The following is a 72,089-nucleotide window of genomic DNA, read 5'->3' on the forward strand; positions in this document are numbered from 1 at the left end:
AATTCTCTCCCAACTGGCAGGGTCCATACATGGTTAACCGAGTTTTGATAGGAGGAGCCCTCATACTTGCAGAAATGGATGGAGAAGTCTGGCCAAACCCAATCAACTCAGATGCAGTCAATCACTACTATGTGTAATCCTTATGCTTCCCTTATATGATGTCATTTGAACTACGCCTGACCTGATTCCCATTTAAGAGGAGTGTTACGCCCTGCAATATTACGTCGATATCACGTTCTGCAATATTACATTATGGTGATGTCACACTTCCAGTATTAAGTTACGACGATGTTTCACCCTGAAGTATTGTACGTAGAATTTGTTGTAAGGATTATGCTATTTCACAAGTGATTAGTAAATTCGTGAAGGAGAGAGGGGAAGCAAGTCGAAGAAAATGAATTTCGTTGAAAGTGGCCAATTTGGGATGAAATACGGGTCGAGCGATAATACCCGATAATTATAAACTAGTACCATGCGAGATACCATATGACCACGGTAGTGTAATATTTAAAGTATATATGAAGTTATTTAAAAATAAATAGAATTTTAAGTACTTTGTGATAATTCTTAAATTATGCGAGTAATAGATTAATTACCGGATAACAAAACATTACCCGGTTAACTAATAAGTGGATAAATTTAACAAAAAATAACCTCCCAAGGAGGTACGTGGAAGCCCCTCCCTTTATCAAGGTTACTCATTAATCACCTTTAATAGGTGTCACAAGCACAATTTGAAAGTCTTATGAAGACTTTATAGTGAACCTTATCACATCAAAATGAGATAACAAACATTTCACTTAAAAGATTAAGAAAACCATTCTGTTAACTAACGTTTCAAGCCAAGAAACATTTCAATTTCGTCCAAGCTTAATCAAAATTCTGCCGTGGTTTTTAAAATCCAAACAAAAACTTGGAACAGAGTTGTTTTCGTCCAAATTATTTAGTTAAGGTTCGATTGGAAATTCAAAGAACAACAACAATTTGGTTCAAATAAATTCCAGGAACAGGTATGTTAAGGCTAAGCTCTTCTTTCATTTGGCATGATCTTGTCATTATATTCATATCCCAGAATTTATGCATATTTTGCTAGTCTCGCAAATTGCGTATATTTTTCTAGTATTGTAAGTTATAATATTCTCCTTATCGGGACTTTATATTCGGTTGAGTATTCTCTTCTTCTAGTCAAGAGAGCAGAGAAGTTACATATATACAGTATTAAAAGTATTTTCATTACCATCGAGCTATAATTAAGGGCAGTCCCCTATTGGACAACCTCTGATCAGATGGTAAGTTATATGACGATCCTACTGTGGCCGAGCGCATATGAGCGAGCCCAGTTGGTCGAGATACAGAGCCTAGTATGGTCGAGAGCTTATGAGCGAGCCTACTACGGCAGAGCAGATATATATGTATACTGAGCCTTATAGTGCTGGACAACTATTTTACTTACTATATTGAGAGAGTTGAGTCAGTATCAGTAGGTAAGCATATCTTCAGATTATCTTTGACTTCCAGCTACTTGCAGTTATTATATTATGAGTTCAGTTTCAGCTTTCAGTATATTGCCTTACATACTCAGTACATCTTTTCGTACTGACTTCCCTTTTCTGGGGGCGCTGCATTTTTCATGCGTGCAGGTCAGACAGACAGACGGGTAGGCCTCCTCAGTAAGTATTGCCCGAGTTCATCTTGATCGGTAAGCTCCAGCCTTTCGGAGTTTCCGGGTCTAGATCCTTATGTACATCTTGTATATATATATATATATATATGTATATAAAGTTATGAGTAGGTTGGGTAGCTGTTCCGATCACAGTATATCCATCATTAGAGGCTTGTGGACATATCATTTCAATTAGTGCAATATGTTGGGCTTGCAGGTTTTGTATGTATATTTGGTTGGTTTGTCAGCTGTAATAGTTATGATGGCCTTGTCGGCCTAGTTATATATTGACATTTAGTCAACATTCACAGTTATCTTGCAATGTGGCCCATAGCCAAAATATGACGTCATATGTTCAGAGTCCCTAAGTTGCAAATTAGTACACAAGGATAGGTGAGGCACGGGGTGCTAGTCTCTCCCATAGGTTCAGGGCGTGACGAGGGGATACGTAGGCAGCCCTATGGGTTCGGTCACAATTCAATAAATTTTTCATTTCCCCCGCAATTGGAAACTAGGGCAGAATTTTGGGGAGGACCCTCAAACCTCTATAGCAAGTGAGGTTGCAATGTCCTGAACCGCATCACAATCGTCGTTTCATCTAAAAAGTTATTCTTAATTATATACGTATGTCACATTTTTTGCTAAAACATGCATGTTTATTACTGAAATTGCCTTGTTTAGCAACGCTACCCCAATAATACAAACAGTATCACCACATCAAAGCCGAGAAGGTCAAGTAGAGCCAGCGAGGATACAAACTAACTGCCCCGTTTACAAAACTCACGATTTTACTTTGGATGCAGGCATTTGGATTGCGAAATCATCAAACATACTATACACTCAGGAGATGAACAATGTTCGGAATACAACTCTCAGAATCATTGCACTTATCCACATTTGTTATCCATACACACACCAGTGACATTCTGTGTGTCACAATGTCCCCAACAGTCACAATATCGCAACCTACTATTAGCTAAGAAAGCTCTATTAACACTTGCCATTTTGTTTATTGCATAAGGCTACCATTCTGCCTTCCGAGATTAAATGTTGTCTCCATCTGCATTTCTGCATTGCATATGGCTACCATTCTGCCTTCCGAGACTAAACATTGTCTCCATCCGCATTTCTACATTGCATAAGGCTACTATTTTGCCCTCCGAAACTAAACGCTGTCTCCATCTGCATTTCTGCCTTGCATAAGGCTACCATTCTGCCTTCCGGGACAAATGTTGTCTCCATCTGCATTTCTTCATTGTATAAGGCTACCATTCTGCTTTCCGAGACTAAATGCTATCTCCGACTGCATTTCTGCACTACATAAGGCTACCATTCTACCTTTCAAGACAAAACGGTGTGCCTATCTGCATTTCTGCATTGCATAAGGCTACCATTCTGCCTTCCGAGGTTAAGCTCTACCTCCATTTGCATCTCATAGGTTGAAATACCACATATTTCATCTCATGGGATGAATGATCGCCAAATTATCCAAAGGCGTCATCGTTCTGAGGCACCATTTTCATAGCCCGAGAACACCATGTCATGGCCTGAGGATCCCTTTTAATTTTGCATATCTTTATTCAAAGGCATCATGGTTCGAAGGCACCATCCTCATAGCCCGAGAGCATCATTTCATGGCCTGCGAATCATTTATCATACGGTTCATGGCCCAGGACATCATGGTCTAAGGACGTCATTCTAACCGTCCGAAGACAACATTCATGGTCCAACGGGAATTTGCATCATGTTTAAATGCATGCACAGTATATGTTGGTAGTGTTTCTAAATTGTAGGTACACTGGCGATCAACGACCATCTCGGCAGGAGCGATCTCTCTCCAGTTCCCGCAGCCATATCTTAACCCTTCCTATAAACCTACCACTCACTCGACCCTAGATATTGCGTCCATTCTCGAAAGTCTCTACCGGCATGCTCTGCCGACGGATCCTGAACTACATATGGCCTGATTCCTATAAAACTAGGGATATGTAGGTAGCTCCGAAGCTAGGGCGCGGACTAAACCTCTCTGAACCGTTTCGCTCGATCAAAATTGGCCATCATATCTTTACCTGACAATTCTTTTATCCTTCCCGGGTAAAGAGGGGCAGCTGTTGATACCCAATTTTACCCTATATATTTTCTAATATGCAAAATACCTTCAAAATATTATATGTATGCATATATAAGTATGTTCAAATATTTTATTATTTTTTCTTAATTTTTAAAGATTTTTAAACCAATTTATTTCCCTATTTTATTCGAAAAAACAATAATAATTCCCAAAAAATTTCATTTTGGTGATTCATTTATTATATTCTTATATTTATGCTAAAATAAAGTTAATGTAATTTTTGCATATTTTTACAAATTTATTTAGTATTTTTAAAGCTAAATTGCATAGAGTTGTAATATTAGCCTCTTTTATGATTTAATTGCGTTTATATTCATAAAATTAAGTCCAGCATTTTTTAAATTGATAATTATATGTATAAAACATTCTAGTACTTTCAATTTATTTTCAAAATTTAATTTACTATTTTTTATAAAATAAATGGAGAAAATGGCTATTTAAAATCTAACCAGATTTCATTTCAATTTCAGCCTAATTTGAACCCCAATTTGAACCCAATTTACCCTAACCCAATTTCAAATTAAACTGACCCAGGCCTAGATCCCCACCTAACCCTTTAAATTCTAGTCGTTGATCATTTTGATCAACGGCCACCGGCTGCCCCTACCATTTTTAACCCAAACCAACCCCTTAACCTAATTCACTTCCCACCTACCGCCGCCCTTGAAAATCCCTCCTCTCTCAACTCTCTCTAAAACTCTCATGAACCCTAGCCGTCACCCTCTCAACCCACCCTAATACCTACAAAATCCATGGCCTTCCGTGGTCATTTGAGGCATATGCCAGCCTTCCATGACTTCTATATATTTGTTCTTATGGTTTCAAGGACAGACCTTGAAGGAGTATGGTCCAGCCCTTGTTCGAGTTCAGTTCATGGCTCTTCTGTGGTCATCCTTAACCTTTCTCTGGCCAGCCATGGCCGCTCGAGTCAGATCCTTGACTCACCTGGTTAGATCGGTAAATTTCAGGACCTTTCTCACCTTTTCTGGATTTTCTGAAACCCTAATCTCTAAGATCTTTTTGATTTCTTCCAGATCTACCTTATATCTATTCTTACCTTGAACTTTTAAGAATTTTCTCAAAGTTTCTTTAACTTTGCTCTCAAAACGACTCTTTATCTTTTGCGATTAGGGTTCTTTTTTTAAGTTATTTCAAAATCTATTCTCTGATTTTAACGTGTTTCTGATCTTGTTGTGTTTTGCTCATGTTGTTCCTCTATCTGAATTAGCATGTTTAAAAAAAACCTAATTTCTTTTGGCTGTTTGTTAGATGAGTGCTTGTTTGATTATGTTTTTGTTCGATTTATTTGTTTATCATCTTTTAAGCTCGACTATTGTTTAAAAAAACTTATGTCTTGGGTCTGAAACTGTTCCTTTGAATACCTAACTCGATTTGAAGTTCCTTATTTCAGAATATCTTTTTTCTTTATGCGATTCCTCTGATTCTCGGTTTTATCTTTAAAACTCGACTATGCTTGAAACCCTAACTTTTCAAAAGGTTTTCTCGTCTGCTACTGTGAGACCTTTGCATGTTTCTAATACTTTGTTTTCTCCATTGTTGACTCAATGTGACTTGACCTACTTGATTACTATGCTTCAAATGTTTACTTTACTACTTAACCTTATGCCTATTTCTGTATGTTGTTTCTTTTGCCAATAGGTTTGGCCTCACATGTCTAGTATCTCTACTCACTTTGTTTAAATACTAAAGTGCAGACGCATGTTACTTCCTTGATTGATCTCGATCTTGTAACTGATTTTAGAACTTTTCTTTATGAACTCTAATTTCGTTCGCCTATTTAAAGTTAACTGATTCTTTTCCTTTATTATGATATTTTGCCTTACTGAATTCTTTCCCAAAATAAGCATATTTCTGTACTTAGACTTGATTGCTTACTTAATTCTTTTACTGCCCCTTTTATGGCAATAATCAGTCTGCCTACAAACTGATTCGTCTTTCCTTATTTTTGAATTTGTTACCCCCGTTAAACAAGTGATCTCTTAATTAAAGGGGAATCATTTGGTTAATTGATTCTGACTGTTGTTGTTTCCATATTTGTATTGAAACTTTACTTATTACCTTATTTCTTACATGTTTTCGAAACTATAAATAACCAGCACCCCTCTTCATTAAAAAAAACGCGAACACTTGAGTTCAGAACACACACTTCACTCAAAACTCTCTTTTCTCTGTTATTACTTATGTTGCTGCCTTACCTAGCCGGCTGAAAGCCAAGGCTAGGCTGTGGGAAATTTGCTTACTTTTTTTCTGCATTTGCTTCTTTACTGGTATGTTCTCATTAATCTTCAGCATCAACAACAACATGTTTCTTTACTATTTCTTGCACTCTTGCCTGTTTCCTGCTTGTGTTTAATCAAGTTCCATTATTAAGCATGCTGTAATATGCCCCTTTCCCTTTTGAATTAATATTTTTCCTTATGTATGAATTCTGTCAGTCATTTATTATGACTTATTAATCCCAAACCCCCATATCCCCTACGTGTTTATATTTTTTGGTTGGTTTGAGGGCATGTCAGCATTAGACATTGTTGTGCATGACCCAAACCTGACCTTCCCTAGGGTCATACCCTTCATATCCCCTCTATGTATTGTATTCTCTGGCTGGTTTATGGGCATGCTAGAATCATCTATTGTTGTGCATGTCCAAAACCTGACCCCATCCTAGGGTCATATGCTCCCTATAATGAACTCCCAAACCCCTGACCCCTTTGTATCAAAATGTTGATTCTGTAGTGTTAACTTTATTACTACTGTTTTCAAACTACCCTTAACCCTTACTATTCTCAACCTAGTTTTAAACAATTCTCTTCTCCTGCACTTCCACTATACTTTTAGACTTAGGTTTTGCCTCTCTTGTGCGAGCCTTGCCTTAGGACCCATGATCTCCTTCTGAACTTGGACACATAAGGGATGACCCTTCCACACTGCACTCATTCCTTTCTGGTTATGCAAACTTGGGTGTAAGTACTGCCCAAGGTCCCTTGAGACCCTTAGGGAACTTTCACACACCTAAGTCTGAGAAAGGCTTTGAAACAAATGGCATTTGAGGTGGTTTATTCCATAACTCAGAGAGGAAGTCAAGAGTCAGGCTTCCTCTGGTTGTCACTTTTTTTTTCTTTTCTTACACTTTTCTGATGTAATTCATTATTCAGTTTGTAATAATTTGTAATAAACATTGAAGTTTGGCTAGTGAAAAGGGCTGGGTAATTGTGCATGCTTAAGGGTAGATATCATGCCTATAAGACCTAAAATTCTGCATATTTAACTCTGTAATTTAGATATCATGCCTATAAGATCTATTTTCACTAAAATTCTGCATGTTCTACATCAAGAGAATATGCCTATAGGACCTAAAGTCTCCATGTTTAACGCTGAATTTAGAGAATCTATCTATAGGACTTGTTTAAATTCTGCATGCTTAACTCTGCATTTAGAGAACCTGTCTATTGGACTTGTTTAAATTCTGCATGCTTAACTCTGCATTTAGAGAACCTGTCTAGAGGACTTGTCTTAGATTCTGCATTACCGTACTTAGACACCATGTTCTTAGGATCTAACTAGTAATCATCTGGCATCATGTCCAGTAGTTTAAAATCAACACCTTTTTATAGAAATCATGCCTATAGGAATTGCGAGTAAATTCTGCCTGCTTCATTACACGTTCAACTAGATATCATATCTATAGGAATTAAATCAGCAATAATAGATATCATGCCTACAGGATCTGAGACCAGTCTAGTTTAAAATTAGCCTAATTCATACTGCTCTCAACTAGTTTTTAAATAACTCTCTCACCTTCTATTAATACGGTTCAGAAAGCATGCCTGTAGGATCTCAAATCGTTTGTTTTAAAATGGTTACTGCTTTGCCACATTCTCAATCAGTAATAGATATCATGTTTATAGGATCTCACCCAAACACTTAGGCAAGCCTTAGGTTATAACAACAATAAAACTGAACCGCCTTTGTTAATTGGTAATTGCTACAACCAACAGGCAGACCTGATTCGGACTTCTTATCTGAGTTATGTAATAAACTACTCTACTTCAATAATTAAAACTCCCCTCGCCTTTAGTATTTTTAAATTCAGACCCTAAATGTATGTTTAAGTCATGCTATTTATATGTTTTGCTTGAGGAGGTATACATGAGACTTTTATTTGTTTACATGCTTCCCCTAATGTGCAATACTATGTGTTTTTGTATGTCGCCTTAGATTTTTCACCTTTTGAAACATAAAGATAGCCTAATATCCCTCCCTTTTAGGAATAGTAGTCCTAAATTCCTTCGAGACTGATAGGAAGGGACGGGTAACAGCATGTAATAGAGGTCGAGACCAATCCGCACTTTAATACCTTCATGGGGTGGGAAGGGTAGATATGGATATGATGACCGGTGCGATAATACCACGTGTATCCCCTCTTCTGAGGAGTGTCATATCGGGTATCGCATTGATGTGATCCATATTATAAATAAACCTAGGATCCCCCTTTTTCCTCTTTTATATTTTTAAGTATTTGTAGAACTGTAACTCTTTCTTTTGGACATCCGCCTTCTAACTGTTTTCAAACTCTTATGTGTTTAAATCCCCTACTATTTGAGCATATACCTGTTTGTTTACTAAATTGCACAAATTCACAAAAACTGTCTGGCCGGGAACCACATTAGTGGATCTTGAGGGGTGCCTAACACCTTCTCCCTAGGATAATTTCAAGCCCTTACCCAATCTCCGGTGATCAAACAAACTTAGAAGTGAACCCTATAGGTGTCCTAATGCACTTTAAATTATTAGGTGGCGACTCTTCAAATGCAAAACCCAGTTCCCAAAAGGAATGAGTTGTCCTATACCCAAAAAAAATATCATAAACCTAATCTCCCGATGCAAAGAGGGAAAAAAGAGGGGGCGACAGTCACTCTCTTAGCATGTGAGTTGTCCGTGTAGTTATGAATTTTAATATAGGCACAAGATGCCAAGTGATTAGGGTTCGTGACTTGGGACTTGCAAATTGTGCTTATGAGGTGTGGTATCTGGAGAAAATTCTTGTATAAATCTTATCTAAAGGTGGTTGTTTATTGGGTTGTTACCTGTTTTTGCTTACTTGGTTTCACCAGACATTAACTGAATTCAGCTTACTTTACGGTGTTATTACCTGTTTGTTCCTTGTTGCTAATTGTTTCTTCTAGTTTTCTATTAAAAGTATTGTTTGTCATTTCTACCATGGTTAGATTTATATTGATAAAGTTCCCGGTTAGTTTCATATTCATACTTGTACAGGTTATTATATCTAGTATGTATTTTGACTGTTTCTCATCACTACTCAACTGAGGTTAGTCTTGATACATACTAGGTACCGTTGTGGTGTACACATGCTACACTTGCTGCATATTTTTGTGCAGATCTAGGTACTTCGGAGTTTGTTGATCATTAGATAACTAATTAGATATTTTTGTTGAGACTTCAAGGTATGCTTGTCGTCACGTTCGCAAGCCTCAGAGTCATTTTCTGATGTTTATTTTGTTTTGTTTATTTTATTCCAAAATAGTTACACTTAGAGATTTCCTAGTTAACTCATTAGAGCTTATGAATACTACTGCCGGTTTTGGAATATTATGTATCTACCTTGGATTATTGGTTGTGTACAGAAATTTCTATTTCATGCTTCACAGTTAATTGGTTAAGATCGGTTATTTATTCAGTAAGTGTTAAGCTTACCTAGTCTTAGAGACTAGGCGCCATCACAACTCCTAAGGAGGAATTTCGGATCGTGACACCAAGACCACATGCTTTAAGTTAATATTGATATGTCCTCTCCTTTGTCCAAACCTGTCAAACAATTGGTCCAAGCTTACCCATCCATCTTCAGTATTCCTTAAACTCCGACTACCCACCAAACCCAAATCATCGAGAGACCTGTAGCGGGGCATGGTGACCGGTAGTATCGGCTTTCTCCCAGTAAATGGCAGCTCTGTGCGGCTGATAACTTCTTTCAACGTTGGCACCAACTCACAGTCAACGAACTTGAAAACCACTTTTGTTGGATCCCAGAATTCTATTAGCAAATGGGTAAGCACCCTGTCGGCCCAGATGTTCAGTAAGGCAGTCAATGTTCCTAGGTGCGTCTTGATTTTGTCTCCATGCTCTCGGCGAATGTTCCTCCATCGTTGCTTTATATTGTGCGGTTCTCCCATAACCATATTGATTTCGGGGTTGTTCTGGTTGATTTCCATTTCTGAAGAGGGTAGGAAAAGGGTTTGAAAAGTGTTTGCTCCGGATCTTTTGTGTCTCATCATGATTGGTTTGCCGTTCTACAAAAGTCATGTTGTTGGGTGCATGACCCATTGACATTAGGGTGCCATTCGTAATTGTGTGACGATATCGAGGATCAACTCACCTAAGGGTTATGCAATATGACCTGTGTTTTCTCGAGTAGAGTGTTTCTTAATTTTGAGTTGGACTAAATACTGTGAGAAGTTATGTCAGTCAAACTGACAAAGCCATTCTCTAAAACTAAAATTTTTGAAAGAAGTTTCGGAGGGGTGAGAAAGACAACCCTCGCATGCCATTATGTATGATAGTGTATGGCCAAGACTCGATAGGAAAGAGTGTGATGACAATATATATAAAGTGGTAACAGATAGTGGGATGTTAGCGATAATACTAAAGCAAGCAGATAAGTAGATAATGAACAAGTAAGGGAGGCAAGCACATAGTTGTAAATTAAGCACAATTAAAGCAGTATATAAACTTTCCTAAATTCCAGGTCTAGTCTAAGTTTGCTATGGTCAGAACCTAAGTGTAATCTCCAGAAGATTTTCCATGTTGTTGCACCCTATTTTGCGTGAATCAAAATAAGATTCAACTAGTGGTTTCCCTATTGATGAATAAAAGAGAGTTGCCAACTAATATTTAAAGGTATACTAGGGTACCTATTTCAGTAAAATTATTATTATCCTATTAGTCTGCTAACCACTGAGATTTAGGTAAGGGTTCTTGTTCTTCTAAGGGGAAGGTGTTAGGCACCCCCTAATATCTACCTATGGTCGCTCCATAGGACTTAAACTAGGTTCAGGTAATTAAATATCTATATCTTACTTAGTTTGTGCTTAAAAGTGCATGGCTTACCTTCTATTATGTTCTTAAACTTATCATTTTAAAAGAGAAATAGTATATATACTTTGAAAAGAGAGTGTACGTGTTATACAAAAGAATGCCCTTTGAGATGTCTATGCAATTGAAAAATTTTGGAAATGTTTTCACCATATTTACACTTGTTAACTTTGTAAAATGGTAAGTGTAAAAATATTTAAAATAAGATGACTATTTGTGTAAAAATAAAGCCATTGAAGAAATTGGTTCGGATATACCTTGGATATTGATTTCAGATGCTTTGGAAATAACCGTTTTGATTTGCAACTGTATTTGTTTGATTTATAGAAAAACCAGACTTTGAAATTGTTTGCTCAATTCCAACTTATAAAGAAAGGGAATCGTAGACCTTTTTCCAAATCTGTTTTGATCATAGAAAAAAAACTCATGAAATAGTTAATATCAAGAGTAAAAACTGGATAATGGTAATAATAAATTGAGATTATTTAATTAATGAGAGATAGTACTTCTTTTATTTTACCTATAGTTTTAGGCTTGCCTTGATTTTCTAACGAAATTCATAGAGATAAAAGAAAATATTCACTCAAATTATCAATATCATATACATAAAAATAACAACAAATCATATAAAGCGAAAAAGGGAGGGAATGGAATCATAGGTTTGGGCTTGAAGAAGGTTAGGCCCAACGAACAACAAACAAGGGACAACAACTTCAAAAACTCCAATTCAAGCTAGAACTTAGGCTTGAGTTCTTTGAGAACTCCGCAGGTCCAGTTTGGTCACATGTGTAAAAAAGAAAAGAAAGACATTTGATATATAGGCCAATATGAATTAGGAATGCAAATAAAAATGTGTAAGGTCAAACGGAGTAAAGAAAATTACAGTGAAACCTTTTTCTTTATTTAACACTAACCCTAAAGAGATTAGCGAATGTGAACGATCAAGGGATTAAGATAAAATTCCATTCATGGCCAAGACACTATTTGGTTCCCTGGCACTTCAAGGTTAACAAGGGTTTCAGGAACCTCGAACAATGCTTGTGTCAGGGAAAGTATCTCAACCTCAAAATAAATTTCACTCCTAAATAGCCCTAACCACTCACACATACTCTATAGGTTTAAATGCTACTGAAGCATTCATTGTAAGTTTCAATACAATTGTAACAACAATACACAGGTTTAGACCTGTACACTTCTTATGGAAATTGTTCAGAATGTAACAGATAACACCAGGGATGTCATAGCCTAGACACAAGTGTGGTACGCTGCCATACAACTTTAGCATGCTCAAGAGTACTCAAAGAAATCAATTACATGTTCAAACAAATGATAGGAACATTCCACGAGCTATTTAAGGAACTTAAACAATTAAGTCATATGATTTGAAAGATACATGTATATTAACCTCACTAATCCTATTAGCAAATCCATATTTATGGAAGTTCTTAACTGTAATCATTTTCAAACTCAGTATAGATCTACATGTTGGAATATATACCACAGCGGAAACAATAACAGAATCTTATTCACGTGTAATCTAAACAACTAGCACGTATGGAGATTTTAGGATTACCTCTTGAAGCGTAAACACAACAAATCTAGGTCGTTCTCCAGTTCCTCAGTTGAAAACACACTAGCAGATTTCCACAGTCTTCTACTGTGTTACCCAAACAATAACCGAAAATTGAGAATTTTGGGTGGGCAAAATTCTAGTAGAAACCGCAGTCAGAATCATGTGTCAAAAACGTCCAGCCCTTATATCCATATATATAGCTGCGTTTTTTAGGTCAAAACCGTTTTCAAAACCTGTTAGGTTTCCTTCTCCCACTAAGGGACGGTTTCCACGTTTTCTTTCCCACTAAGTAACAGTTTCCACTATTTTCTATTATTTAGGCACAGTAGGGACCACAGAATTTAATTAACAAGGCTTCCTATTATGATATTAATTTCGAAATTCTGAAACTAATTTCCATCATAATAAATTACGAATTATTCCACTAAAAATTCGTAATTGCACTCCTTAGTTCAATTTCGAAATTCTTCCATAAAACCTTATTTAACTCCCCATGTTAAGATTCAGATACTAATCAATCAAATTAAATTACTGACTATTTAATTTATTGATTACTTCCTTTAGACTTACACTTAACTTATTTCATGTGTCGGATACAAAATCCACCGGCCGGGTTTACACATGAAAACTTATAAGCTTTCATAAAGGAGTATCATCAATCTCAAAATCGAGACATGGATTCCATCAACTAATTATTACTTCGCCAATGTATATCATTGTTATCCAATTTACCAGGCTTATTGACTCGCGAAAGAATCTCGCCTTTTAATAAATCAAAACAACAAGTGACATACACAGCTAATAATAATTATATCAGGATTAAGAGTATAAGTACATTAAATGGACTAGAGAAATTATTTTATAAAGTCAGTATAAAATACTCATCTCTACTTGATCCGTTCAATACATACAAAATGTACTAGCACAAGAAGTTGGAATTAAACCATTCCCATAATCAAGATAAATTATATTTAATCTTGTGCTACAATCATTCCGATGATTTGTCCAATTCCATCATTAGATTGTGAACATTAACTTTTATGTCTTACAAGAACCGATGATTTAATCTTCCGTGTATAAGCTAAACTCTATACACTAAATCATCTACTATGTAAGCAATGGACGCACAAACCAACACATGATCTATTTAAAATGAAACTTTATTGAATTTAAACAAGTAAATAAATAATTGTTCATAAAGAATACTATAACAATAAGCATGGCTTATAGTATATTCTAACAATCTCCCACTTAGACTAATAACCATGCGTCTACAATTTTGACACACATTCCTTCTACATGCTTATCAAAAGTCTTCTGTGGTAAGCTCTTAGTAAACGGATCTGCCAAGTTGTTCTCTGACGCAATCTTGGTGACCACTACATCCCCTCTCTGCACTATATCACGAATTAAATGATATTTACGCTCAATGTGCTTTGCCCTCTTATGGCTTCGTGGCTCCTTTGAATTTGCAACCGCACCACTATTATCACAGTAAAGCGTAATTGGCGCTTGAATCGAAGTAACCACACCCAACTCTCTCAGGAAGTTACCGAGCCAAACTGCCTCTTTGGCTGCCTCAGAGGCTGCCACATATTCGGCTTCCATGGTGGAATCAGCAACACAAGTTTGCTTGATACTCCTCCAACTTATGGCTCCACCTCCAAGAGTAAACACATTACCTGAGGTAGACTTTCTAGAATCTCTGTCTGATTGGAAATCCGAATCAGTATACCCAATAGGTACCAGGTCATCCGATTGGTAGATCAACATGTAATCCCTAGTCCTTTTCAGGTACTTGATTATATGTTTAACCGCCGTCCAATGCTCTTTCCCAGGATTAGACTGAAATCTGCTAACAACGCCAACGGCAAAGCAGATATCAGGCCTAGTGCATAACATAGCATACATGAGGCTCCCCACAGCTGATGCATAAGGGACCGCCTTCATCTTTTCTATCTCTTCATCAGTCTTAGGAGACTGATCTTTAGATAGAGAAATTCCATGTCTGAAAGGAAGGAATCCTTTCTTGGAATCATGCATGCTAAACCTGGAGAGTATTGTATCAATATAAAGACCTTGGGACAAGCCTAATATCCTTTTCTTGCGATCTCGCAAGAGTTTGATCCCAAGGATATGAGCCGCTTCTCCCAAATCTTTCATATCAAAATGTGTGGACAACCACTGCTTAACTGAATTCAACATGCCCACATTATTTCCTATGAGCAGTATGTCATCTACATATAAGATCAAAAATGCCACTTTGTCCCCATCCCACTTTTTGTATACACAAGATTCGTTAAGACACTGATCAAAACCAAAAGTTTTAATCGCCTTATCAAAACAAGTGTTCCATGCCCTAGATGCCTGTTTTAGTCCATAAATGGACCTTTTAAGCTTACACAACATGTGCTCTTTGCCACTTTCCATAAAACCGTCTGGTTGCATCATATAGATGCACTCATCAAGACTTCCATTAAGGAAAGCTGTCTTGACATCCATTTGCCAAATCTCATAATCATAATGAGCAGCAATGGATAAGAGAATCCTTATAGACTTAAGCATGGCTACCGGCGAGAAGGTTTCCTCATAGTCAATCCCTTCTTTCTGAGTAAACCCTTTCGCTACAAGCCTTGCTTTAAAAGTTTGTACTTTTCCGTCTACACCTCTCTTTTTCTTATAGATCCATTTGTATCCAATGGGTTTAACCCCATCAGTTGGTTCTAAAAGATCCCAAACCTGATTAGAGTACATAGACTCCATCTCTGATTTCATAGCAGCAACCCACTTATCGGCATCCTTATCATGTAGTGCTTGGTCGTAATTGACATGTTCAGAGGTAGGCTCCTCAGGGATCCTATCATATGATTCTCCCAAGAGCGTGTAACGAACTGGCTGTCTTATTTCTCTCCCACTATGACTACGCACTACATCAGTTGCAACTACATCATGTTGATTTTGTGGTTGAACCACAACATTATCAGGAACCTGAGTCTCCTTGCTATCCATAGGGATATCAACGACTTCTTCCTGTTGTGCAATCTGCTCAACATGACTCCCACTACTTTATGGTAGTATGACTGCGGGCACTTGTTCTTGTGGTACATTAAGTCTATTGACATTTCTCCCACTACTAAAGTGCAATAGTATGTCAAAATCGACTTCCGGGGTTTGGATATGGTCGTTTTGATTTTTAGATGACTGAGTTTCCATTCCTTTGCTAAGTTCCTATAAAACGAGTTTACTTCTAGGAACATGGTTCATCAAATAGTCCTCTTCTAGAAACTTGGCATTTGTGCTAACAATTACCTTTTTCTCTTTAGGACAATAGAATAAACCACCTTTCGTCCCTTTTGGATAACCTATAAACACGCATACATCCGTTCTTGCCTCCAATTTATCCGTTTTCCCCTTTAGCACATGTGCCGGACAACCCCAAACTCGAATATGCCGCAGACTAGGCTTGCGCCCAGTCCACAATTCTGTAGGGGTCAAGGGTACTGACTTTGAAGGAACTAAGTTCAGAACATAATTCGCCGTTTCTAAGGCATGTCCCCAAAAAGACGAAGGCAAATCGGAATAACTCATCATTGATCTAACCATTTCCATAAGAGTCCTATTTCTTCTTTCAGCTACACCATTTTGTTGTGGAGTTCCAGGTGCAGATAATTGAGATGTAATTCCACATTCTGATAAATAACCAATGAAGTCCGTAGAGAGGTACTCCCCACCACGATCAGATCGTAGTGTCTTGATATGTTTATTATGTCGCTTTTCAGTCTCAGTCTTGAATTCTTTGAACTTTTCAAAACATTCAGACTTTCGACGCAACAAATAAATATATCCATATTTTGAGTAATCATCTGTGAAAGTCACAAAATACTCAAAACCACCTCTTGCTTGGACATTCATTGGACCACACAAATCAGAATGAATTAATTCTAATTTATCACTTGCCCGATTTCCTTTTGAGGGGAAATTTCGTTTTGTCATTTTCCCTTCTAAACAAGATTCACAAGTTGGTAGTGCCTCCACTTTCAATGAACTTAAAGGTCCATCCTTGACCAACCTGGAAATTCTGTTCAGATTTATATGACCCAAACGCAAGTGCCATAAATATGTTTCACTCAATTCAGAAGAACGTTTTCTCTTGCTTGGTAAATCAACATTATTCAGTTCTTTAGGTGGTAATGGTTTAGGAATAGAGTCAACAACAAAAAGACCATTAATCAATGTAGCCGAAGAGAGATAACGCTTATTATGAGTAATAACACATTTATCAACGTCATGACAATTAAAATCATAACCATCTCTCATAGCGCTAGAAACCGAAATTAAATTCCTTCTAACGGAAGGTACATATAATGTGTCTTTTAAAGCTAAAACTCTACCACTACCAAACGAAATACTAATATTTCCTAATGCTAAAGCTGGGGCTGCTGAACCGTCTGCTTGATAAACATTGATTTCTCCTTTACTTAGCCGCCGCGTTACCTGAAACCCCTGCAAATAAGTGCAGATATGATTAGTGGCTCCCGAATCTACACACCATGACATGGTAGAAACAGCCGCTAAAAATGTTTCAACGACAAGTAGATGTAAATCACCTGGTTTATTTTTCAGCTTGGCCAGATAAGTTGGACACTGCTTCTTATGATGCCCGGGCTGCTTGCAGTGATAACACTTGCCCTTAGCCTTTTTCACACCAGCAGTCGCGCCACCAACAGAGGGTTTTTGAGCCTTTTTCTTTTTCTGCCCGCCTCTCGGCTTAGAAGAAGAACCTGCCTCAAAATTCAATGCCACGGGAGGAGCTTGGGACTTGATAATAGTCTCTGCCGACTGCAGCTCATTCAACAATTTTGCAAGGGACAAATCCATTTTGTTCATGTTATAATTCAGGCGAAATTGCTGAAAACTGTCAGGCAAAGTCTGCAGGATCATTTCAACTTGCGTGTCCTTATCAATGTTAGCTCCAAGGACCTCCAGTTCATTCAGAAGACCCATCATCTTCAGAACATGGTCCCTGACCGATGAACCTTCAACCATTTTGGTATTCAAAAGGGCTTTCATGGCAGTCTGCTTAGCCGTACGATTCTGATCTCCGAACATTTCTTTGAGATTTTCCAGAATGTCATAAGCAGACTCCATCGACTGATGCTGATGTTGCAGAACATTCGACATGGATGCCAAAATGTAACACCGCGCCATCTCATCAGCCTTAATCCATTTCTGGTAAGCCTTCTGTTCATCATCTGTGGCATCATCTCCAGGTTTTTCTGGACACACCTCATCGAGCACAAATTTGTACTCTTCAGCAATTAGAACAATATCCAAATTTCGTTTCCAATCAACATAATTTGGACCCTCAAGTTTGTTTTGGGTAAGAATGGCAGTAAGGGGATTAAAAGCAGTCATTGTTAATCTGGGAGACATTAAATATTTAAATAGATCAAATCAGTTTGTATTATGAACATTAAAATTCAAAACACATTATATATATACAATCTATGCACCTTGAACAACAAATTTCGATGGGAAAGAAGCTATTCTTGCAATATACATATATAATGACAGATTTTCACTCCATAAACTTAAACATGTCATACTCAGATGGAGAGTAAACTGTTAATTTAAGCCAAGTGAATATCAACATTCAACATATATTAGTCCCATTGAACCAACATGCATACTCAGATGGAGAGTAAATACAAATAATCAATGACTAGTATAACATAGTGATTATTCATAATATTTTTATCCGATATGGAAGAAGACCTACGTCAACGTGTAAAAACATTATATCACTGATTTTTTAATCCCGGGGACCAAGGGAATTGATCCCCACAATTACTGGAATTAAAAACAACTAAAAAAAATCAGAATTTTAGAAAAACAGCAAAAACACCATCTAAACGACCCCGAACGCCCAAAAACGTGTTTTTCCGTTTTACATGATAAAATTTAATTTTCAGATTATTCTAACTCAACATCACCAATATTAAAAGGATACATCAAGTATTCAGAATAATCAATACAATCCATAACAAATAATCACACCAAAAAACAGTGCAGGCTTTCAGAAAAACAAACTTTGCATGTAATTCAAAACTTACATATAGAACATGATATTAATCCTTATGGTTTATCCTAATTATTTAATTAGACGTGAGTAAGCTCTGATACCAATTGTTGGAATATATACCACAGCGGAAGCAATAACAGAATCTTATTCACGTGCAATCTAAACAACTAGCACGTATGGAGATTTTAGGATTACCTCTTGAAGCGTAAACACAACAAATCTAGGTCGTTCTCCAGTTCCTCAGTTGAAAACACACTAGCAGATTTCCACAGTCTTCTACTGTGTTACCCAAACAATAACCGAAAATAGAGAATTTTGGGTGGGCAAAATTCTAGTAGAAACCGCAGTCAGAATCATGTAAAAAAAACGTCCAGCCCTTATATCCATATATATAGCTGCGTTTTTTAGGTCAAAACCGTTTTCAAAACCTGTTAGGTTTCCTTCTCCCACTAAGGGACGGTTTCCACGTTTTCTTTCCCACTAAGTAACAGTTTCCACTATTTTCTATTATTTAGGCACAGTAGGGACCACAGAATTTAATTAACAAGGCTTCCTATTATGATATTAATTTCGAAATTCTGAAACTAATTTCCATCATAATAAATTACGAATTATTCCACTAAAAATTCGTAATTGCACTCCTTAGTTCAATTTCGAAATTCTTCCATAAAACCTTATTTAACTCCCCATGTTAAGATTCAGATACTAATCAATCAAATTAAATTACTGACTATTTAATTTATTGATTACTTCCTTTAGACTTACACTTAACTTATTTCATGTGTCGGATACAAAATCCACCGGCCGGGTTTACACATGAAAACTTATAAGCTTTCATAAAGGAGTATCATCAATCTCAAAATCGAGACATGGATTCCATCAACTAATTATTACTTCGCCAATGTATATCATTGTTATCCAATTTACCAGGCTTATTGACTCGCGAAAGAATCTCGCCTTTTAATAAATCAAAACAACAAGTGACATACACAGCTAATAATAATTATATCAGGATTAAGAGTATAAGTACATTAAATGGACTAGAGAAATTATTTTATAAAGTCAGTATAAAATACTCATCTCTACTTGATCCGTTCAATACATACAAAATGTACTAGCACAAGAAGTTGGAATTAAACCATTCCCATAATCAAGATAAATTATATTTAATCTTGTGCTACAATCATTCCGATGATTTGTCCAATTCCATCATTAGATTGTGAACATTAACTTTTATGTCTTACAAGAACCGATGATTTAATCTTCCGTGTATAAGCTAAACTCTATACACTAAATCATCTACTATGTAAGCAATGGACGCACAAACCAACACATGATCTATTTAAAATGAAACTTTATTGAATTTAAACAAGTAAATAAATAATTGTTCATAAAGAATACTATAACAATACGCATGGCTTATAGTATATTCTAACACTACACATAGGCTAAACGTTCTATTCTTACTAAGTCTATGAGTTAGTAGCTCCATTCAGAATATCTAAAAACTTAATCAGGGATACTTAAAAATATTGATCTCCACTTAATAGATGATTACTTTCTCCTTACATTATTCCTAATCTTATGTTTTATACCAGGTTCATTAGGAGTTAATGCATAGCCTTGCACTCAAACAGGTCAGATAAGCGTCAGAGGATTTCTCCAAAGTTTATAAGTGAGTCACAGTTGACTTATATGAGCTTAACAAGGTTATGTGGTGAAAGAGGCACATGCATGAGCATATAAGACTAGTAGGGATCTATTTTAAACAAGAGTGAATGTCAAATCTTCAAGAGATGGTATTTGAATACATACATGAGACATTCAAGTCAAATAGTAACATTACATACATGATTGAGCACCAAACAGTATGGGATCAAGCTAACGATGTCGTTATGGTGGTTCAGAACAGTGAGAGTTTTATACTAAGTAAGCATGGTTTAATTACAAGTTAAATGCATTAGTCTAACATGATGATGTTTAGTGCTAACAACTCTACAAATGATACTCAACCATAATAGATGCAACTTCAATCTAATTTCTGGTCTGGTTTAAGCTAGGTGGATGGCAATAGAAGAAACTAACTGTAGAGATTTAGTAGAAATGAGTCTAGCTACTCTAAGGCTTTGTTTTATACAATGAAACTCACACATGAAATCAAGTAGTTATTACAGTAGAGAGAACCCATTTATACTTATCTTTCAAGTACTGCAGACTCACGGAAGCACTTAAGAAGGATGAGATTGACTTAAATGGCATAAGGTGATATACCTAGACTAAGATGACAACCTTGTTTTCATCATTAAAGGTTCATATCCATGTTTTGTTAAGTTTATCGGACAAAGGCCTCAAGTGTATGATACAAGTGGTATTAAGGCAGAATTAGTATGACATGCATGAAGATTACAGCAAAAATATCTAGAAATCTATAGTCAGGAACGATGTAGAAGGTTATTAAGGCCTCTATAGCTAATTATGGGAGCTTAATCACAAAGATGGTTCAATCCTCAGCAATACTCACCAAGGTCACACTATAAACAATTAGTATTGACTTGAATCGCATAATACTAAAACATAACAGTCGACTTCAAACTCGTCATGAACAGAAACAATCAATTATAAACAAATGATAAACATCATAAACGAAAATCAATAGAAGACAACAGAGTATGCATGGTTTCAACTAAGACAATCAAAAAAGAGAAAGGTCATAGTGCACTAACCTCTCTTTGATTAGCAAACATAACAAGGATTCTTTTAGCCGTTCAGAATCAAACCTAATCCCCAATCAGTGCAAACTCGGAACCGGAGGGAGAAGAAAGAAATCATAACTCAATGAAGAACCCTAGCTTTTGACTTTTGCTACTTAGATCTTCTGGTGTAGTCAATAATTATCACGACCCAATTCTATTATAGGCTGTGATGGCGCCCAGCGCTGTCGCTAGGCAAGCCAACAGTAAACAAATCTCGCGGGTTCCCTTTTTTAATAGATTTTCAAGTAATTAAACTTTCCTTCATTTAAAAGATTTAAGAAATATCTGATTTAAAATAAGTAAAACGAAAACAGTTGTGTGCAATCTTCTCAATATAAGCAAACCAAAACCACACGTTTACTAGTGTGTGTCATGACCTGGTGTCACAAGTGCTTGGACTACTAGTAGAATATACAAAAAAAATTACTGTACTGTCTGAAATGAAATAGATCAAACTATAAATAAAAGAAAAACTCCGGCTGCTACAGAACGGCTCGAAAGGCAGCTCACCGTGTAATCTCGTAACAGGGATCAAGTATGCGCGCCAGACTGATATCCAGATGAAACCGCCTCAGATCCTGCACATTAAGTGCAGAAGTGTAGCGTGAGTACATAAACAACATGTACCCAGTAAGTAACCAGTCTACCCTCGAAGAAGTAGTGACGAGGAGTCGACTTTAACACTTATTATGGGTTAACAATAAAATGTCAAATCAATAACTAAGTACAGATTACATAAATATAGGTGAAAACTCAATAACAGGGATAATAAACACTTCTTCTGCTAAGAGTATATCTCAAGTTTGTTTTCCATCATTTAACAATTTATATTTTAAGTCAATGAACAATATAACCTATTGTTGGTTCCAAAGAATTATCACGTGCAAATTATGCAGCAGCAATAAACTGTCCGATCCAACATAATAATGTCGAGGGTCGAATGACACAAACCATAGATGCATATATCTACTACCGAGGCATTCATCCCACTCCAGAAATAGAAAATACTTAAAAAACACAAATCGTCAATAACAGTCATGTGTACCATTCACAACTTCAAATAAGTAAAATTTATCATTTTACGATTATTTTATCAAATTTCAATGTGGCTTAAGCAATTAAGCTAACAAGTAGGGTGCAAACCTTTTAAGCATAGTATGATATGGGTCCTAGACTACCCGTACAATAGCATAATTAGTAGCTACGCACGGACTCTCATCACCTCGTGCGTACCTAGCCCCCACAAATAGATGAACATACTAATTTTTTTTGGTCATCGCGAACATAATAATTCAATTAACCTATGGGGTTAATTTGCTCTTACAAGGTTAGAAAAGAGACCTACCAAGCCTCAAAGCCTACATTCCGGTCAAAGATTGTGCCCAAACCCTCAATTCAGAACAAAAAGACTCGAAACTAGTCAAATATTATATAAAATAATCAATACATGTTTAAAAGTTTATATCCTAACTATCAAAGTTATTTCCCAACCCTATTTGAAAAATCCCTAAAATTTACCACGGGTTCACATGCCCGGATTTCGGAAATTTTTAAAGAAAGTTGTTACCCATAACCTCATGAACACAAATATATGATTTTTACTAAATTTCATAATAAATTTCGTGGTTAAATCTCATTTTTATCAAAAACCTATGTTTTCACCTGAACTCATGATTTTCACTAATTTGCATGTTATAATCTACCCATAAACTATGTATTTAACACACATTGTGCAGAAATTAATTACCTCAAAGTGCTAGGTGAAATTCCGTCTCTAAGAGCTCCAAAAATCGCCCAACAATGGAATAAATGAGCCAAAAATGACTAAGTCCTGCATTAAATGGAGGTTCTGCTTTCTGCGATTTTTTCACTTTCGGAGGGACTTCCACTTTTGCGGTCAAAAGTTCACTTCTGCAAAAGAGCCTGAGGCTGGCTGGTTTCACTTCTACGAGCGGGGTCCCTCTTCTGCGGCCAACCTGCACTCCTGTAGCTCAAGCCGCTTCTGCAATAACTACCATCACACCTGCACGTTCGCAGGTGCGCAATCTTGTTCGCTCTTGCGATCATGGGTAGCTTTGGCTTGTCCGATTTTGCTGCTCTTGGCTCACACCTGCGACTGACCAAGCGGAGGTGCGATTACACTAGTGGATGTGAGTTTCAGTTGTTGCTCCCACGTTCCAACTTGGTTCGTGCCTCGTCCGATTAACACTTGGGGCCCCTGAGGCCCCGCCTGGACATACCAACAAGTTTGGAATCATAAAACAGACTCGCTTAAACTTTCTAGAAGCGCAAATAATATCAAAACTAAGAATCACACCAAACCAATTGAATCCAAAATATCAACTTTAAGTTTTTCAATTTACTCCCAATGCGCCGAGACGTACTTAGACTACTCGAAATGACACCAAATTTTGCGTGCAAGTCTTAAATGATATTATGGAACTATTCGCTATCTCGGAATCCCATTTGGACCTCGATATCACCAAAACCTACTCCAAACCAAATTTAAAAAAGCGTAAAAAACCTCAAGGAATAAACTTTTACTATTAGGTGCCGAAACGCTCCCGAGTCATCTACAACCCGATCCAATCATATGCCCAAGTACCAAATCATCATACGTACCTGTTGGAGCTATCAAATCCCAATTCCGAGATTGTTTGCTCAAAGTGTTGACCGAAGTCAACCTTACCTTCTTTAGCCAACCTTAAGTAACCAAGTGCTTCGATTTCAACGCGAACTCTTCCAATCTTGAAGTAACCATCCCCTCAAGTCATAAAAAAGTAAAAGAACTTACGAGAAGTCTTATTTAGGGGAACGGGGTTTTAGTAAGTAAAATGACCAGTAGGGTCATTATATTCTCCACCTCTTAAACAAACGTTCATCCTCGAATGGGTTTAGAATCATACATAGAGTGCCGAATAGGTGTGGATATCTGCTCCACATGTCCTCCTCAGACTCCCAACTCGCCTAGTCGACTAGTTGGCCCCTCCACTGAACCTTTACCACGGAGATCCTCTTTGATCACGCTAGTAAACCTGCCTATCAACAATGGCAAATGGCTCTTCCTCATAACCCAAGCTCTTATCTAACTGAATCCTGCTGAAGTCCAACACATGTGACAAGTCAGCATGATACCTCCGGAGCATAGACACGTGGAAAATCGGATGAACTCCCGATAGACTGGGAGGTTAAGAAAGCTCATAAGCAATCTCCCTAACTCGTCTCAACACCTCAAATGGGTCTATAAATCTTGGGCTCAACTTTTCCTTCTTCCCGAACCTCATGATCCCTTTCATCGGCGAGACTTTCAAGAGAACCTCATAAATCACTCGCCTTATAATCCGCATAAATCTTCTGTCGGGACGATGCTATACGAAGTCGCTCCTGAATCAACTTTACATTTTCGAAGGCATCCTTCACCAAATCAGTACCATATAACTTAGCCTCGTCGGGCTCAAACCACCCGATGGGAGAACGACATCCCCGGCCATATAAAACCGCAAATGGAGCCATCTGGATGTTGGACTAATTACTGTTGTTATAAGCAAACTCGGCCAAAGGCTAGAATCAATCCCACTACCCTCCAAAGTCAAACACACAAGCTCTAAGCATGTCCTCCAAGATCTGAACTATCTGCTCCAACTGCCTATCGGTCCGTGAATGAAATGTTGTGCTGAGCTCTACACGGGTCCCTAGCTCACTCTGTACTGCTCCCCATAAATGCAAAGTAAACAGGGGGCCTCTATCTGATATGATGGAAACAGACACACCATACAACTGAACTATCTCCTGAATATAAATCTAGGAGACCTCTCTGAAATATACGTAGTCACAACTAGAATGAAGTATTCCGACTTGGTCAACTTGTCGACAATGACCCAAATTGCATCAAACATCCACAAGGTCCGCGGCAACCCAAGAACGAAGTCCATAGTAATGCACAACCAATTCAACTCCGGTATAGTCATCTGCTGGAGTAGGCCACCTAGCCTCTGGTGCTTATACTTAACCTGCTGGCAATTTAGGCATCTAGCTACATACTCAACTATGACTTTCTTCATCTGTCGCCACCAATAATGCTGCCTCGAGTCACAATAGATCTTCGTAGCACCTGGATGAATGGAATATCAAAAATTGTGTGCCTCCTCTAGAACCCTCTCCCTCAAGCCATCAACATTAGGAACACAAAGACGACCCTGTATTCGCAGAACACCATCCTTGCTGATAGAAAACTCATTGGCACTACCCTGTAGTACTGTCTCTCTGAAAACAATCAAGTGCGAAGCATCAAACTATCGAGCCTTGATCTGGTCCAATAGTGAAGACAGGGCAACAACGCATGCAAGAACTTGGCTAGGCTCTGAATTATCCAACCTCACAAGTCTGTTAGCCAAGGACTGAATGTCTAAAGCTAGTGGCCTCTCCTTTGTTGAAATGAATGCCAAGCTACCCATACTCGCTGCCTTTCTTCTCAAAGCATCCACGACCACATTCGCCTTGCCTAGATGATAAAGAATGGTGATATCATAATCCTTCAGTAACTAAAGCCATCTACTCTGCCTCAAATTGAGATCCCTTGGCTTGAACAAATGCTACAAGCTGCGATAATCAGTTTAAACCTCACAGGACACCCCATTAAAATAATGCCTCCAAATCTTAAGAGCATGAACAATTGCACCTAACTCTAAATCATGCACAGGGTAATTCTTCTCATGGATCTTCAGCTGATGGGAAGCATATGCAATAACTCGTCCCTCCTGTATCAATACACTACCCAAGCCAATGCATGAAGCATCACAATACACCATATACTTCCCCGAGTCGGAAGGCAACACTAGAACTGGTGGTGTAGTCAAAGCTATTTTGAGCTTCTGAAAGCTCGCATCGCAATCATCGGACTAACAGAATGGATCATCCTTCATGGTAAATCTAGATAAAGGTACTGCAATAGATGAGAAGCCCACCGCAAATCGATGATAATAACCTGCTAACCCCAAGAAGCTCCTGATCTCAGTCGCCGAAGTGGGATGAGGCCAACTCTAAACTGTCTTAATCTTCTAGGGATCCACCTTAATTCCCTCTCTTGATACGACATGCCCCAAGAATGCTACATAAACTAGCCAAAACTCACACTTGGAGAACTTAGCATATAGTTTGTGTTCCCGCAAGGTTTGAAGCTCCACCCTCAAATGATGCGCGTGCACCTCTATGATGCGCGAGTAAATCAAAACGTCATCAATGAAGACAATGACAAATGAATCAATGTATGGCCTTAACAATATGTTCATCAAATCCATAAACATTGTTGGGGGCATTAGTCAAGCCAAAGGAAATCACTAAAATCTCATAATAGCCATATCTAGTACGGAAAGTAGTCTTCAGATCATCCGAGTCTTGAATCTTCAACTAATGATACCTTGACCTCAAGTCATTCTTAGAGAACACCCTATCACCCTGCAATAGGTCAAACAAATCACAAATAAGTGGAAATGGGTACTTGTTCTTAATGGTAGCTTTGTTCAACTGGCGGTAATCAATGCAATTCCGCATAATCCCATATTTCTTGTTCACAAATAACACTGGTGCACCCCAAGGTGATACACTTGGTAAGGCGAACCCCTTTGCTAGCATCTCCTCAAACTGTTCCTTCAACTCCTTCAACACTTTCCGAGCCATACATTATAGTGGGATAGATGTATGCTGGTTACTTGGAGCCAAGTCAATATAGAAATTGATATCACGATCTGGTGGCATGCTTGGAAGGTCGGAAGGAAACACAACGAAGAAATCCCGGACTACTGGTACTAAATCAATTGCCGGAGTCTCTGTGGTAGTATCCCGAACATAAGCTAGATAATCCAAACAACCCTTTTCGACCATATGTCGAGCCTTGAGAAAAGAGATGACCCGACTAGATGTACTAATAGATGAACCCTTCAACTCTAATCTCGGCAACTCTAGCATCGCTAAAGTAATTGTCTTGGCATGGTAATCAAGGATGGTGTGATATGGGGATATCCAGTCCATGCCCATGATGACCTCAAAGTTAGTCATATCAAGTAACAAAAGGTTCACTCTAGTCTTGTAACCACAGAATATAACTATACTGGATCGATAGATCCGATCCACAACAATAGAATCGCTCACATGAGTGGACACATAACTACGGGTGCCTAATGACTCACGGGGAATATCATGAAAATGAGCAAACAGAGATGACACATATGAATAGGTAGACCCTGGATCAAATAATACTGAAGCATCCCTACCATAGACAGAAAAAATACCTGTGATCACATCTGAGGCCACTACATCTGGTCTGGCCAAAAAAGCATAGAACCTAGTTGGGGCATCGACTAGCTGGTCCCACCTGACTGGGCTATGGCTGACTGGCCTCCACTTGCCTGGACTCCACCTTTAGGATGACCCTACCCTCCAACTTTGGGCGGCTGGACAACTGGTGCTGTAAGCATGGGCTGGTGGCCTTGCTGCACTACCTTGCCCCAAAGCCTAGGGCAGAATCTCCGCACATTAATGAGAACCATGTACTCAAAACAACCTCTCGGTACGGTTATCTGCTGCCCTAAAGTCTGACCCTGAATACCCACTAAAGGAAACCTGAATAGCTGGTGGGCGGTATGAACTCTCTGGCATGACAATGAAGTAGGCACTGGAAGAACCCTAATGGACCGAGTACCGACTAGAAGAACCCTGAAAAGCTGGTAGACAGTAAGAACTCTCTAGCATGGCACTGAAATAGGGTCACACTGGACCACCCGGAGGAGGTGGTGGTGTTGGATATGTGGGTTTGCTAAGCTGACCCCTCCCAAACTGACCTCTGCCCCCAGTTGGGGCACCTCTAAACTCTCTTGAATAACGGACACTCTTGTCCCACTAAATATGCTCTCTACCCCTCTAACGATAACCATCAATCCTCCGATCAATCTCCACTACTAGCTGATATAAAGTCCCCATATCAACTTCCCGGACCATAGTAGCATGAAGATAAGTGAAACCCAGCAACAAATCTCTGCACTCTCTCTATGTCCGTAGGAAGTATCATAAGTGCATGGAGAGACAACTCAAAGAACCTCGCCTCATAATCGGTCACTGACATCTGACCCATCTGGAGCTGCTCAAACTAAAACCACAACTCTTCCCTCTTTGAGGGTGGAATATACCTATCCAATAAAAGGCATGTAAATTGATCCCACATCATTGAAGGAGAACCTGCTAGTCTGCCGAGAAGATGAGACTGCCACCACCTACGGGCCCTGCCCTCCAGCTGAAAAGTTGTGAAATCCACCCATGAGACTCCAATATCCTCATGTTATACAGTCTATCCCTACACCAATCAATGAAGTCCTGGGGATCCTCATAGCGCTCACCCCCGAAGACAGGAGGGTGTAGCCTACTCCATTTTATCCAAGAGCTTCTGTGGTTCGCCGCCCGCAGCTGGCTTGGGCTTAGGTATGGCTGCTGCTACTGGCTGGGCTCCGCCCATGGATAGTGCACCTGATGTCTGATATACAATAGTTGTATGTCTTGAAGCCTAAGCAAAAGGGGTCTGTGATCCCCCTCCCGCCTGAAATGTTGTTGGGTCTGCTGGAAATAAGCCAGCCTGGGTCATAGAATCCATAAATCATAGCATACGACCAATGACCTCTTGAAATCCCAGTGTTGACATGAAATCAACCGGGGTTGGCTCTGCTGTGGGAACCTCGCCCTACTACTCAATTATGGGATCCTCTACTAGATCCGCTGGCGGTACAACTAAGGCAACTCTAGGATGCCCTCATCCCCTACCTCGAGCCTCCCCTAGCCTCTACCTTGACCTCTAGCTATAGGGGGAGCAGCTTCTCCTAGGTATGGAACGTCCAATGTGCGCATTCTCACCATCTGTTGGAGAATAAGAGAAGAATCTTATTACACCATCAACTGCACGATAGGAGCTGAATAAAGAGTAGTTTCCTCATACCCTATAGCCTCTCGAAGATAAGTACAGATGTCTCTGCACCGATCTGCAAGACTCTATTAGGCATGCCCATAACTTGTGAGACCTATGTGAACCTAGTTCTCTAATACCATGTTGTCACAACCCAATTCTATTATAGGTTGTGATGGTACCCAGCGTCGTCGCTAGGCAAGCCAACAGTAAAAAAATCTCGTGGGTTTTTATTTTGATAGTTTTTCAAGTAATTAAACTTTCCTTAATTTAAAAGATTTAAGAATATCAGATTTAAATTAAGTAAAACAAAAGCAACTGAGTGCAATCATATCAATATAAACAAACCAAAACCACAAGTCTACTAGTGTGTGCAAAGACCTGGTATCACAAGTGTATGGGCTACTAGTAGAATATACAAAAGATTTCTACTCTACTATCTTAAATGAAATAGATAGAAGAATAAACAAAAGAAAGACTCTGACTGCTGCAGAACATCTCGGAAGGTAGCTTACCGTGTAGTCTCGTAACAGGAATCAAGTATGCGCTCCGGACGGATATCCAGATGTACCTGCCTTAGATCCTGCACATTAAGTGCAGAAGTGTAACATGAGTACCTAAAAACATGTACCCAAAAAGTATCCATTCTAACCATGAAAAAGTAGTGACGGGGGTTCGACTTTGACACTTACTATGGGCTAACAATAAAATGTCAAAATAGTGACTAAGCACGGATTACATAAATATAGCTGAAAACAAAATAACAGGGATAATAAACCCTTCTTCCTCTAAGAGTATATCTCTAGTTTGTTTTCCATTATTTAATAATTTATATTTCAAGTCAATGAACAATATCAATTATAGTTGGTTTCAAAGAACTATCATGTGCAAATTATGCCGAGGTCGTACGGCTCAATCCAATATAATAATATTTAAAATGTGCATTGCCTAGAGTCGAACGGCACGAACCACAGATGGATCTATCTGCTACCGAGGAGTTCGGCCCGCTCCACAAATAAAAAATACTTTAAAGAAACACCAATTCACAATAACAGTCAAGTGTCCCCTTCACAATTTCAAGTAAGTGAAATTTAAACTTTTACAATTCTTTTATCAAATTTCAATCTGACTTATGCAATTAAGTTAACAATTAGGGTGGAAACCTTGTAAGTATAGCATGATATGGGTCCTAGACTACTCGGATAATAGCACAATTAGTAGCTATGCACGGACTCTCGTCACCTCGTGCTTACGTAGCCTCCACAAATAGACACACATATTAATTCAATTCACCTATGGGGTTCATTCCCTCTTACAAGGTTAGAAAAGAGACTTACCTCACCTCAAAGCCTACTCTCGGGTCCAAGATTGTGCCCAAACCCTCAATTCGGCGCCAAACGACTCGAAACTTGTCAAATATTATATAAAATAATGAGTAAATGTTTAAAAGTTCATATCCTAACTATCAAAATGATTTCTCAAGCCTATTTGAAGAATCCCTAAAATTCACCCTGGGCCCATGTGCCCGAATTCCGGAAATTTTCGAAGAAAGTTGTTACCCATAACCTCATGAACTCAAATATATGATTTTTACTAAATTTCATAGCAAATTTTGTGGTTAAATCTCATTTTTATCAAACATCTAGGTTTTCACCTAAACCTATGATTTTCACTTATTTAAATGTCATAATCTACCCATAAACTATATATTTAACACACACTGTATAGAAATTACTTACCTCAAAGTGCTAGGTGAAATCCCCTCGCTTAGAGCTCCAAAAATCGGCCAACAATGGAATAAATGAGCCAAAAAATGATTGAGTCCCGCATTAAATGAAGATTCTTCCTTGAGCAATTTTCGCACCTGCAGAGGGACTTTGCTTCTGCGGTCAAAAGTCCGCTTCTGCAAAATGTCCTAAGGTTGGCTGGTTTCACTTCTGCGAGTAGGGTCCCGCTTCTGCAGCCAACTTGCCGTTGTGGCTCAAGCCGCTTTTGTGATCACTGCCACCGCACCAGCGCTTTCGCATGTGTGCAATCTTGTTTGCTCCTGTGATCCTGGGAAGCCCTCACTTATCTACTATTGTGGCTCTTGGCTCGCACCATGGAGTTCGCACTTGCGGCTGGCCAAGCGCATGTGCGATCACACCATCAACTGGGAGCTTCAAATGCTGTTCCCAAATTCCAACTTGTCCCGAGCCTCATCCAAAAAGTTTGGAATCATAAAATGGACGCTCAAACTCTTGAAACGCCCAAGACAACATCAAAACTAAGAATTACACCCCAAACCAGTTGAATAAAAAATCTGAACTTTAAGTTCTTCAATTTACTCCCAATACACCAAAACGTACTTAAACATCTCGTAATGACACCAAATTTTGCATGAAAGTCTTAAATGACATTAAGGAACTATTCCCGATCTCAAAATCCTATTTAGACCTCGATATCACCAAAACCTACTCCAAACTAAATTAAAAGAACTTCAAAAACCATCAAGAAAACAACTTTCACTATTAGGTGTCGAAACGCTCCTGGATCATCCAAAACCTGATTCGAACATCGTCCAAGTCCAAAATCATCATACAAACCTATTGGAACCGTCAAAAGCCAATTCCAAGGTTTTTTGCTCAAAATGTTGACCGAAGGAACACTTAGCCTTTTTAGCCAACCTTAAGGAACCAAATGCTCCGATTTCAACCCAAACTCTACCAATCTTGAACTAACAATCCCCTCAAGTCATAAAATAGTATAAGCACCCATGATAAGTCTTATTTAGGGGAACGAGATTCTATAAAGAAAAATGACTGGTCGAGTCGTTACAATAACACTTTTGTAGTTAGGTTGTTAGGTGAGAGCATTGAAACCCCTATTTATAGTGGCATTCGATGCCTTAGGGTTTCAACAGATTTGAATTTATATAGTGGAAGGTGACGGAGATTGGATGATGAATGCAAAACAGGTAAAATGAGAGAAACCACAGGGTAAAATATCATAGAAATTACTCGGGCATGAAGAAATGGGGGACATACTGTTAAAGCATGAAAAACCATCGGTCGAATCCCTAATGTCCAGAGGTCATTGCATTTGACCTCTGGACGTCGAATAATAATGACGAAGCCAGGTATATCCCCATGCCTACTTCGATTTAAAAGCATAGAGCCAAAATAGAAGAAATCCCAAGTCACCATTTTAGACCTAGGGTTTTTTATTTGGGATTTTAAATTATAACAACAAAAAAGGAAAGATTCAAGCGAGAATCGCAGCAAATAAAAACAGGAAGGATGATTTCTTGTCATGATTTATGACCTTGCACTAATTTGTGCAAAGTTTTTGAGATTGATGGGTTTTGGTGTTGAGATAAATGAGAGAGGATGGGGAAAGGGGTGGTTGAGTCAAAGACGAGAATGATTTAGGGTTAGGTTTATTGGGGTTGGTCTTTAGGTGTAATATAGGGAGATGGGATCCTGGCCGTTGGCTATATTGATCAACGAGTCTGAAAATTCGAGAATTAAAGGGTTTTGAAGAGGAATTTTTGAGACCGTCGGATTATTGTAATTTGACAGTGGGGATGAATTCTGTTGAGTGTTTTAAATTAAAGAAAAAATGAAGACAAATTGTGAGTCGTTTATCTAAGGAATGGATGACTTAGATCCACTATGCTTCTTTTGTAAGAATGATAAAGGGGTGATGTGGCACGAGCGGATTGGCTTAAAGAGGAGGTTGTGGATTTCCAAGGTTGAAAGTGAGGGTGGACCTGGATTGAGTTAATTACGGATTGGGCTTATGTTTGGGCCAATTTAATATAAAAAATGGTCAGTTTGTGCTTAGGAGTTCTATTGCATTTATAGACATTTAGTCTGTAACCTCTTTAAATTAATTTGTAACAATAACGACCCAGTAAAATTTCAATAGTGGGGTTTGGGGAGGGTAGTGTGTACGTAGACCTTACCGCTACCCCGAAGGAGTTGAGAGGCTGTTTCTGAAAGACCCTCGGCTCAAGAAGACAAAAAGACCAAAGGAGATAATATCAGTAACACCGCAGAAATAATATCAAAAATAGGAACAACATGAAATCAAGAAGAAAGATACAAAGAAAAAGCGAAATAGTATCCCTACCAAACTAGTCTCACAAAGTCATGATATAAGTTAAGACTTAACTACCTCCTAACCTACAACCCTAATACTCGGCCTCCGCATGTTCTTATCAATTGCCATGTCCTCGGAAATCTGAAGCCTCGTCATATCCTGCCTAATCACCTCCCCCCAATACTTCTTAGGCCGCCTTCTACCTCTTCTTGTGCCCTCTACAACCAGCTGTTTGCACCTCCTTACCGGAGCATCTGGGCTTCTCCTTTGAACATGCCCAAACCATCTGAGCCTCGCTTCCCGCATCTTGTCATCAATGGGATCCACGCACGCCTTCTCCTTAATATCATCATTCCTAGTCTTATCCATCTTAGTATGTCCACACATCCACCTCAACATCCTCATTTCTTCTATCTTCATCTTCTAGGTATGTGATTTCTTAATTGGCCAACACTCAGCCTCATACATCATGGCCGGTCTAACCACCACTTTATAGGCCGTACCTTTGAGTATCAGTGGCACTCTCTTGTTACACAATACTCCAGATTCTAACCTCCATTTCATCCATCCTACCCCAATACGGTGTATGACATCCTCGTCGATCTGCCCTCCCCCCTGGATAACCAACCCAATGTACTTGATGTTGCCACTACTCGGGATGACATGTGATTCAAGTATCACATCCGCGTACACTTCCCCCCCGGCTCAGCGCTTAACTTACACTCCAAATATCCCGTCTTCGTCTTGCAAAGCTTGAAACCCTTAGATTCAAGATCCTGTCTCCAAACCTCCAGCCTCTCATTAACACCGGCTCGCGACTCATCAATCAGAACTATATCATTGGCGAACAACATGCACTATGGCACGTCCCCTTGAATGTGGTGTGTTAACGCGTCCATCACCAGGGCGAATAAGAACAGACTGAGCGCAGAACCTTGGTGTAACCCTATAACAACTAAAAGAGCCTTAGAGTCACCTCCTACTATCCTAAACCGAGTCTTTGCCACATCATACATGTCCTTAATCGCCATAATGTAGGGAACCGACACGCCTGTTGCCTCCAAGCTTCTCCAGAGAACTTCTAGTAACCTTGTCATACGTTTTCTCTAGGTCAATAGACACCATGTTCAGGTCTTTCTTCCTATATATGGACTATTCAACCAACCCCCTAACAAGGTGTATAGCTTCTATAGTAGAACGACCCGACATGAACCAAAACTGGTTGTCGAAAACAGACACTGTCATCCTCAACCTTGCTTCAACCACTCTCTCCCACACTTTCATAGTATGACTTAGTAATTTGATGTCCCGATAATTATTACAACTCTGGATATCACCCTTGTTCTTATACAATGGGACCACCATACTCCACCTCCACTCGTCTGACATCCTCTTCGCCTTAAAAATAACATTCAACAACCTAGTCAACCACTCCAAACCTGCTTTCCCCACGCATTTCCAAAATTCTACCGGAATCTCGTTGGGCCAAGTCGCTATGACCCTACTCATCTTACTCATAGCTCCCACGACCTCCTCAACCTTGATGCGACTACAGTACCCAGAGTCACTGTGACTCTCGGAATTCTCCAATTCACCTAGCACAATATCCTGATACCCTACTTCATTAAGAAGTTTTTGAAAGTAACTCTGCCATCTCCTCTTAATCAGGGAATCTTCCATCAATACTCTACCATCATCATCCCTGAGGCATCTCACTTGGTCTAAATCTCGAGGTTTCCTCTCTCTCAGCTTGGCCAGCCTAAATAACTTCTTCTCCTCGCCTTTTTCCCCTAGTTCCTCGTACATACAACCGTAAGCCGGAGTCTTAGCCTCCGTGACTGCCAGCTTCGCTTCCTTCCTAGATACCTTATACCTCTCCATGCCCGCTCGCCTCTCTTCCTCACCTATTCTCCCCACTAATGTCCGGTATTCCTCTTTTTTCGCTTCCACTTTACCTTGTACCACATCATTCCTCTACCAGTCTTCTTTGTGCCTGCCAGAGACGCCCGTCAAGACCCCTAACACCTCTCTTGCAGCCTCCCTTATACAATATGTTGTCGTTGACCACATAGTGCTCGTGCCACCACTGCTCCTACAAGCTCTCATAGCCAACAACCGCCCCTTCAATTCTTGGGCTTTATCCTTAGTTAAGGCTCCCCACCTGATTCTCGATCTTCCTCGACCCGACATTTTCTTCCTCTTTACCATAATACCAACGTCCATCACTAAGAGCCTATGTCGCATCACGAGTATCTCACCTGGAATCACCTTACAATCCTTGAACAACCCTCTGTCACACCTCCTGAGGAGGAGAGAGTCAATCTGAGTCTTTGCTAGTAACCAAATACTCCTCCCTCTTCGGAAAGCTAGAGTTTGCAATCACCAACCCAAAAGCCTTAGCAAAGTCCAGTAACGAGGTTCCTCCTCCGTTCCTCTCCCCAAAACCAAAGCCTCCATGCACTCCGTCATACCCACCTGCGGTCGACCCAATATGACCATTGAAATCCCCTCCTATGAATAACTTCTCAGCATGTGGTACCTGACGCATAATCTCATCTAACCCCTCCCAAAAGTGTCGTTTAACCTCCTCATCTAGGCCCGCATATGGCGCATAGGCGCAAACAACGCTTAGGGTGCACTGTCCGACCACCAACTTAATAATCATCAATTAATCATTCACTCGTCTAACCTCAACCACAGACTCTCTAAGTTCCCTATCCACCAAAATACTCACTCCTTTAATTAAATTTAATAATTCTAATAAAAATATAAAATAAATTATAATCATCAAATCTTATTACTGTAATTAGTTAATTTGTTTATTAAAATATCTTATTTTCATACGTACTACACTAACTTGGATTTATTTTGAAATAAAGGTTACGTTTCTAATAAAATTGAGAAAATAACTTTTTAAAATTAATTATATACCTATGGGATGAATATGAAGGTTATTTTAATAGTTTAAAAAATGGAAAAATAGTAAAGATAATATTTTTAGAATTATAGAGTTAATAAATTACTAATTAACACCATTAATTAATATAAAAATAGGCATTATTAATTATAAAATATCGTTAACATATTTATTGAAAACTAATAAGTGTAAGTAAATTAATTTTTAAAATGGGGGTCAAAATTGATTGATAACAATAGGGAGACAACTAGTCCATGCCCAAGATCATGTCAAAGTCTACCATACCGAGTAGCAATAGGTTAAACAATAATAGAATCTCCCACAGAATTGGACACATATACAAGAGCACTTAAAGAATCATGAGATATATCCAAATACGAAGCAAAGTAAGATGAAACATATGAATAAGTGGAACCAGATCAAATAAAACTGATGCATCCCTATGACAGACCAGAAGAATACCTATGATGACAACATCCGATGCAACTGCCTCCATCCTACTAGTAAAAGCATATAAACGAGCCTAGCCTCCCCTCTAGGTCGACCCCTACCCGCCTGACATCCACCCCTAGCCGGCGGTGTAGGTGGAGCAGCAACTAGAGCAACAACCATGGCCTATGAACCATATGGACGCTGTGGAATATGTGGAGCCTATGTAGTCTTTGGATGTGCACCCCTCCTAAGTCTGGGACAATCCCTCATCATATTCTTGGTATCACCACACTCAAAACAAGCTTTAGCTGGGCGTGACTGCTGAAATTGACTCTGGCCTGGTCGGTTAGACTGACCGCTGAAGCCACCCTAAGTAGAAGGTGCACTGTAAAGTGGCTGACGATAATGGTCAACCTAAGACCTCGAAATAGCCGGAGCACTACTAGTAGCTAGAAGTGTTGAATAAACTGGGCGGCTCATATAGCCTCTACCATAAAGGACCCGCAACTGGTGTGCGGGCAGCACTATATCCTCTAGAATCTTGAGGACTTTTGGCCTCCTTGTCCTCCCTCTCTCAGCCCTACATACCCTCCAATCTCCGTGCAATCTCTACAACCTGCTGAAATGGAGTATCTATCTCCAACTCTCGAGCCATGCTGAATTAGAGACCATACCTGAGCCCCTCGATGAATCTACGGACTCGCTCTCGAACTCTAAAAACTAAGGTTAACGCACGTTAGGACAACTCACTGAACCTGATGGCATACTCTGGCACTAACATAGTCCCCTAAAGTAGCTGCTCAAACTCTATGCGTGATGCATCCCGAAGAGTCTGGGGAACAATCTTTCTAAAAATATCTCTAAAAACTAAGACCAAGTGAGTGGGGCTGCATCGGATGGCCTACCCTCCTTGTAAGCCTACCACCACCTATACACTGCCCCTGACAGCTAAAATGCAGTAAAAGCAACACCGCTCATATCCATAATACCCATGGTGCATAGTATACGATGATAGTTCTCTAGAAAACCCTAATCATCCTCAATAGATGCACCGCTAAAAGTAGGAGGAACATACATCTTGAACCTCTAAAATCTCATCTCCTCCTCCCTATATGCCTCTAGCATGACCTCAGGCTGAACCATATAATGGGTTGTGTTGCCATAATACTTGAAACCTAATCAATATGGACATGCTGCTCTAGAGTACGGTCATAAGAGTGTAAGCTCCTCCACAAGCCTGAGATGTAGCTGGAGCAACTTGTATTAATCCTGCCTAGTCTAGAGTATAGAAAATGCTCGAGATATATGCTAATGTCTCCTGAAGTCCAGGGGAAACAACAGGTGCCTCAGGTGCCTATCCCCCAACCGGAGCTACTAGTGGCTCCTCAATCGCTGCTCAATCAGGTTCTCTGGATACAACATGTACCCCTCCTTGGCCTCTACCCCAGCACTGGTCCCGACTTCGTGCAGCTCTATAGGGGTGCAGGTCTCTGATCATCTAATCTAGCAGTACGTATCCTTACCATCAGTGAGAGAATAGAGAGACAAAGACTCAGATTTCGAAATCAACAAATTCACACGATAAGGAATCAAAGAAGTGGACTTTTTCTAATAGTTCTATAGCCTCTCGAAGATAAGTAGAGATGTCTCTATGCCGATCTACAAGACTCTACTATACTCGATTATGACTCCTAACACAAATAAACCTAAATCTCTAATAACAACTTGCCACATCACCAATTTCCCACCTTTGAATGTCGTGATGGCACTTAGACATTAAAACTAGGTAAGCCTAACATACATTGATAATTAGCAAGAATAACAACTTTAATACCAAATTAAGTTGTTAAGCTATCATAAATAAACCCCAATAATAGAATTGTAAAATAACTCCCAAAACCCGGTGGAACTTAGTCATAAGCTTTACAGAGAATATACTAATGATCTTTAAATACAACTCTATATGGAATAAAGATAATAGTAGTAAAGAAATTGAAGAAGGTAAGTCTGAGGCCTGTGAGTGTCTAAGCAAATATACCTTGAAATCTCCAGAACAACATGTCAATTACTGGCATCCGGCACGAGTAGATGTACCTGGATCTGCATATTGAAAATGTAGAACAGTAGCATGAGTACACTATAATAGTACCCAGTAAGTATCAAGCCTAACCTAGGTAGAGTAGAAACAAGGCCAGATCAAGACACCTACTGGACAAAGAAAAACTGAACATTCTTTAACATAAGCCGATGACAAAAGGTAAAGAAATAGATGACAACAGAGCAGTAAGATGATATAAGACTCACAAAAAAATTAGAGAAAATAAAGGACAACACAAAGTGAACATATGATAAGAACAACAGGTGATCAAGTGTCGTAGAAATACAAGTAAAAACAAATGAAGGAAAAACAATAATCGTTCAAATCAACAAGTCTTTTCGCATAAAATGTACGACAAAAATCACAATTGAGGCACTGCACCTCATTTTCCTTCACATTTCATGAATCATAATCATAATCTTTCTTATATCACCGTGTGAGCCTTGCATTTATTTTAAAAAATTTTTTTCCAAAATAGCTATGCATATTTTAGCCCTTTTATCTCACCGCGTGGCTTTAAGTAATTTCCTTACTAGCATAACGCGTATAAACCCCACCTTACCTCATCGCAAGTGTTTTAATTTCCTTACTAGCATGCGTATCAATATCTCAACATAGTAATCAACTCGCACCATGTGTGCCTATTGTCGCGCCCCTTTTTCTCGTGAAATTGGGTTTCGACACGTACTCTTTTAAAGAAGGTGTTAAAAGAGAGAGTCGCCACCTAAAGGGTTTAAGGTGCGTTAGGGCACCTATTTGCAAGTAACTATGTTTGACTAATTTGCGTCACCAAAGATCGAGTAAGGACTCAAAATTACCTCGAAGAGAAAGTGTTAGACACTCTTCGAGGTCCACAACTGTTGTTCCCGATCGAACTCGAATTATATGAATTAGTCTATGTGATCAAATAAATGAAGAGAGAGCACAAACATTTAAGAAGTTTATTATAAACATATTTTGAACAAAGGGTACAACTATTTTAATTCTAATAGGAAAAGAAAGAAAATTGGAGGGGGGGGGGGTTCCTAAGTTCTTTAGCCTAAAGGATCAACCCGTGCAACATAAATAATACTTCGTAACTCCCTCCAGATGGGGTGTTACTCGTATTATTCAGCGGGCATAGACTATCATCTCCTCCTACCCGATTACTATCATTAAGTTGTTACCCTTCAATTATAACTCGTACCCTATGCGTGCACTACCCGTCCCATGCCTACAATCCAGGAGGCGTTGGACCTCTATTTGGGTAGTTCTAGACTTTACTTAGGCTGCTCAAAAATGATAAACTAGGCGACACAAAAAAACAATTTGGACTTCAAGTAAACACAATTATGGGCTAAATTTAGCCTCCACACACAAATAAACAAATGCACGCAGGCAGTTTAATCAATACATAGTTTAAGAATTTGAGACTTAGAGTCCTATAAACATGGATTATAGGTGATGCTGAATTCAATATCGTATATGTGGTGCTGCTGTACCAAGTTAACTAATTTGTAGATAATGAGGGGGGTGGGGTTATGAAACCTATAGACATGATTTCTAAGCGACTATATAATTTAGGAGTATTTGGTATTACACTCTGTTTATTGAGACTACATGTTATAAGTTATTAAACCTATAGACATGATCTCTAGGTGATTTACGTAGTAGGGACAATAAAACTTATTGGAAATGCTCAAAATTACTTATGCTTCCTAATAATCGCGTGGATAACAACGTTTTAAGAGCGAGTAGTGATTTCTTATAGGCATGATTTCTAAAGACTGACGATTGGGACTGATCCTCATATATTTAACTCCTATATGCATGCTTTCTAAAGGTTGTCAGTTTGAGCTTATTTTATACATATTTAGCTCCTATAGGCATACTTTTTAGATGGACAGTGTAATGTAACAACAAATTTAAGTAATTAAAATCCTATAGGCATGATATTTATTGAGCGTGGTGCAGATTCAAAGGGCTTCTATTAGCATTCATTCCCTATAGGCATGAAATCTAATAATCAGAAAGAAGTAGACATAAGAGCAGATAAAATATTTAGTCAAACTATCATGCTTTTGAATAATGTGTAGGTATTAGGCAAGTTAAGTGAAGTGTGTGATTTCCTATTGGCATGGTTTATAAGTTGACAAAGCATACATTATACATCCTATAGACATGCTTTCTAGTGAATAATTGAGTAGTCATGCAAAGTGCTCACTTCATATGGATATGTTGTCTATAACCACGCAACAATAGACATAGTGTCTGAATAGTAAACAAGTAGGGTGTGTGTGCTTCTCCTAATACCATGATTTCTATAGGGCTCATGTAATCGAACAACACATATAGCAAACATATTGTCACTAACACCCCAGTTGTTTATGCAAAGTATTATTACAGACCCTGATTAACAAGTAAAATAGTAATATTACATGGCAATAGACAGAATTATAGCATGACCAAATACAAAATTAAATACCCAGCCATGCTAGGCCTTAGACATTTCCGGTGTAATATACCACACGATCACCGGTCCATAGGGGAGTTCTGACCCCTTTAGTGAGCTACAACACCAAATACACAATACATGATAGGGATATATGGTATTAGGGACAGGTTTTTTAGAAGTTGAAGAATGACTAGAGCCTAACTCTAGAATGTTAGAGTTCACAAGGGTCTCAATTGGACCCCGAGCAGTACTCACACTAGGGAGGCCAACAATAGAACCTAGATAGCCTTGGTTTTCAGCCAGCTAAGAATAGGAATTTAGAATGTCAAAGTAACAAGTAAGGAGGGTAGATAAAGATCACTGAATTGAACATACATTACTAATAGTCAAGCAAGCCGATAAGTTCAACAAGGTGCACGTAGCAAAGTATCACACAAACAAACATCATAGGAACTAGGAGAAGTGACATGTTTGCAAGTATACATAGGTTGCACTAGTGCATATCTAAGGATCTAAATTGAACTCAGTCTAACATAATGCCACATTAATTAACACTTGAACACAGTTGAATCATATGTATGTTGATAACCACAAAAAGGGGAGAACAACAGATAGACCAAGACATATAAGGAAGCATGTTATCACAAGAGTCATAGAAAATTAGAGATGGAGATCCAGGATAGCATGGAACGAGTTTGAAAAGGTCTTAATACTCTCCAATATACACATGATTCATTGAAAGTTCATTCAAGTAAAAGGGTTCTCATAGAGCTAGGGCATTATCTAAGCATAACATGCAAAATAGCATACAACCTCAATATTGAAGTCCAAATTAAGACGTTAAGATGCTACATGGTTATAGAACTAATCCTAGGAGATAAGAGATCACGTGGTGCAGATTATGGTGAAGCATGACATGAACAGTAGACTATTCTCAGGCATCAATTAACACAGAATGATATCAAAGATGAACACTATAATAGTTGAACCAAAGTTCAGATAAATGTGCAAAAAAAAGGAAGGAAATTAAAAATTATGAAGGTTTAAACACTAACCAGTAGCAGAATTAAAAGAGTGCAAAGTGTAGTAGCAAAAACTCCAAATCCCCGATGCTTCAGAGTTCACATGAGCCTCGAGGATGGGCTCTAAGCCATTCTTGCACCGGAGGAGGTCATTCAACAATTTAGAGAGCGTTTTTGTGTGCCAATGGGTAAGGAAAAGAATAGCGAGAACTGTAGACATGTGATTTTTGACTCTCCCCGAGATTTCACCCATTTTAGCGTAAAATATTTAGTTTAGGCCTAATATCGATATTTCAATTAGTTTTGACTCTTTTACTTTATTTTGTCAAAAAATGAAAATTACAAAAAAAATATTTCTTCTTTTTAGTTGCTGTAGTTTATATACCTTTCGTAAAACTAAAAAATACAAAACAAATAGTACCTTATTTTTATTTTAATATGATATTTGAAAATACCAAAAAAATAGGTTTGTTTTAACGATTAGTCTTATCTTAATAGTTATTTTATTTAAGTAGGATTAATTGGTAAATGAGGTTGTATTTTTAGTCTTGTTCACGGAGAAAGAATAAAATTTGGGCTCAAACAATCCATTTTTAAACCTAATTTTTGGACCTAACCCATAATTCCCGAGCCCATAATTCCTAGGCTCATACCCCTTAACCTAAAAAACCCCTACAAAAACTTACCTAGACCCTCAGACAAGGACAACATAAACAGAGGGAGAAGGGTAAAGTCTCAATTCAAAACATACACAGAGGGAGAGAGTGAGAGATCGGTGTTTATAGTGGGATTATATTTGTATATTATCTCTCTCTCTCTCTCTCTCTCGTTTCGCGTAATCCATGGGTCTGTGGGAAGCTTTTCTCAATTGGCTTCGAAGCCTCTTCTTTAAACAGGAAATGGAGCTTTCTTTGATAGGGCTGCAAAATGCAGGGAAAACTTCACTTGTAAATGTTATAGCTACTGGTGGATATAGTGAAGATATGATACCAACTGTGGGATTTAACATGCGGAAAGTGACTAAAGGTAATGTCACTATAAAATTGTGGGACCTCGGAGGTCAACCCAGATTCCGTAGTATGTGGGAAAGATACTGTCGTGCAGTTTCAGCTATAGTTTATGTTGTTGATGCTGCTGATCATGATAACCTTAGCATTTCCAAAAGTGAACTCCATGACCTGTTGAACAAGCCATCATTGAGTGGTATTCCATTGCTGGTATTGGGAAACAAGATTGACAAGCCTGGAGCCCTGTCCAAGCAGGCTTTGACTGATGAAATGGGATTGAAATCTATAACTGACAGAGAGGTATGCTGTTATATGATATCATGCAAAAATTCCACCAATATTGACTCAGTCATCGATTGGCTTGTTAAGCACTCAAAATCAAAGAGTTAAAAGATGACACCCTTTGTTCTGCTACTGATTTCGTATGTTAAATTTGTGAGGCTGTTGATTCCTTCTGCTGGTTTCTCCAGACTGCTATTGTATTGTAAATTAAATTATCTCTCGATTGAAAGAAAAAAAAAAAAAGGACAAAAAAAAAAAAAAAAAAAAAGGACAACCGTTTTCTCTGATTGGGAGGACCTAAAAACCTAGACACAAAACAAAAAAGAACAGCTCATGATCTTCTTCACAAAATAAGGGACAGCCGCAGAACTCCATGAACACCCCTAATCTTCCTCCTCTTCTTTGAAACAAAGCCAAAATCCAACGTCTCTAGCCAGCAGCTCACCATCGCCGGACAGACCACCCCTGAAACCAGCGACCCCCTCAAATGACTACACCTCCATCTCTGAACTCCACCAGTCTATCGCCACCACACCAGACGACCTCCTCCGATTCCAGCCAGCGCCAGCTGCTGTCGAACACCATGAACCTCCATTGAACACCCCCTAAAACTCCATTGAAACCAACAGAATAAAGCTAAAAAAATGAGCTGAAAACTTCCCATAAACCAGCCTCTAAACCATCTCGAAGCAACCTCAAAAAACAGTCCGAAATCCGGCCAGAAACTCGAGTGACGCTTAAGCCGTAAATGTTCCTCCAACAACTCCGACAACGAGCTAAAAACAGCTCCAAAACGATGTAAAAAACTAGCGCCGAATCACCCCGAAACAGTAGCCTTTTATGTCAAAATTCGAGTTTTTCCGGCGAGTCTCGAGTTCTTCTATTTGAGTTGTGATGACTGTTTCCATGGGTTCCTTGTCGAGGCAGTTCGATTGATGTGCTGAGTTTCTATTCGAGGTTCCGTTGTATTCGTGTCCGGTTAGCTTTTTGGTCGCTGCTCAATGTTTGGCTCGGACAGATGTGATACTGTTTTTTGGATTAGGACATTGCTTTGTTTAAACCATTTTGAAGTGTGATCAGGATTTAGTGTTATAAAAAACTCTTACATTGCACCATAGAGAAAATCAGAAGTAAAAGTTGGATTGGAAACATATACCACAAGTTTTAGGCTGTGTGCCAGGAGGTAGATGGATTTGTAACCAAGGTATGTAAATGTGATCCGTTTTGACTATTAACTGCTTTCAGATGTATCATATACTTTGATATATATGCTTTCTCTCTTATTGTTTTTTTTCCTTGGAATCTCCATGTTGCTTGTAGTTTGTTGGGATGGATAGAACATTTGACCATATTATGAGTATGTGGCTTAATTCTTAACTATTAGGACACAGTTAAATATGTTGAGAATCAGGTGCAAACTGTTGGTGCAAGCATGAAAACGTTATACTCTGGTGTGGTGCAAGATTTTTATATCCCAATAGATGATCATATAAAAAGGGCCTAACATCTTACTCTAGTTATTTACAAATCAGTAGCTCTACATTAAGTTTCGGGTTTAGTTTCAAAAGATGAATATCCTAGTTTTGCTTTAGTCACGTTTAATATATTATCATGAGTGTGTACACGTTCGTGTGACATGGTTACGATTTTAAAAATAAAATCATAATATGCGTTCGTGCAACTTTGACTAAACTTTCTTAATAATAATAAAGCGTTACTAATTGTGGACACGTTCGCGTAACATGATTTTTGATGCATCAAACAAATAGGTACACGTTCGCGTGACATGATTTTTGACGCGCCAAACAAATGGGTATGCATACGTGTGACCTGTTTTCAAGATAATTTCTTAATTAAAAAAGGGCAAATGCGCATAGGTTCTAAAAATAAGTGATTACACAATTTGATTAAGCCAAGTATGATTAAAGCAACCGTGTTAAAACCACGGAACCCGGGAATGCCTAATACTTCCTCCCGGGTTAACAGAATTCCTTACCCGGATTTCTATGTTCGCAAACCATAAATAAAAGTCAACTTCCTTGATTCGGAATTTTAACCGGTGACTTGGGACACCATAAATTATCCCAAGTGGAGACTCTGATTTTTATATAAATAATCATGTTTCGATTGTCACTTAAATTGGAAAAAACTCCCTTATAACCCTTTCGGGGTAGGAAAAAGGAGGTGTGACACCTCTGGCAACTCTGCTGGGGACAAGAACCCAGAATTTCTGGTTTAGGGTTCAAGAATTCGAGCTTTTTAATATGATTTTATTTAGCTTTATTTATTGTTAATATTACTATATTTTTGTGAACCTAATATGCTAATTGTTGTTTATTTACCATTTTGATATTGTTTGAATTCTATTAAATGTCTTCTTACGCCACCCCTCAGAGTTTTCTAAAAATGGTGCACACGTTCATGTGGCCCACTTTTCTGTTAGAAGTTATACCAAATAGAACGAGGTTGGGCCAGTAACAAGGCCGGGTAGACTTTAATGCTCCCAGTATGTTGCCCCCTCTTCGGCTCGAGTTGTCCGCTCGGGTAAGCCAGGTCAAGAACACAACCCCAGGTTTAAACTTCGATTAACATAATCTCATGCTGGATCCCTAGTAGGCATTTGTTTGCATCATGTGCATTTGACTTTGGGGACTCAACACAGGGGTTGGGTCTGTCTAGGACAGGTGTACCCAAAAATAAAAGACCATTCTGATGCATCCTATGTTCTATATGTTGCATTCCTTCAAGAGTAAAAGGGTCATTTGGTGGACCAATGATGGCTGAGGGTAAATGAGAAAGAAAAAAGGGTGAAGTGTGAAAATAAAGCAAGTAGGGCCCAATTATTTTTCTGTCACATTTTTGTTAAGAAAAAAAAACATGAAAAATTCAAAAAATGATTTTGCACTTATTCATCATTTTCCGAAAATCAAAAATAAAAAAAAAAGAAAAGAAAATCCAAAAAGAGTATACATGTTTCATCATTTTTCAAAAAAAAAATATATTCTCTAAATTAGTTATTTTTTTTAATTCTCGCCCGTATCCAATCTGCCCGAACTACGCGAACCTGATTCTCATCTCTCGGGGCAGTATACGTAGGAAACCCACATAGGGTTCGGTCATCGTAGTAAATCTTAAGTTCTTGGCTTTGCGGGGTCTTAGCCAAATTTTGCACTTCTAGCCACCTTTTGGCCAAATAAACCATTTTGCAAAAATAATCACAATCATGTCTTGTATATGTCCAACAGGATGGGTTATTGTCTCACATAGCGTTCCAGGTCTTTAACTTTATTTGGTCTGAATTTTCTCATACATGTATGAATCTAGTTACCGGAGTTTGAGCATGACAGAGCCCTAAGTCAGGATCGCTCATTCAGGAGTGGATTAAAAGGAGATTTTCTTTTCCTTTTTTAATGTTTTGAGTCTGTTTTTCTTTTGATCTCATCTTTTACCTTTTAGTTTTGTATAGTAATGTCGAGTTTTTTATTATAATTGTACGTTCTATTTTGTATTTGAAAAAGTGTGTTATAACTCCAAAATCCAAAAAAAAAAGAAATTTTGCGTTTTTATATTTCCGTTAGAAGTTTTCTTTAGAACACTAATTCTAGGAATACAAAAATCATTTGAGGTCGTTTTCCTTTAGGAAATTAATATCTAGAACTCAAAATAAAAAATTTGCTTTTATATCTCCTTTAGAATATTAGGACTAAAAATTCAAAAAAAAAGAATTTTCTTTTAGTACTTCTTTAAAAGTTTTCTTCAAGATATTAATTCCAAAATCCAAAAAAATTTCTTTTGAGGTTCTTCTTTGGAAAAACAAAAAAAAAAGTATTCTTTTTATTTTTACTAGAGCTTTAAGATAGTGTACATAGAAGAAAAAAAAATATACTTTATCTTTGGTTTATCTTCAGAGTTTCTCCCTTAGGTAATCAAAACTGAAATCCAAAAATATTTTTTATCTTTTTCATTTCTTGTTTCAAAATCTTTATTTATGATATCAAATGAAAATTCAATTTTTTTTCTTTGGTTTATTCTTTTGATTTCCTTCCTAAAAAAAGAGAACGTTAGTTTATTTAGTCTATTCTCGATTTTCAAGAATTACGCAAAGATCTGATTCATGCGGCGTCATGATACGTAGGCAACCTACATAGGGTTCGATCGAATCATTATTTTTATTATTAAAAGAAAAAAAAGAAAAAGAAAAAGAAAAAAAAGGAGAGATTAAATTATGTGATGCGAGAAATTAAAGAAAAGAAAAGAGTGATAATTAGAAAAACAAAAGGAAGGAAAGTGAGCAAGCCAAGAAGTGCTAGAAAAGAAAGAAAAGAGAAGGCTGAAATGAATAAATTGGGATGATGCCAAGTGACCTTGTGACCCTAAAAGTCATTCTAGAACCGTTAATTGTTGCCAGGTGTATTGCACGCAATGTGATATTTTTAGTTGTTAAATGCCCTAATGCTAACAGGATATCCCCATTTTGTTCCTTTTGTTGTTTTCATTGAGCAGAATGATGGTTGGTTTGTGGTTTTTAAGTAACTCGTCCATACAACACAAAGTCAAAAAAAAGGTAGCCATGGCTAGGAAAGACTTGGACACAGGGGTTATTGATCCGTCTAAGGGAATTGTTGAATCATAATCTGAGTTGAAAGAAGAGGTCTTGAGGTTGAAAGGACAGATGGCCGAAATATACCAAGCCTGGATTAGTGGGCGTCCTCCACCATCAGTTCCCACTAACTACACTGAAAGCCTTGTCACCATTCTGCTACTGGCATAAGTCCAAGATATCTCCCTACAACCTTTTCACACTCCACCCCCAGAACCACCTTATATCCCGCTCCTTTGACCACTCATATTTTTGTAGCTGATCCACCTGCTACCTTGCCTCGATTCTCTAGTGAGACTGTGTTCAAAATCCCCAATGCCCAACACTATGCCCCAGAACCAATTTTCAAGGTCTCGGGTCCATACTCTTACGCTCCTCATTTTGAGCCTCCCGGTGAGACTGCAAATCCTGCTAAGACAGTGGAGCAAGATGAGATATCCAAAAAGCTGAAAGGGTTTAAGATGCCAAAGTTTAATTTGTATGACAGACGTGGAGATCCAGTAGCCCATCTGAGGGGTTATTGTAGTGGAATGAGAAGTGTTGGTGGGAAAGATGAGTTGTTGATGGCTCAATTTAGTGAGAGCCTGACTGGGGAAGCCTTGGAATGGCATACTCATCAAGATGTCAGTAAGTGGCATACATGAGGTAACATGGCTCAAGATTTTGTTCGGCACCATCAGCACAATGAAGACATTATCCCAGACCGCTCCTCCCTATATCAGATGGAAAAGAAACCCAAAGAAAGTTTTAGGGAATTTTGGTTCAGAAATGAACAAGTTGCTCGGGACAGTCCTCCCATTGATAGAAAAGATGTTGCTGAGCCCTGCCAATGACAGGATCCAGTGCGCATTCCTGCTAAATGCTTTCAGCCTCAATACTGACCTCATGAATATCCCCGACCTCCATATAATTCACCGCACTATTATCCTCCGAACAACGTTCGGTCATCTGTCCAACCACTAGGTCATTCATCATGGTGAGCGCCAGCACCGTATAATGCATTTTTTCCTTCACAACATTTTCGAGCATCTAACAACCCATGGAAACTGGGGCATGGAGGGGAACAAAGGCAAAGAAATAATTTCACGCCAATCGGAGAATCCTACACAAGCCTGTTTGAAAAGTTAAAACACTCTGGCTTGATTGAGCCGCTCCTCGGCTATACTCCGGGCCCATATGCAAAAGGTTTTGATCCTACTATACGGTGCATATACCACTCCAATGTCCAAGGGCATAGCATCGAAGATTGTTGTGCTTTGAAAAGGGAAAGAGAAAGAATGATTCAAGAAGGGATAATTGTGATCAAGGACAGTAACAAGGGGTATGTGAATCCCCTTGGGAACTTGCTGATTGAAGTTAATGATATTGAAGTTGGTAATGGTCTTTGGGATATTGATGTGGAACTCAGTGGCTAAGATGTTGAGCTTTGTGATTGGAAAGACACTCTTTTCTTGGCTAGTCAGGGAGGAGTTCTGGTGGTTTATTTTGTTGTCATTTCTGTTGTCCAGGTTATTTCAGGGTTGTGATCTGGATATTGACTTGTGACTCAAACCCTTCTATCCTTTTTATTTTTCCTAGTTTGTTTAGTCATAGTAACTCGTTTAGTGTTGTCTAGGTTTGTTTCAGGATTGTAACCCCAGTTTATTTTACTTGTTTTGTTGTTCAAACCCTGTCACCCTCTATCTAGTGCAGTTTTCTGTTTTCTGTTATTTCTAGTCATTTTTTTGTGTTTAGTTCTCTTCTCCTTTTATAGTTCTTTTCATGTTGGCTCTAGTGACATGACATACACGCATAATTCTAGGCATGGTCTTAAAAGTTAGTTTAATCATGAAACAACTAAACAATTTTGAGAATGATAGGGGCACTTGAGGGAAATAAGTACAGATTTGGACATTTTGAGATCATTTGAAGCTCGAACCATGTAAAACTGGGGCAGATAATTTGGGAAGTTAATAGGACGACAAGAAATTTTTACAAGAGAGTGCTTCCCAATAATTTGAAGCAAGCAACTTTGAGTTCAAGAGCATCTCAAGTTACAAGATAAAGTCAAGAAAGTTTTCTCCGAATTGACGGAAGATATCCATTGTGAAGAGGGAATCACCCAACGAGAGTTCTGTACTCGACAAGGCACTAAAAAAAGGGTGGAAGACATATCAGTGATATCAATGTCGAAGCTGCAAAAGAAATGATGTGCATGATTTTTCTTTTTCATTCTCAAGTTGCATGTGTTATACTTGGCATTTTCGGAGAGTGGGAGGCCCTCTTTTATCTACCCAAATACTTTATACCATTCGGTACTCCTTTTTGAGCCTTTGCTAATTTTTTTGACCTCCCCTCTTTTGGAATCAAGTTAGAGTCATACCGAAAAAAAAGAAAAAAAAATTCATGTCCCCCATAGTTTTATTTTAGAAAGTTCATTCCAAAAGGAAAAAGAGAAAAAGAGAAAAAAAAGATAAAGAAAAAAAAGAGAAAAGAAAAAAAGGAAAAAGAAAAAAAGGAAAAAGAAAAAAAGAAAAAGGCAAATATTAACAAAAAGTAGTCTTGTGAACTACGTTTGACCTGATTCTTGTCACCACAAGATACGTAGGCAGCCTTACGGTTCGGTCATACCAAGTAAAATATTTCATAATCCCACAAAGTCGAATGGGGTAGTCTTTCTTAGTAACTCCATTAAAGGAAAAAGAAAAAAAAGAATCAAATTCCCTTGTTTTAGAAATTGGGGAAATTTTTTTAGAATGGATTTCAAAAGTTGTAAATAAATTAACCCCATTGTCTTAGTTATTTTGAGCCTTTATGATATCCTTTCTTTCTAACCCTGTCCAAAAGTCATATTACAGTCCAAAAAAAATCTCCCAGATAATCTTTAAGAGTGCCGAGTTAGACACACCAAGAGCATACGATGTTTTTACTATGGTCAAGGCCTTGTCATCTTCAGAGTTAGAGAAAATAAAAAGAAAAAGAACAAAATGAAAGAGTCTTATTGGTGAAAACATTCACAGGCACCGTAAGACGACGGTAAGTTGAGAGAAAGAAAAATGAGAGAGGCTTGATGGTGAAAACCCTTCGGGCACTGCAAGTCGAATAAGGACCGTGAATCAAATAGGATAATAGGAGCATTGAAGCCCAGTTTCACAACTCAGAGGTACAACAAGAGTTGAACATTAGACTTGCTTGACAGATTAGGCCATTTAATCCAAAGGTGCATGCCATGGTCATTAGAGTTTGTATCCACATCTGATAAGTTTCTACTTTGTTGTTTTCTTGTTAGGAATCGTCTCTTTCTATTGTCCCTTACTCTATTCTTTTTGTCTTGTTTAATTCCTCTTCCAGAGTCTGTTTGGTCAGAACAAGTGAGAAATGACTTTAAAATCTGCCACCAGTTTTCCAATTGCACAAAATGGGATCTAGCTAGTACATCAAAGTGGCATAAGTCAGGAAAAAACAGCATGCGCACTAAGTTGGTAACAATCAACGTGCTTTGGGATTCATGTGAAATACAAAGATTCGGTATATGTCAATTCATGAACAATGCAACAGATAGAGGGTGTTGGATTTGAATGGATCAAGAGTATTTTCTGTGATAAGGTTGACAGAGAAAGTGGTTAACAAATAACAAGCAAGGCCTTCCAAGTGGAAATCAAAGTTATCATGGCAAGTGAAGGAGCAACAGACCTCAAGTCCAATGCTAGTAGCATACGTCAGGAAAGAACAACAAGCGCACTAAGTTGGTAACAATCAACGTGCTTTGGGATTCATGTGAAATACAAAGGTTCGGTATATGTCAATTCATGAATAATGCAATAGATAGAGGGTGCTGGGTTTGAATAGATCAAAGGTATTTTCTGTGATAAGGTTGACAGAGAAAGTGGTTAACCAATAACAAGCAAGGTCATCCAAGTGGAAATCAAATTTATCATGGCAAGTAAAGGAGCAATAGACCTCAAGGCCAAGGCCACAAACCAACCACCATATTTATAGCTCACAAGTTCTCTTTGTTTGAAATAGGGACAAATATTGTGTCCAAATCACAGCTTGGAAGTTGATTTTTTTTAAGTGTCGTGCCTAAATTTTGTCAACACAAAGGAGGTTTGAGAAGGGAAAATAAAAATTTGTTCGATCTCCAGAAACCCTCCATGAGGAAAAGCATGGTTTAGGGGCAAGGAATTTTGTTCGTTCTGCAGAGATCCTCCAGGAAGAGAGCATGGCTCAGGCCTATTCATTCTCGGCTCTTCAGGACCCTCCTAGATAATGGGATTTAATTTAAAAAATTTCATGGCCCACATGGATAATGGGATTTAATCTTAAAAGCTCTTAGGACCCTCCTGGATAATGGGACCTAGTTAAATATCAAGACCTTCATAGATAACAAGTTGGTGTAAGTTCTACCTTTAGGGAATATATTTTAGCTTCAAAGTTTTCACTCTTAAGATGAGATTTAATTTGAAATTTTCAGGATAATGGGATTTAGCTTTTAAATTCTTAGAGCTTTTTTGGGTAACATGATTCGATTAACACTCACATATGTGCCCAGAAAACCAAACTGGGGCAGAAAATTTTCTTTTGTTTCATCTGTTTTGTTGTAATGTCAGGCGCCCACCTGGAGAATAAAGGAATACAGTTCAAGTTTTAACAATCAGGCACCCACCTGGAGAACAAGGGGAATGCAGTTCAAGTTTTGGCAATCAAGCGCCCACTTGGAGATCAAGGGAATACAGTTCAGGTTTTGGCAATCAGGTGCCTACCTGGAGAACAAGGGTATACAGTTTAAGTTTTGGAAATTAGGTGCCCACCTGGAGTACATTCAAATACAGTTCAAGTTTTGGCAATCAAGCGCCCACCTGGAGAACAAGGGAATACAGTTCAAGTTTTAGCAATCAGCCTCCCATCTGGAGAACAAATGAATGCATTTCAAGTTTGGCAATCAAGCGCCCACCTGGAGAACAAGGGAATGCAGTTCAAGTTTCGGCAATCGGGTGCCCACCTGGAGAACAAGAGAATGCAATTCAAGTTTTGGCAATCAGGTGCCCACTTGGAGAAAAAGGGAATGCAGTTCAAGTTTTGGCAATCAGGGGCCCACCTGGAGAACAAGGGAATGCAGTTCAAGTTTTGGCAATCAGGCACCCACCTGGAGAACAAGGGAATACATTTCAACTTCTGGCAATCAGGCACCCACCTGGAGAACAAGGGAACGCAGTTCAAGTTTGGCAATCAAGCGTCCACCTGGAGAACAAGGGAATACAGTTCAAGTTTTGGTAATCAGACACTTACCTGGAGAATAAGGGAATACAGCTCAAGTTTTGGCACTCAAGCGCCCACCTGGAGAACAAGGGAATATAGTTCAAGTTTTGGCAATCAGGCGCCCACCTGGAGAACAACGGAATGCATTTCGGGTTTGGAAATCGGGCGCCCACCTAGATAACAAGGGAATACAGTTCATGTTTTGGCAATCAGGCACCCACCTGGAGAACAAGGGAATGCAGTTCAAGTTTTGTCAATCAGGCGCCACCTGGAGAACAAGGGGAATACAGTTTAAGTTTTGGCAATCAGGCGCCCACCTGGAGAACAAGGGAATACTGTTCAAGTTTTGGCAATCAGGCGCCAACCTGGAGAGCAAGGGAATACTGTTCAAGTTTTGGCAATTAGGCGCCCATCTGGAGAACAAGGGAATACAATTCAAGTTTTGGCAATCAGGCGTCCACCTGGAGAACAAGGGAATACAGTTCAAGTTTTGGAAATCAGACACCCACCTGGAGAACAAGGGAATACAGTTCAAGTTTTGGCAATCCGGTGCCTACCTAGAGAATAAGGGAATACAGTTCAAGTTTTGGCAATCAGGCGCCCACCCGGAGATAAAGGAATATAGTTCAACTTTTGGTAATCAGGCGTCCACCTAGAGAACAAGTGAAGTCATTTCAGAGTTCAATTCAAGTTAGAAGTATCAGAAGCTAGCGACAAGAATGCGGGTCAACAGTTCGAGATGACCAACAGAAGTAGTCTCAATCCAGATTATAAAAAAAAGGGAAAAAGAAAGCAGAGAATCCAAAATAAAGAAGCAGAGAAAGATGTGAACTGATCAAGACGTGGTTGAAGTCTCAAGCACTACATGTCCGGTCTTGATCCGAAAAAGCTTAAGAAGAATGAACTAGCATCTGCGGCTAGCAAGCGTCAAGGTTCAAATCTAAAGTCTGCATGAAGAACCATTCAAGACTTAAGATCAAGCTTCTAAAGACTTATAGATAGGAATCTTGTAACTCGTAGTTGACATGCTTAGCTAGCCTTTTTTATTTTTTGATTTTTGATGTATTGACAGGACCGCGGACCGGAACTTCGGCGGAATGGCACCTCGATCGGCTCACCACCTCAGTATACTCCATCACTGTTTCTACATCTGAAATACATGTGGCCTGATTCCTTTATAGCCAAAGATATGTAGGCAGCTCAGATACCAGGGCTCGGTCACATTAAAAAAATAATACTGTAAAAAAACAGCGCCGAATCACCCCGAAACAATAGCTTTTTTATGTCAAAATTCGAGTCTTTCCGGCGAGTCTCGAGTTCTTCTATTTGAGTTTTGATGACTGTTTCCATAGGTTCCTTGTCGAGGTCAGTTTGATTGATGTGCTGAGGTTTTATTCGAGGTTCCGTTGTATTCGTGTCCGGTTAGTTTTTTGGTCGCTGCTCAATGTTTGGCTCGGACAGATGTGATACTGTTTTTTGGATTAGGACATTGCTTTATTTAAACCATTTTGAAGTGTGATTAGGATTTAGTGTTATAAACAACTCTTACATTGCACCATGGATAAAATCAGAAGTAAAAGTTGGATTGGAAACATATACCACAAGTTTTAGGCTGTGTGCCAGGAGGTAGATGGATTTGTAACCAAGGTATGTAAATGTGATTCGTTTTAACTATTAACTGCTTTCAGATGTATCATATACTTTGATATATATGCTTTCTCTCTTATTTTTTTGTTTCCTTGGAATCTCCAAGTTGCTTGTAGTTTGTTGTGATGGACAGAACATTTGACAATATTATGAGTATTTTGGGGTTTTAATGTGGCTTAATTCTTACCTATTAGGACACAGTTAAATATGTTGAGAATCAGGTGCAAACTGTTGGTGCAAGCACGAAAACATTATACTCTGGTGTGGTGCAAGATCTTTATATCCCAATAGATGATCATATAAAAAGGGCCTAACATCTTACTCTAGTTATTTACAAATCAGTAGTTGTACATAAAATTCCGGGTTTAGTTTCAAAAGATGAATATCCTAGTTTTGCTTTAGGCACGTGTAATATATCATCGTGAGTGTGTACACATTCACATGACATGGTTATGATTTTAAAAATAAAATCGGAGTATGCGTTCGCGTAAATTTAATTAAACTTTATTAATAATAATAAAGCATTACTAATTGTGGACACGTTCGCGTTACATAGTTTTCACCTACCAAACAAATGAGTACACGTATCGTGACCTGTTTTCAAGATAATTTCTTAATTTAAAAAGGGCAAATGCACATAGGTTCTAAAAGTGAGTAATTAGACAATTTGATTAAGCCAATTATGATCAAAGCGACCGTGCTAAAACCACGGAACCCGGGTATGCTTAACACATTCTCCCGGATTAACAGAATTCCTTACCCGGATTTCTATGTTCGCTGACCATAAATAAGAGTTAACTTCCTCGATCCGGAATTTTAACCGGTGACTTGGAACACCATAAATTATCCCAAGTGGCGACTCTGATTTTAATATAAATAATCCCATTTTGATTGTCACTTAAATTGACTCCCTTATACAACTTTCGGAGTAGGAAAAATAAGGTGTGACAAGAACAAAGTAAGCATTCAGAGGTTCCCAATCCCTTCTTGAGGGGTTTCATGAGAGGGGTTTATATAGTAGCATATTTCATACATAAAACAGGTGTAACGACCCGACTGGTCGTTTTGAATAAGTACAACCTTGTTTCCCCATATACTGCTAAATTCATGCTTCACGGTTCTTGTGTAACTTGCCGGGGGAAGTTGGTTCAGGTTCGGAAAGGTTTTTGAAAGGAATTGAGACACTTAGTCTCCAAGAAGAGAGCTTAAGTTGAATTAAATTGACCGGAAGGTGAAATATGAGTAAACGAATCCGGAATGAATTTTTGATGATTCCTATAGCTCCGTATAGTGATTTTAAATTTAGGAGCATGCCTGGAAAAATTATTTGGAAGTTATAGTTTAATTAGGCTTGAAATGGCAAAAACGGGAAGTCGCAATTTGGATGTTTGACCGAGAGGTTGACTTTATGATATCGAGATCAAAATCCGACTCAAGAAGTTGGAATAGCTCCATTATGTCATTTATGACTTGTGTGCAAAATTTGGGGTCAATCGGACTTGATTTGATAGATTTCGGCGTTGTTTGTGGAATTTGAAAGTTCCTTAGTCCTTAGGCTTGAATCTGAGGTGGATTTGGTGTTTTGGTTTTGTTTGGAGTAATTCGAAGGCTCGACTAAATTTTAATGATGTTATGGGATGTGTTGGCATATTTGATTGAGGTCCCAGGGGCCTCGTGTGTTTTTCGAGTGAGTTTTGAGCGAGTACGGACATTCCGGAACTTAGAAAATGGATGGGGGCAGAAGTTTTAGCACTGGGCGCGGTGGTTTTAGTGCGACCGCGGAAAATGATCCGCGGTCCGCGGTCATGAAGAATCCGCAGGTCGTTGGTCCAACTTCAAAAGCTCATAACTTTTGATCTACAAGGAATTTTGGGATGATTCATAAACAAAAGTTGTAGATCTTTGAATCTAGTTTTCAGAAACAAATTATACTAGGCATTTGGACATATATAGCGAAAGTTAAGGCCAAAATACTAAAGACTGTCACTGCAGAGGAAAAACCTGTGCGGTCGCAGTCATTTTTGTGCGGACCGCACTGGTTTTGTGCTGACCGTGGTCATTTTTGTGCGATCCGCAAGGGTGAAAATCAGTGGGGTACTCTATAAATACTGGGTTTTAGGTTTTATTTAACATTTTGATCTAGGGAGCTCGGATTTTGGCGATTTTTCGAAGGTTTTTCAAGAAATTCATTGGGGTAAGTGATTCTAACTCCGATTTAGCTAGAGTACATGAATCTATCATTGAATCCATCATTTAATTCGTGATTTGGGATGGAAATTGGAAAGAAAATTGTCAAATCTTTCAAAAATGTAAAATGATGATTTGAAGGACCAAATGGTATCGGAATTGGATAATTTTTATATGGGTGAACTCGTATCGGAATGGGTATTCGGTTTTGTAAATTTTTATCCGATTCCGAGATGTGGGCCCGAGTGGCATTTTGGTTATTTTACCTAATTTCGTGTATTGGCTTAGAAGATAATTGTAGAATGAGTTACTTGAAGTGTTATTTACGTTATACAATTTAATTGGATAGATTTGGGCCATTTGGAGTCGGATACGCATGTTAAGAACGTGGTTTCGAATTGATTATTGAGCCGGATAGAGGTAAGTGTTTGGTCTAACCTTAGCTTGAGGGATTAGGAGTTGTGTCATAATTGTTATGTGTTATTTGGCGAGTACGACGTATATGCTTGGTGACGAGTATCTATACGTTGGTGTCAAACATTCCCGTGAGTCTTATACTTTGATTAATGTGACTCCTATTTGACTTAACTGAAGAGTTTTGCCTCTCCTATTGAAAGTTATATTTTCATAACTACTTGACTCGTGTTGATTTCCTTATTATTGACTTGTATATTGTGGGATCGTTGCTATGTATTAGTTTTCCTGTTATTGAACTATTTCCTTTATGCCAGTATTCTTTTCTGTAGTTATTCCTTTGAGTTGGTTCTACCATTTTCTAGTGATTTACAGCCCCTGAGTTGATTTACTTTTCTTACCTTGTATTATTGTTATTTGTTGTTGTTATATGTATTGTGGTGATATTCGATCCTTCGGTTGTGATGTAACTGTTGATTCTGTTGGTTGTGTTGTGTATTTATTTTGGGACTACGGATGTGAGATTCCGGTAGCTCCCCCTTGTTTGTTTACTTTGGGACTATGGGTTAGATTCCCGGGAGATCCCCCTGCACATTTACTTTGGGACTATAGGTTAGATTCTCGGGAGATCCCCCTGGACATTTACTTTGGGACTACGGGTTAGATTCCTGGGAGATTCCCCTGCGCATTTACTTTGGGACTACGTGTTAGATTCCCGGGAGACCCCCCTGCACATTTACTTTGGGATTATGGGTTGGATTCTCGGGAGATCCCTCTGCACTATTATATGGAACTACGAGAATGCACCTGGTAGATTCCCCCAGTACTGGGTATTTACATTTGGGACTACGGATCGAGATTTCCGGTAGATCCCCGCACATTATGAGTTGTACTATGGGACTGCACCCGGGAGATCCACTGGAGATTTATATTTGGGGACTATAGGACAGTATCCTGGGAAATCCCCGGTTGTTATCTCTGTGCTGAGCTGTACTCCTTCCGATTTTATTTTGTCTCCATTGTAATTGTTGTTATCAATTCAAATCTTTTAATGGTTTAGATTTCTTTACAGTTGTGATCCTTTGTGTGGGAATCCATAGTGTTGACAATACCTCGCCCTATTTGTTTTATATATATTGAACTTCAAATTTCAACAATTTTTACATTTTTAACTCAATTTATTTCTTAGCTAAATTTTTCTTAAACCGTTTGGGGTTGTACTTTACTTAAAAAGAAATTTCTTCTATGTTTTGATTTATTAATTTCTCATATTAAAGGTAATAATTCATTTGATATTTCACTTTAATTGAAAAGGGTATTTTCGTTATCAAATAATTTCAAAAAATAACTTCATCTTTTCTTGTTGATTTCCTATTTGGGTTGGGAGCTGTACTCTACTTTATGTTAAGTGAATGAGACTCCTTGAACATTCTTAATTGTATTGGGTTATGGAACCTATGAACTGAGTAATATGAGGATATTGTTGTGCAATATGAGACGGGATTATGCGGGCACGAGGTGCCGTGAAAATATAAAAGTGGGCTAAGACCTATATTATTTATGATTATGAAATGAGATGTCACAAGGTGACCTTTACTCGAAAGAATTATATTCGAAGGATGATTACTTGGAAGATACTTATTTGAAGGAGATATGTTCGAAATATATTTATTGAAAAGCATATTATCTTAGAGATTATTACTTGAGTAATTTAGAGGCGAAAGATTTATATTTGAACGACTCAATTAATTGATTGCACTTGTATTTATTATTTGTTAAGAAGCATTTATGGTGTTCTTGTTGCCTGGTATTTTTATCACTGGTTGATCGTTGTTGCCATCATTGTTATCTGCTTCCTATTATTTTGTATGCTATATTGTAAAGGTTTATTTGGTAGTCTGGTCCTAGCCTCGTCACTACTTCGCCGAGGTTAGGCTAGGCACTTACCAGCACGTGGGGTCGGTTGTGCTGATACTACACTTTTGTACATTTTGTGTACAGATCCAGGTATTTGATCGATAATAGTTGTTCGTTGCGGTGGAGACTCAAGGTAAATCTGCTGCAGTGTTCGCGGTCCTCGGAGTCACCTTCAATGTACTTATTTCCATATGTTCCTTTTGTTTGGAACAGTGATGTATTTATTTTGTATAACTACTCTTAGAAAAACTTATGACTTGTACTACCGGTTTTGAGAATTGTAAATTATTTAGAGAAATTTCATTTGAAGTTGATAAATATCTATGTTATTTCAGTAAATGTTAGGCTTACCTAGTTTAGAGACTAGGTTCCATCATGACTCATTCGGAGGGATTTTTGGGTCGTGACAAGTTGGTATCAGAGCTCTAGGTTCATAGGTGCTACAAGTCATAAGCAAGTTTAGTAGAGTCTTGCTGATCGGTACGGAGACGTCTGTACTTATCTTTGAGAGGCTACAGAACTATTAGGATAACCTCACTTCTTTCATTCCTTATTGTGCGATGTTCATTCAACTTGAATCATATAACTTATGTTGTTTTGCACCCACTCGTGTATGAAATTGCGCACTTGGTAATAGCTATGCGCCAATGGTCAGTGGTACCACAGAGGGTTTATAAGGGAGCCAGGATTGCTCAATCATTGTTACCACGTGGTTCCAAGATTGAAGATGCGGAAGTACTGAGAGATCACCTAGTGAATCATGTAGGGGTGCATTGGGCCCTAGTCTCTGGTTGACTTATATGAGTTGTGAAGGTTAACATTATGGATTATCGGATGTTGTGACCTATGGCTTCGTGCCAAGTGAGGGAAGTCCACTATCAACGATCAAATTGCGGGGTCATGTGTTATACCAATTTTGGCCTGAGATGTTTTTATGTGGTATTGAAAGGTTTTCGAAAACATGTATATGATCAAGAGCTGAGATTTGAATGGGATGATGGTGAGACTTGAGATATTCCTGCATCCTTAATAATTCTACATTTCAGTATCAGCGGGGTCATGGAAACACATTCAGTATACTCGTAGTGCTTAAGTTAATCACAAAACTCGCGAGGGGCAGTCATCTTTTAATGTACTAGTGGCATGGAATTTCCTGCAATGGTTACTTAAGTTATCCAGTACGAACTCATTATGAGTAGTCGAACTGCGGATGGGTTGTTATGAATATGGTGATACTAGGAAAATCTTAAGAAATTGTCCTAGACTTGGGAGAAAGCTGTTCCATCAGAGCACGCGTGCCATGTACTCCATTACAGTTACTACTCTACTTACACTACCAATTAGGGGTGGAGGAAAAGCGGGTAGATGGCGCCTAAGAGGTGGAGGCCCGACCCATTGATATATTTGCTATGGTATAGCTGAGGTTGCTACACTAGATGGAGTCATTACAAGTACGATCTCGAGTTATTATAAAGTAACAATTTCATTAACTTTGATTCGGTTCTGAATATCGAGGCAAGTCCTCCTAATATGCTCCGCTCATGAGTGAGCATCGTAATCCTAAAATTTACGTATGTGAATACTTCTGTTGGGAGATTATATGGAGATAACTATGTCTATTATTATGTGTTGGTCACTAAAAATAGTTGTGAGCCCAAAAGTGACTTTTGTTAATCATTTTGGTGAGTTTGATGTAATTTCTAAATAATTAATTTCAATTGTGAATTACATGCCCTTCCGGTATGAGGGTTCATTATATGTGTGATTTTGTTTGACGGAAATTATTTGAAAGAAGGAAGAAAGGAAATGGAAAATTTTAGTTGGCACAATGTGCAAAATACTTGTGATTCAGAGTTGAGGACGAGATCCTCACATTTTTATATGATATGAAATATTTAAACCGGGCTACAAGCTGCGGTAGGTGTTATATAAGGACGAGGTCCTTGTGGTGAGAAATTTATGTGTTTAAATTCTCCCTTGTGAAATTAAAAATTTGTTCTATAGTACTTATAGGGAGTCATGCCTATGAGGCTTATTTGAAATTTCTTGTATGAATATCTTTGTGCATAATTTACCAAATTGTATTGCAATTATTGAGTTTTAGCCTACATGATGAGTGCCTAGGTGGCATTAAATGTGACTTGTTAATCTGGGTAAGTTATTATGAGGTCTTCATGCCTCGTTGTTAGTAAATGCAGGTTTAAAACAAGATTTAGTTGACATGGGGTTAATTGGCGATTTTGTAATCGATTATGAACAATTATTAAGACCAGAGATGTGGTTATGGTCATACATATGACGTGGTTCTTGTCAAGATATCATTCTGATAATGTCGTGCTTCTATGTGGAGATTAGTATTATTGATATATACATTGTGGTGCATATTGAGTAGTGGGTGTATTGTTAGGAGTTGTTTTGGTGTTACTCTGACAAGTGGATAGTCCCAATTGCAGGGGAGACTCTACCGAAATTTCTGAAAAATTTGGGAGTTAGAAAATTTTGGTATTTTAAGATGTGCAAAGAAAGAATTAAGTTACGTTATGTGTTTGACGGCGGACTCTACTTCTCATTGAGGATGAATAACCCTAAGTGGGGAAAATGTACACCACGGAAAATCTCAAAGTATTTAAGCGCTATTAAAAGTTCATGTGTGCATAGGCACGGGTTGCTATATACAATCGAGACTAATACCGTGTGTTGATGTGAAAATTGGACCACTTTGAAAATGTTCGGAGTGTAAGAAATTTGTTCTTAAAGTTTACAAATATGGGTAAAGGAAATAATCTCAATTGAAATGGTGATGTCGAACTTATTTCGAATGTAGTAATATGGGATCAACCACGAGTATATGTGTAAAATTAGAAACATCAAATTTGAAACATCAAAATAATCTTAGTACATTCGAGGATGAACGCTTGTTTAAGAGGTGGCGAATGTAACGACCTGACAGGTCGTTTTGAATAAGTACAACCTCGTTTCCTATATACTGCTAAATTCATTCTTCACGGTTCTTGTGTAACTTGCTGGGGGAAATTGGTTCGGGTTCGGAAAGGTTTTAGAAAGGAATTGAGACTCTTAGTCTCCAAGAAGAGAGCTTAAGTTGAAATAAATTGACCAGAAGGTGAAATATGAGTAAACGAATCCGGAATGGATTTTTTATGATTCCAATAGCTCCGTATGGTGGTTTTGGATTTAGGAGCGTGCCTGGAAAATTATTTGGAAGTTGTAGTTTAATTAGGCTTGAAATGGCGTAAACGGGAAGTCCCAATTTGGAAGTTTGACCGAGGGGTTGACTTTTTGATATCGAGATCAAAATTTGACTCAAGAAGTTGGAATAGCTCCATTATGTCATTTATGACTTGTGTGCAAAATTTGGGATCATTCAGACTTGATTTGATAGATTTCGGCGTTGTTTATGGAGTTTGAAAGTTCCTTAGTCCTTAGGTTTGAATCCGAGGTGGATTTGGTGTTTTGGTTTTGTTTTGAGTAATTTGAAGGCTCGACTAAATTTTGATGATGTTATAGGATGTGTTGGTACATTTGGTTGAGGTCCCGGGGGCCTCGTGTGTGTTTCGAGTGAGTTTTGAGCGGGTCCGGACATTCCGGAACTTAGAAAATGGATGGGGGCAGAAGTTTTAGCTCTTGGCGAGGTGGATTTAGTGCTGGGCGCGGTGGTTTTAGTGTGGCCGCGGAAAATGGTTCGCGGTCCGCGGTCATGAAGAATCCGCAGGTCGTTGATCCAACTTTGGAAACTCATATCTTTTGATATACAAGAAATTATGAGAGGATTGAAAAACGAAAGTTGTAGATCATTGAATCTAGTTTTCAGAAACATATTATAATAGACATTTGGACTTCCGTAGCAAACGTTATAGCCAAAATACTAAAGCCTGTCACGGCAACTGAAAAACCTATGCGGCCGCAGTCGTTTTTGTGCGGACCGCACTGATTTTGTATGGACAACAGTCATTTTTGAGCCGTCTGCAGAGGTGGAAATCAATGGGGTACTCTATAAATACGGAGTTTTGCGTTTTATTTAAAATTTTGACCTAGGGAACTCAGATTTTGGTAATTTTTTGAAGGTTTTTCAAGAAATTCATCGGGGTAAGTGATTCTAACTCAGATTTGGCTAGAGTACATGAATCTATCATTGAATCTATCACTTAATTCGTGATTTGGGTGGAATTTGGGAAGAAAATTGTGAAATCTTTCAAAAATGTAAAATGATGATTTGAATGACCAAATGGTATCGAAATTGCATAATTTTTGTATGGGTGAACTCGAATCGGAATGGGTATTCGGTTTTTTAAATTTTTATCCAATTCCGAGATGTGGGACCGAGGGGCATTTTAGTCATTTTACCTAATTTCGCGTATTAGCATAGAATTTAATTGTAGAATGAGTTACTTGAAGTGTTATTTATGTTATGCAATTTAATTGGATAGATTTGGGCCATTTGAAGTCTGATATGCATGGTAAGAACGTGGTTTCAGATTGATTATTGAGCCGGATCGAGGTAAGTGTTTGGTCTAACCTTAGCTTGAGGGATTAGGAGTTGTGTCATAATTGTTATGTGTTTTTTGTCGAGTACGACGTATAGGCATGGTGACGAGTATCTATACGTTGGTGTCAAGCATGCCCGTGAGTCTTATACTTTGATTAATGTGACTCCTATTTGACTTAACTAAAGAGTTTTTCCTCTCCTATTGATATGTTATATTTTCATAACTACTTGACTCGTGTTGATTTCCCTTTTATTGACTTGTATATTGTGGGATCATTGCTACGTATTAGTTTTCCGGTTATTCAATTGTTTCCTTTATGCCAGTATTCTTTTTTATGGTTATTCCTTTGAGCTGGTTCTACCATTTTCTCCTGATTTACAGCCCTTGAGTTGATTTACTTGTCTTACCTTGTATTATTCTCATTTGTTGTTGTTATATGTATTGCGGCGATATTCGATCATTCGGTTTTGATGTAACTGTTGATTCTGTTGGTTGCGTTGTGTATTTATTTTGGGACTACAGATGTGAGATTCCGGTAGCTCCCCCTTGTTTGTTTACTTTGGGACTACGGGTTAGATTCCTGGGAGATCCCCCTGCACATTTACTTTAGGACTATGGGTTAGATTCCCGGGAGATCCCCCTGCGCATTTACTTTGGGACTATGGGTTAGATTCCCGGGAGATCCCCTTGCACATTTACTTTGGGACTATGGGTTAGACTCCCGGAAGATCCGACTGCACAGTTATATGGAACTACGGGAATGCACCCAGTAGATTCCCCCAGAACTTATACGGGTATTTATATTTGGGACTACGGATCAGAATTTTCGGTAGATACCCGCATTATGAGTTGTACTACGAGACTGTACCCGGGAGATCCACTGGAGATTTATATTTGGGGACTATAGGACGGTATCCTGGGAGATCCCCGGGTGTTATCTCTGTGCTGAGCTGTACTCCTTTCGCAATTTTTTTGTCTCCATTGTAATTGTTGTTATCAATTTAAGTATTTTAATGGTTTAGATTCCTTTACAGTTGTGATCCTTTGTGTGGGAATCCATAGTGTTGACAATACCTCGCCCTATTAGTTATATATATATTCAATACTTCAAATTTCAACAATTTTTACATTTTTAACTAAATTGATTTCTCAGCTAAATTTTCCTTAAACCGTTTGAGGTTGTAATTTACTTAAAAAGGATTTTTTTCTATGTTTTGATTTATTGATTTCTCGTATTAAAGGTAATAATTCATTCGATATTGTACTTTAATTGAAAAGGGTATTTTCTTTATCATATGATTTCTAAAAATAACTTCATCTTTTCTGGGTGATTTCCGGGTTGGGAGCTGTACTCTACTTTATGTTAAGTGAATGAGGCTCCTTGAACATTCTTATTGTATTGGGTTGTGGAACTTATGAACTGAGTAATATGAGGATATTGTTGTGCAATATAAGACAGAAATATGTGGGCACGAGGTGCCGGGAAAATATGAAAGTGAGCTGAGACCTATATTATTTATGATTATGAAATGAGGCGTCACAAGGTGACCTTTACTCGAAAGAATTATATTCGAAAGATGCTTACTTGGAAGATACTTATTTGAAGGAAATATATTCGAAATATATTTATTGAAAAGCATATTATTTTAGAGATTATTACTTGAAGGATTTGTAGGCGAAAGATTTATATTTGAACGACTCGATTAAATGATTGCACTTGTATTTACTATTTGTTGAGAAGCATTTATGGTGTTCTTGTTGCCTGTTATTTATATCACTGGTTGATCGTTGTTGCCATCATTGTTATCTGCTTCCTATTATTTTGTACACTATATTGTACATGTTTATTTGGTAGTCTGGTTCTAGCATCGTTAATACTTCGTCGAGGTTAGGCTAGGAAATTACCAGCATATGGGGTCGGTTGTGCTGATACTACACTTCTGTACATTTTGTGTGCAGATCCAGGTATTTGATCGGTAGTAGCTGTTCGTTGCGATGGAGACTCGAGGTAAACCTGCTGTAGCGTTCGCGGACCTCGGAGTCACCTTCAATTGTACTTAGTTCCATATGTTCCTGTTGTTCGGAACAGTGATATATTTATTTTGTATAACTACTCATAGAAAAACTTATGACTTGTACTACCGATTTTGGGAATTGTAAATTGTTTAGAGAAATTTCATTTGAAGTTGATAAATATCAATGTTATTTTAGTAAATGTTATACTTACCTAGTTTAGATACTAGGTGACATCACGACTCCTTCGGAGGGATTTTTGGGTCGTGACAACAGGATACATGGTAAATATTAAACGCAGAATCAATTAGAATCGATTTTTTTAGGGAAAATAATACATAAAGCAGGGGAGTTCCGTAAATTAACAGAGAATAAGAGAATATAATAATGCAAATGAAACTTAAAATAAGGGGATACAACATAGAATAAGGAAAATACCATACAAAGATCGATTAGAGTCAGATTTAGGGCAAAATAAAGTATAAATAAGGGAAACACGATGGGTTAAACAGAAATAAGGAAAATATCAGTCAAACACAAGAAAAGAAAGTGTATCAATCATAAATAAGTAAACAATAAGGGAAAATCTCAAATCCTAGTTGAGATTGACGCCTTAATCAGACCAGAAATACAAGGACCATTCAATATAACATGTATAGAGATGTACGATCGTACAGATCTTCATATAATCAAAGTAAATCGGCCCATTCTTGAGAGGTAGTTCTTGCTAAAAATAGGTCAAGAACTATGTGATGACAAAATCATGCATATAATGATAGAGTATTACGAAATAGACAAGCAGATCATGGATTGATTCCATGTTTGAGCCGAAATCAGAGAGGATTAAGGGTTACAACGGCTAGGGTTTGACAGAGAGAAGGGAGTTTGAGAGAGTTCAAATGTGGGTGAAGAGGGAATTGGGAATTAGAGTTTGGGGTTGGGTAATAAAAAGGGTAGGTTAATTGTAGGTCGTTGATCTTAGAGATCAACGGCCAGATTTTTAAAACGGGACTGGGGCGGGTTAAAGAAACGTGTACCTATCGGGTTTTTGGGTTAGAGGTCATTTGGTTTGGGATATGGTATTGGGCTGGTGTATTGGGTGATTTTGGGCCATTGTTTGGTCTGAAAATAGGTTTAGAATTAGGTTATTATTTAAATACCCAATATTTAACAAAAATATTTTAATAAATAGCAAAATATTATTTATGCACTAAAAACAATTAATAATAATTACTTAACATTATAGAAATATAAAAAGTTATTTTATGTATAAATAATGTAATTATACATTAATATGTGGTATTATTGTAAAAATGTGCAATTAGCCCTAAAAATGCAAATATAATTATGAAAAATGTAGTAAATTATTGAAAAACATTCATGTAGGTGTAAATGTTAAGCTTAGAGGATTAACACATCATAAAATAGTTTGAAAGATAATTACTGAATATTTATATAATAAAATGCAGAAATAAATTGATTTAAAGTCTTTTAAAATTATGAAAAATTATGAAAAATATTTGTATAGGCTTATAAGCTAAATGAAGATGCATATGTACTATTTTGGAAGTATATATATAAAATTAAAAATAACAAAATGAATGATAAACAATTCCATAAGAAAAATATATCCTTATAAATAACAACTTCAATCTCAATATATCATTAGCTTTCACAAGTATAACTTCAATAACTCATAGAGAAGGTATTTCCAAGAAATGACAACTTTCACTACAAGTGCATCACATAAACTTAATTACGAAAGAGATAGCATGGAATAGAAAGTACATCTAAATTCATAAGAACAACTCAACAATGGAAAGAATAATATGTAACATCAACTACAATAAGTGCATATCAGAGTAACTTGACAATGGGAATCTAGAACATGTAATAATAACTTTAATTAAAGCACATAAGAATAAAATTGACAATAAAAGGTAGAACAATGAATAATAACTTCAATTTAAGTTCTTAAAAGTATCCCAAGAGTATAAACGGGTCAAGTAACACATATAAACCCATGTACACACTCGTCATGTACCAAATGATTGTAGGTGAAAATTCCCTCTCTAAATTGCTGCCTATCGAGCCTAGGGTTCTAAAATGAGAGAAATGAACTCAAATTCCTACTTTCCAGCCCTTTTGTTCAGATGTCCCAATTGCGATAATTGCGAACCCTCGCAATTGTGAAGAATAACTCACAATTGCTACTCCTAACAACATAAGAGGAAGTCACAATGCTGCGACATTGGCTTCGCATTTCCAAAGCTTGTCCCCATCGCAAATGCTAGCCTACCCTGTTCCATCCCCTCTTCACAATTTTGATCCTGGTATCTCAACTTGAGACCCCACTGCTATGATCGCAATTGTGATGTTGGTGTTTGCAATTGTGATGCCTGAGACACTAGCAACCTGTAATTGGGTCCAAACCATTCCGAAACACGTCCGAAATTCACCCAAGCCCTTGAGCCCCAAACCAAACATCCACATAAGTATAAAAACATCATTCGAACTTGATCATGTGATCAAAATACCAAAATAACATCTAAAACCATGAATTGGGAATCAAGATACATGAATTTCAAAAGAAAACTCAAGAACCTCTAGAATTGCAACCAAACATCTAAGTCCTATCAAACCAACTCTAAATGATACCAAAATTTTCATACAAGTTCCAAATATCCAAATGTACCTATTCTAAGTCCTAAAACTAATTTTTGAACCCGATAGCCAAAAAGTCAACCTACGTTCAAACTTGGTCAAACTTCTAAATCTCAAATTTCTAACTTTCGGTAAAACAAGTCAAATCAACCAAGGGACCTCCGAATTCGATTTTGGGCATATGTCCGAGTCCAAAATCATGATACAAACCAAACAGAGCCATCACAATGTTCCGAGGTTAATTTCTCAAAAGTCAAACTTTTGTGAATATTTCAATTTATGCTTCTAAACTAAGAACCAAAGTGTCCAAATCAATTCAAAATATTTCCGGAATGAAGCTAACCAACCCCGCAAGTCATAAAATAAAAAAAAACATGTGTGAAGCATTAAAAGGGGAAACGGGGCTCAAACACACAAAACAACCGGTCGGGTCGTTATAGAAAGAATCTGCATGCATTTCAAAAGAATCAATTGAGTTTTCAGTTAAAAGTGAATACCATGTTAAACCTCCTTTTGTTAAGGTCTCCCTGAATTTCTTAAGCAAAACGGATCTGATCTCATATGGAGCCAAATCGTTTCACTTTGCAGCAGTGATATACATTATAATGTGTTCCTGCAGATCCGAGGTTCCATCGTATTTTGGATTATTCGGCATCTTAAATTTCTTTGCGATCAACTACGGAGCCACACTAGATTTTAACGACAATTGTCTAATCCATCCGAGCATGAAATTCTTTATCATTTTTATCCATTGTAGCATTTATCTCTCTCATACACCTCATGAGCCAGGTCTTTGAAAGAATCTACGTTGTTCTCATTTCAAGATCCATTTTGCTTGCACCGCCTCGCTGGTTGTTGTGTCATCTAAACTCCCCCTTAGAGCTATATTGTCGGTTCCTAGAACCGTTGATTGTTAGGGATTCTAGAAGGGGTTCGAACTCCACCATTTGATTTATTTGAAGCTGACAAAATCCCTTATTGAAGCTCTTTCATTATTCGGTCCTGTCTTGAGAGATGAATCATAATTTTTCATTGTTGTACTCTTGAAACTTTTGCGGTGTTGTCTACAGGCTTATCATCCAAATCATCAGGAATAGGACTTTGTGCATGTCGTATAGTCCTTTCCATGGTTCTTGGAGTATATCCATTCCTATTATAATGAGTTTCACCAGTTAAATCGTCTTGTTGTGACACATTATGTAGATTTCCCATAGGCTTGTTGTTGTTGCTTACACCAACGTTGAACAAGTTGTTGACATTATTGTGTGTCATGCTATAGTATACTTATTAAAACAGAAAAAATTGAAGCAAGCTAGTAAAAAATGAACAGATCAAAATAACACCATAATTGTCTGAGCCCTACGTTGGGCACCAAATTATTTACCCGTAAAAAGATATTGTCACGACCCCAAAATCCCACCCGAGGAATCAAGATGGCACCTTGTCTCTAAGAATATGTAAGCCTAACATACATTGAGAATTTAGTAGAATTAATGACTAAGCTGTTATTTTAAACTGATAAATAATATAATAAAATCAAAGCGAAACTATAGTCATATAATCCAAAAATTGGTGGTATGGAGTCATAAGCTCTACTGAAATACACTAGGAATCTATATTATAATATTATTCAGAAACGAAAGAAACAATAACATATGATCACTAGAAGGTGACTCTAAGGCATGTGAGCGTCAAACAGGTATACCTTGAAGTCTCTGCGAAGTCTGAAGCAACTCACTAGTATCTGACATGGGCAGAAGTACCTAGACCTGTACACAAATGTGCATAGTATGAGTACATCATAACGGTACCCAGTACGTATCAAGACTAACCTCGACGGAGTAGGGGCGAGGTATAGTCAAGACACTTGCTAGACATAGAAACCTGTTCAGAATAATAATATAATATAACAAGGGAAATTAAAACAATAAATAACAACAAAGTAGATTAATAATATAAGTCTAACAACAGATGTAAAAGCAAAAACTACAATAAAGAGTGAACATATGATAAAAATAACAAATGATCAAATACAATAAAAAATACATGTGAAATGAATTGAGGAAAACAATAACTGTTCAAATTAACAAGTTGTTCCAACATAGAATGTACAACAAGAATCACTTCGAGGTACCACACCTCATATTCACATTTCACATGTCACAATCACAATCTTCCTTATATCGCTTCGTGAACCTTGCATTTATTTTAAAAATATTTTTTTCTAGAATAGCTACACGTATTTTAGCTACCTTATCTCACCGCGTAGCTTTAAGTAATTCATTTACTAGCACCACGCGTATAAACCCCATCTTATCTCACCACAAGTATTTCAATACCCACCTTTATACAACTACATGCGTATCAATATCTCACCATATTTATCAACTCGCACCACGTGTGCCCATATGTCACACCATTGCCAAAAAAATAATTATAATGTCACTACAATACATAGCCCACAGCTCAAGCACAATGTCTACAAAAATCTCGATAATAACAAAATGAATGAGAAACAATTCCACAAGAAAAATATATCTTGATAAATAACAACTTCAATCTCAATGTTTTATTAGCTTTCACAACTATAACTTCAATAACTCACAAAGAAGGTATTCCAAGAAATAACAACTTTCATTGCAAGTGCATCACATAAGCTTAACTACGAAAGAGATAGCATGGTATAGAAACTACGCCTAAATTCATAAGAACAACTCAACAATGGAAAGAATATTTTGTAGCATCAACTACAATAAGAGCATATGATAGTAACTTGACAATGGGAATCTAGAACATGTAATAATAACTTCAATTAAAGCATGTAAGAATGAAATTGACAACAAAAGGTAGAACAATAAAAATTAACTTCAATTATGTTCTTAAAAGTATCCTCAGAGTAATAACCGGTCAAATAACACATATAAGCATATGTACACACTTGTAACCTCATGTACATCTCTTTTACATACTTCAATTAGCACAATCAATTCAAATCCTAAGAGGTAGTTCCGCAACATAAAGTTGGACAATATACTTACCTCGACTAGGCCAAACCAACACTAAAAAATGGCTTTTCTCTTAAAACATGCCTCTACACGGCTCAAATCTAATAAAAAATGACTTAAAATCATCAAACAATGCAAGAGAACCCAAAAGTCAACTCCAGGCTCGTCCGGTCAAAGCCCGAGTCCAAGGTTAGATCTTGACTACCCATAACCTCACGAGATTATATATGTATTTTGTTTTCAAATCCGAATGCAATCTGACTCTCAAATCCCAAATTTTTATTTTTCAAAACTTAGAGAAAAATCCCCAATATTTCTCTTTGATTCTCATAAATTTGATATTAAATCT

General features: G+C 38.0%; 2 protein-coding genes across 2 annotated transcripts; one reads left to right on the top strand and one right to left on the bottom strand.

The window, feature by feature from the left end:
* Positions 1-35,675: 35,675 nt before the first annotated feature.
* Positions 35,676-37,362, bottom strand: LOC138879386 (uncharacterized). The gene is made up of 3 exons (XM_070158996.1): positions 37,296-37,362; positions 36,048-36,115; positions 35,676-35,996 (listed from the first exon to the last, which is right to left on the bottom strand). The coding sequence occupies exons 1-3, from the start codon at positions 37,360-37,362 to the stop codon at positions 35,676-35,678; spliced, it is 456 nt and encodes a 151-aa protein (XP_070015097.1).
* A 5,624-nt stretch (positions 37,363-42,986) lies between these two features.
* Positions 42,987-43,820, top strand: LOC104240227 (ADP-ribosylation factor-like protein 8a). Its single transcript, XM_009795007.2, has one exon. It carries the CDS (start codon positions 43,104-43,106, stop codon positions 43,656-43,658), a length of 555 nt encoding a protein of 184 aa, XP_009793309.1. The 5' UTR covers positions 42,987-43,103; the 3' UTR covers positions 43,659-43,820.
* Positions 43,821-72,089: the final 28,269 nt, after the last annotated feature.

This window comes from Nicotiana sylvestris, chromosome 10 (genome assembly GCF_000393655.2).
Source record: "Nicotiana sylvestris chromosome 10, ASM39365v2, whole genome shotgun sequence".
In the NCBI taxonomy this organism is placed as follows: domain Eukaryota; kingdom Viridiplantae; phylum Streptophyta; class Magnoliopsida; order Solanales; family Solanaceae; genus Nicotiana; species Nicotiana sylvestris.

Bases quoted from the DNA above. Each gene is read 5' to 3' on its own strand.
- LOC138879386 (XM_070158996.1), bottom strand. From the start codon at position 37,362: ATGGCTCGAGAGTTGGAGATAGATACTCCATTTCAGCAGGTTGTAGAG. The intron at 36,116-37,295 runs GTATGTAGGGCT...TATTTTTATTAG, and splicing joins GATTGCACGGAGATTGGAGG to AATTATTAAATTTAATTAAA. The intron at 35,997-36,047 runs GTTAGACGAGTG...GTGGTCGGACAG, and splicing joins TTAGAGAGTCTGTGGTTGAG to TGCACCCTAAGCGTTGTTTG.
- LOC104240227 (XM_009795007.2), top strand. From the start codon at position 43,104: ATGGGTCTGTGGGAAGCTTTTCTCAATTGGCTTCGAAGCCTCTTCTTT.